This window comes from Lagenorhynchus albirostris, chromosome 15 (assembly GCF_949774975.1).
Source record: "Lagenorhynchus albirostris chromosome 15, mLagAlb1.1, whole genome shotgun sequence".
In the NCBI taxonomy this organism is placed as follows: Eukaryota; Metazoa; Chordata; class Mammalia; order Artiodactyla; family Delphinidae; genus Lagenorhynchus; species Lagenorhynchus albirostris.
Window position 1 is genome coordinate 5,808,784 of NC_083109.1, and position 71,136 is coordinate 5,879,919.

Below are 71,136 nucleotides of genomic sequence, written 5' to 3' on the forward strand. Positions count from 1 at the left end.
GATCTGACTACCAAAGAATTTAAACCATTGAGTGCTGGCAATGTCTTTCAGTAGAAAACTTTATTTTGTCTTTTAAGAGTAGGCAAACATGTCTTACAGTATTATCAATACCAGAGCTCCACACTCAGGAAGTTAATTTACACACCAGCCCCGAAGAGTAAAGCAGAAAAAGCATTCGGGATTGCAGGGCAAAAACACAACAGACTCTCATTTCAGATACTTACCGATCAGGAATTTTGAACTACATGAAATAAAAAAGCAACACCTCAAACCTATGGCTACTGGGGGCACCAGCTCCAAGTACTTCCCAGGCAGGGTACCTGGGTTCTAACTTGAAGGCCACACATGCATCACCCACTTGGGCTTTGCCCACAAAGGCCTGTCACTCAGAACACGAACACCCCTGTTCCAGTCACCAGGACATCTGCCCTGCAGAACTGAAAAGCACTGGAATGTCCAAGACAGGAATGAAGGAAGCAAAAGAAAAACACATTCAAACTCTGCCCACCAATGCTTGGAGAGACTGCTGCTAGACAATCCACACAGCAGAAATACTCCCAGCTCAGGGGTTCCTCTCTCCAAAGGGGCAAAATTTCTGCATTTCCCACAGGGCATCTGCAATCACAAATCAAAACCCAATGATGCTGCTGAGCAGGGCAACCACTTCAGAGCTTACGGGGTGGGCAAGGGGAGAGACGGACAAAGGGAGCTTAGTAGACAATCTTCTAAATATTTTATTACAAAATACAGTACAGGGCTCGTAGAATGTTTCCCAATGTTCTCTAATACATACACTGCTGAATGAAGCACTGCAAAATACCTGGCAGTTGCCCACATGAATCTAAGATCTTAGAGTTACAGACAAAACCTGTAACCGGCAGTGGAATGGAGAGGTGGACAGTCACCGTGGCCGCCAGGCTCCTGACTGCTGAACAATGACATCGTTTTCTTCAGGGGTTGAAATCCACATCCATGGCTGACAACCCACTGAAAGCTGGGACCCAAATTCGTACAGAGATGAGGCAGAGTGGAGAGAAGACAACTCTGGACAACCCACAAGTCTCCAGCCACTACTTCTTATTCCTGGGCTTTAGCTCTTCGGCTGCGTTACGTAGGAAAATGTAATTTTTCTTTTGGGGGTTATAAAATTCATGTCCCTAAAGGGGAAAAAAAACAGTACCTTAAAAATTGATTAAAAATCCGGTTAGCATTTTGTGGGCACTTTTAACATGCCAAGTCCTGTGCTCCATGCATGATGTGTAATCTCTCTGGAGGAATAAAACAGGTAAATGGAGAGAAATAAAAGTCAAATGTTAAACAAAAACTTTAATCCTCAGAGTAAAGGTTAAGGACTTGGTGGAAATGTCTTCAATGTGCCCCTTAGAAGGATGATTTTCTACATATTTATCTTTTCAGCACTGAGACTTTTGTCAACCTTCCACCGCTTTAATGCCAAGATGACTCCCCCTCAGTGAGCACAGCCTGGGGAGGGGAGGATGGCGGAGGATGAGCTGGAGGTTTCTCAGCACAGGAGACTTCTGGTCTGTGACGTCACAGGGAGCGGGGCAAGTCCCAGGATGCGCCATCGCAGACGCGGAGGGAGGTGAAGTGCAGGTGTCAGCGTGTCTGCTTGCGCCTGTGCTGAGGAGGAAGCGGGGCTGTGTGACACTGGGGGAGTCGGAAGCACCCAGCTCAGGCCAGGCTAGAAAGGGCTGTGAACAAGCTGAGGCCTGTGAAAACTGTCCCACAGGGAAAAGGAATGGCAGCCACAAAGCTAAGTGACAATGACAGGACTTATGTTTCAGGAAGACAGCAGAGTGGTGTGGGTAAGACAGATGAGTGGAAACCCGAGGTAACCAAAAGGCCTGGAACAGGGAGGTGGGAAGCGCCTCTGGGTGCGTTCTGCCGCCTGCAGTGCAACGATATGCTTTATTCTCACTCCTTGACAGTTACGCCAAGATAGTTCTAGAAGTTCTGCTCACCCAATGACCATGAAGTCTCATCGTAATACACAAAGTGCAGCTTTTCGGAACAGTTACGCTCAAGCAACAAGCTAATAATATTAATCATATGTGGGGATAACTGTCCTTCAACTAAGAACAATGGAAAATTCGTAAGCAACTTTAAGTTAAAAGATTATAATTTAAGTGTTCCACGGTTGACATTAATTGCTCAGATGAATTAATTCTGAGTGGCATTCAAAGCGATGAGCTTTGATTTGACACTGCTTACAATTTACAATTATTTTTTCAACGCCTGAAACACACAGAGCCATGAGTGTGATGTGAGTTAAACATGGAGTTTTAATGTGGCGGCAGGCTGAGCAGGTGAAGAAGCGGAGATCCATCGAAGAGGCCCACAGGGAAACTGAGGCCTCAGGCCACAATCTGGGTCCAACCCCAGCCAGGCAGAACCAAAAAAGCACACACTTTGCAAAACTGAGTGCGTGGCTTCCACAGGTGAATGGATAAACAAACTGTGATACATCCAGATACCATGAAATACTACTCAGTAAAAACAAACTAGTGACACAAGAGCAAAAAAGAGTACACAGTATATGAAGCCGCCTATATAAAATTCTAGAAAACCGCAAATCCCCTATAATGACAAAAACCAGATCACTGTGTGCATGAAGGAAAGGATTACAAGGACACAGAGACTTCTGGGGGAGACACAAGTGTATGTTATCTTGACTGTGGCGAAGGTTTCCTGGGTATATACACAGATGCTGAAACTGATCAAGCTACACTTTAAATGTGTGCAATTTACTGCCTTTCAATTACAACTCAGTAAAGTTGTTGGAAAAAAAAGGCAGCTATGCGGCTCACATAAGCAAACGCTCAGAGAGAGTGCGCCTCCCACAGGCCTGAGCAGGCATCACAACACTGCGCTGAGCGGGCGAGATGTACCGCAGGTGAAGTGGACAGAGCTCCGTGACTGCCCAGCTCTTCTGAGAAAGAGAACCCAAGGCGACTCCAAGACCGACACCCCACTGCCCAGGAGGTGTCTGCCTCAAAGAGGAACGAACACAGGAGAAGCAGCAAGCGGGAGGGTACAGCGGGGGCGGAATCCACCAGATTTTGATCTCCTAGGTTAAGGTGCTTAGGGGGTAGCCAGGGGCGGACATCCCGTTGGGACTGGAACACCGGAAGAAGTGGGGAGCGAGGTCAGGAGCCAAGTTAGACATGAAAGAGTCACCTGCTTAGGCTGGAAGAGCTGCTGCTTCGTGACTGCAGACGCGCCTCGAGGACCCGAAGGAGAACCACAGAAAAAGGCCTGCGTACAAGAGGTGGGCAGAGAGCAGAAGCCACCAGAGATGGCAAGGAGCAGACAGGAGTAGGAAGACAACATACAACGGAAAGCTCAGAGAAACCAAGGGGAGGGCTTTGTGAAGGAAAGAGGAAGGGATGGACCGGTGCCCAGCACAGACAGCAAGGAAGCTTCTGGACTGGACAAGAAGAAAGGCAGCAAGAACCTGACTACAGTCCAGGAAACTGAGGAGGAGACAGAGGTGGGGGAACAAAGAGGGCAGGGGGTCACCACTCTGGACAAGTTTAACAGAAGGGAAACCAGGCTTCTTAACACTTGTGTTAGAAGAGCCGGTGTGACTACAGACGGGGGAACGAGACAGGGGACAGGTAGAGAAGAACGAAGGGGGGAGGGGGAGAGGGAGAGGGAGAAAGATGTGTGCTGTGTGTTGTGTGTGTCTCGGGGAAGGGAGGGGGGCAGGGCCAGGGAAGACAGACACGTTGTGGATGTGAACAAGGAAGACACTACGGCTATGGAGCCCAAGTACCCAGGTCTGCTCTCTTTACCATCACACTGGGATGACTCCAAAACACAGCCAGGACCCTGTCAGTCCCTAACTTCCCTCCTCCCCACACAGCAAACAAGCAAAGAGCCAATGCCTCTGGTGGAAGCCCCACGGCCTTGCTGAGCCCTCTTCACTCTCGCCCAACAACCCCTGGCATCACTGGACGACTGGACCCCCCAGAGTGGCGGCCGCTGGGTTTACAGTGACCAAACACTTGACGTGGGCACGTTCTCAGAGAAAGGATGGGAGGGAGGCCCTGCTGTTCCCTTTGCAGTCAGGTGACTGTGACATGCCATTTGCAGACACACAGCGTGTCTGTGGAGGCCTTGCGACTGAAGCCCAGGCCTTCCGACTCCAGAGCCTGGCTCTGCTGCCTGAAGGGGCCCAACGCAGGTTTGGGAATTCTCACCTTTGACCAGTCGTAGCTGGAAGCATATGCAAATATGTTTCCATTGTGATTGAAGCAGCAAGCCGATATCGGTTGATCTAACTGTTCCGAAGTTTTTAGTTTTGTTCTGGCATCTTTGTCCCAAAAGCTGAATCTACCATCAGATCCCACAGTTGCAAGGGTGCCATGAACAGGATGGAACGCAATTCCATTCACCTACAAATGATGGATATGTACAATGAGAAGCAGAGGCAGAGGAGGGAGGAGAAATCAGGTTCTCGCCAATGCAGACTTCCTGGTTCAGTCAGGACACAAAATGGAACAGACCGTCAGTTCAGTAGAGCTGGCGGCCCGCTGATGACAAGAGAAACTAGCCCCACTTCCTGAACCAATCGGCAGCCCAGGACTGAATCTCATCTCTTGTTCAAAACACGAGTCAGCAGAGGTTAATAAGTATGTAAGCTAGTGACACCAAGGAGCGAACCTCAGGAAAATGCCTTTTTCTTTTTCAGCAAACAGCAATTTCTCGGTTTTAGCTAAGTGTATCAACTGTCTACCAGCACTCATACAGGTGGAAGTCGCTCCCCCAAAACTCCTAAGCCTGCATTCAGAAACAGAGAGAACGAAGACGGTCAATATGTTCATAAAAACAGAAAACTGAAACCTCTCACGTAAGCCATTTATCTCTGCACGCGAACACACACAATGACAGTGATCTTTTCTGACCCCATAATGACTCAGCTACCCACCTCCAAGTCTAGTTTCTAGACACATTCTCAGGGTTACAGTTTCTAAAAACGTACCGCGTAAATGTCCTGAGGAGCTGAAGTGTTGGTTCCGTTAGATCGATGACATTTAAAGGTGAAGTTATCTTTGGCACTGAAAAACAAAGGCCCAACTTAGTTTTCCTTTTTAAAAAAAAGCCTCAAGTGAAAATCTTCAAGCTGATCAGGCCTCACTTACGGATTCGGGGGGTTGATGTAGTGAATGGCAACTCTCCCCTCAATGCTTCCCAGGGCAAAACCTGTCGGCTTGTTCTGTTTGTCTTTAAAAATAGCCACACATCGATGCTACAGTTGGGGGGAAAAAGTATATCATCACAATGGAAGCTGTAACATTCCATAACTAACGTGACTGTACACAGCTTTTACCCCATTTTCGGGTTTTGAAAGAACCAGAAACAGTATTTCTCAAATACGGTAAAGAAAATAATTTCTACTCCTCCAGTAAGCGTTATTTTCCTTTTACTCAGCCACATGATTTTATGAATAAACCTCGGACCAAGTGCTTCCATCCAGGCACCGTTCTCCCTCTGCCACCCTAAAGGCCCTGCTGTCACTGCAGCGTGGCACGCGGCCCTCAGAGCCCCGCCAGGTCCTATTCTGCCACCCTGAAGGCCTTGCTGTCACTGCAGCAGGGCACGCGGCCCTCAGAGCCCCACCAGGTCCTTTTCTGGTGCTGGCCCCCTGGTGGGTCGGGAGAACATGTCACTTTGATTCACAGCCCACCACTGACTAGGTGAGTGCCCTCCAGCAAGTCACCCAACGTTCCAGAGCCTCTGCGTCCCCAACTGGAAAAGGGAAGTAGTGCCTGCCTGTGGAGCACGGGGGACCAAGGGTCAAGCATACAGTGGACGCGGCCAGAAATTTCTAAACCGTGAATAAGCTATGCAAAAGCCAGACACTACACTCGATCCAACGCTGAGTTTGCGGGCCCAAAGGAGGGTTTCCTGGACTCCACAGAAGATCCCACAGAAACAGCCCACGGCCCAGCCTCCAGGGGTAAAGGAGCACAGATCCACATTCTTATTGTCAATCAAGAAGAGGTGCATTAAATGTGGACGCAGGGAAGGAGAGAAATGAACAGATCTGAAACCACATACAGGGTAGAAGTGAGCTTGGTGGTTGATGACATGGGAGAGGAGGAGAGGAGGGAGAGTGAATCAAGGACGACTCCTGATTTCTGGCTTAGACAGCTAAGGGGCGGAGGTGCAGAGCACACAGGGAAGAGCAGGCTGGGGTGGTGGGGAGGGGCAGGTAAAGACTGCTCACTCGGCACACACAGAATGCCTTCTATTCAGGCCTGGCTGCAGGTGCCAGGAATGAGGCAGCAACAAACACAAAATCCCTGCTCTCACTGAGTCTATGCTCTGGTCAAAAAAACAAGATGAGTAAAATCTACACGTATGTATATATAAGACACACACACGTATCTCTCTATATATAGCCTGGGGAGAATGAGCAGGGAGGATCCTGAGAAGAGGTAACATGATCTGCAGAAAGTGGTCCTGGGTTTGGCATGGGATGCTCTGGGGCTGAGACATGAGGAGGATGCAAAGGAGCTGCCAGACTGTGGGTGTCCTTGTCAGGAGCACAGAGGCAAGGCCTGCTGGGGATCCAAGTCTCCAGCCCACAAGGCGTACCTAAGCAACAGCAACGGCCGGCAGATGTAGAGGAGCCAGTGGCCAAGGGCAGATGCCTGGGGAACCTCAACATGCAGCAAGAAGCAGCAAGGAAGACAAAGCAGCAACCAGAGAGGCAGGACGCAAGAGGCTGGCATTACAGACACCAAGGAGAGGTTTAAGAATATGGGATAAGAACAGCAGTGAATGCTGCTGCCACGGTAAGATGAGGGTTGGTGAGTGCCCGCTGCAGCTACTGATTAGAAAGCCATCACTGGCCGTGCCAGAAACAGTTCCAGCGGAGTGACGGGGGCAGAAGTCTCAAAGGAGGGGGAGAGATGAATGGGACGTAAGGGAACCAAGGAAGCTCACGTAAGACACTTACTTGACTTCAAAGGGACAAAGGGACGGAGGTGGCAGAGGATGTGGGGGTCAGAAGAAGCTTGTTTCCTAGGATTGGACTTGAGCCTGGTTCAGTGCCAATGAAGTACAAGAAGAGGGGAGATGAGATACAGGAGAGAGGCAGGTGGTTGACAACCTAAGGCTCCTGAGAAGGCTCACCTAACAGCTGGGAAAAGGCAGGGAAGATGCAGGTGTAGCCAGAGTTCTAGATGCAGCAGGAGGAAGACGGGGAAGTTCCCAACCATCAGCTTCTATGTTCTCGGAGGGAGCGTCCAGGGGTCTGAAGAGAGTGAAGGAGATCTAAGAATCCGTGGCAGGTGAAGACCAAGCTAAAGACGGAAGCTGTGGATTCACAATGGAACCGATCCACCGAGGTGTGCACCCATTCAGCAACATGCAGCGCACCCGGGGGATGTTTGCAGAAGATGGTATTTACTCACTAAATATTTGTGTTTAAATTCACCCCCTTTTGAATGTCGGAAAGTACAACGATTTCCATATGTGGCCACATGGCCAGATTGCCTGCGACAAGTGCTAAACATGAGCTTCTTGATTTGACTTGTGACTCACCTGATGTTTCAGTGGAGATTCTATCCTCCTGAATTCAGAAGGTTGATTCTCTAACTGATAGACAATCAGTCCCCTCTCTGCAGTTGCCACCACAGCCATAGGATATATCTGGGAAACAGGGGAAAGCAGAGACATGCTTAAAGTGGACTGTACTCTTTTTTATACCAAAGTATTAGATCAATTTTTTTTAGAGTCGCAAAAAGTAAGCCTGAATTTTTTTTCAAGCTTAACAGTTCAATGATATTATCACATTTCAAGGTAACCTAGAGAAATCATATTTGAAAGTAGAACATTCATATCTTTTTAAAAGACTCATTTTTTAAAACTACAAAGTATACATTTAGAAAATGTACTGAGAAATAGAGAAGAAATGAACATCACCTCTCTCACCCCATCAAATGATAACTGTTGTTAGCATTATGGTATGTTAACCCCCGTCTTTTTTCCTGAACATTATACAGGTGTGGATATGCATGTTTCTGTATAATGCTGATCCTTCACTCAAAGCATGTTTAGTGAGCACCGCCCCACACATTTTCCACAGAACACTAGCAGTGGCCAGGTATCTAACATTCCCTCAAATGAACCCACAACAGGGTTCACTTAACCATGTCTGTCTTGTTGGCCCACTGGGTCACTTCCCATGTTTTACTATATTATAGAAAACAAAAAACATTTGCATCTTTACTTTTCTCATGATAAATTCCTAAAAGTGGAATTACTAGGACAGTTGGTATAAAACTTCAACTTATTGCTAAACCAACAGAGAGAGTTCTTTACTTTCTATCCTGCTCACTCAGAGACAGTCACCAAAGCTCTAGCACCACACCACAAAGTTACTGCCAGTCTTCCTACAGCCACACAGTGCATGTCATTCTGGGGACAGCATGGCATGTGGCTATCTGCGTATGTTCATACAAGTGACTAAAAAAATGCGACATCTAGTTTTCTGTAATTCTGGAACATATGCAGCACAAAAATCTACAGATTTAAGATGACTGAGGCAATCCAAACTACATCCCACATCTATTCCTAAAGTTTGAAGGGTTTTTACGTTACCCTCTGATTGCAAGATATCATAAGGTAAGAAGTGCCTTTTTTTTTTTTTAAAGGAAATAATTATCATTAAGTTAAAAATTCCTTACCATGTCAGCACAGTAACACCTTTCAGGGAGTTGTAAAACCATCATAGGATTTGATGATCGTGTATCCCAAAACTAAAAGACAAAAAAAAAAAAAAAAAAAAAAACCCACAAAAACCCAATAAGTGACCATTCAGAGCTGAAGTCCAAATAGTGCAAGAATAAATGTCGGGCTTCCCTGGTGGCGCAGTGGTTAAGAATCCACCTGCCAATGCAGGGGACACTGGTTCAATCCCTGGTCCAGGAAGATCCCACATGCCACGGAGCAACTAAGCCCGTACGCCACAACTACTGAGCCTGAGCGCCAGACCCGCGAGCCACAACTACTGAGCTCGTGTGCCACGACTACTGAAGCCCGTGGTCCACCACAAAAGAAGCCACCGCAATGAGAAGCCCACGTACCGCAACGAAGAGTAGCCCCCGCGCAGCAACGAAGGCCCAATGCAGCCAAAAATAAAATTAATTAATTAATTTTAAAAAAATAAAATAAAATAAACACCAATCTTGGTCAGGCCATGCAGTCCCTCAACAGTGTATTATACCTTCAAAGTCTTATCCCAGCTCCCGGTCATCACACAGCTGTAGTTTGGTGCTTTGATCCAGTGTATAGTTTTAACAGGAGCATCGTGCTTTCAAGATAAAACCAAAATACACCAAGGTGAATGTAATAATATGCTACACAGCTTTGGTTCTGGAAATTCAAAGAGAAGGAACCTTAAATACTGAGGTCACACCAAACAGAAACCAAAGGATAGTTCAGCTCTTCCCCATGACCAAAACATTCAATGTAACATCAAGAGCATGTATCTACCTTCCATTCTAACAAAATTTAATTTGACTTTAACCATAATTAACTAGCATGTGAGAGTGAAAGGGGGAGATATTCAGGAATAACTCATAGGGAACTCCACCACAGCTGTATCACTTAGATGACACGCATTCAGAGACTGAGGAGATGCTTCTAGCACACAGTACTGCAACCTCACGGTACGCAACACCTTCCTGAAAATGTCTCAGTGTCAAGAGGCTCCTCCTCACCAGGCCAGACCCTCTGGTTCCAGGTTCTCTCATCTTCCTCATTTCTGCTTTTCTTAGCAGTCTTCTCACAGAACCTGCCCGCTGTCCCGAGCAGACCGTAAAAGCTCCTGGCGTGTGGAAGGGTCCCTCTTACTCACTGCGCTATCTCTACTCCTAAGGACAGTGCCTGCAGTATCACAGGCGTTCATTCAATACAGACTTGTCGAATGAATGTGTGAGCAAATGCAGTTGGTACAAGGCAAGCCGCACACGGGTGTCAGAATGCTGAGAATGAGCTGTACTATTTACAGGTTTTAATGTCACTAGCTCCTTATTATGCCCTCCCCATCCACACACTATGGAAGACCCATGACAACAATTTATGAAACACTAGATAAAACGAGAATGTGTACAAGATTGGTGTCATTTTTGTGCTACAGAGGTTTCTGGTATATTTAAATCTAATTGATTTGGAATGGTCAAACTGCATCTTTCCTATAATAGAGAATTATTGTAATTAAGGGATCATAGCAACCCTGGGCACACCAGCCTTGCCCAGCGTTCCTGCAGAGGGTAAGTTTTTACTACCTGTGCTATCTGTATCGCCTGGTTACTGTTGAGGTCCCACATTTTGGCAGTTTTATCACATGACGCCGTAAATACTTTGCTCCCATCCTAAAATAAAATAGAAAAAAATCTGACATTCTAAGAAAAATAAAACGTCTATATGAACATCTAGGTATCAGACTGAACATACCGAGGCAGGTTTTATTTTGCAATTTTAATTTTTCCAATTATTTGGGGGCCAGAGTATTGCAAGCTACAGTATCATATACAAAACACATTTTCTGCTCTTTTTAACTGTTAATTTTTTCTAAGAGATAATATGTAAAAAGGTTAAAAAAACTTGAACAGCATTTAGAATTATAGAGTGAAAACGAAGTCTCTCCTGACCCCAGCTCGCCGCTCAGAGGCAGCCATAGCCACTGGCATGTCCTCCAAGAACAGCCTTTGTACATCCTGTATCGATGTGTATTACCTACCAGGGGCCACTTCAAAATTTTCTTATTTTCATCAATTTCAAGCCTTCACAAAAGTTGCAAGAATAATACAATGAATACCCATAAACCTATCACCTAGATTCACCAATTGTAAACACTTTGCCACATTTACTGTATCTCTTTCTACCCCCCATTCCCGCTCTGTACCACATGTACAATCATGATTATTTTTCAGCTCAGTATCTCATAGCATTCGAAAGTGCATGCAATAAAACTACACTAATTTATGATAGTCACTGGTCCAATGTAAACTATAGAATAGCTTAAAAAATTGGCAGTCACTGTATAGTGGTTTTAAAATACTCACACACAGAACTCATAAAGTAGGTTAGTCAACATGAAGCACGAGGTAATTTAAAAACAAAAAGTACTGAGTTGAAAATTCTAGACCAGCTGTCAACAAATTTTTTTTCTTAAAGGGCCATATAGTAAATATTTTAGTCTTCGCAGGTCAAAAGGTCTCTGTTGCAACTCCTTAACTCTGCTGTTGTAGCTTGAAAGCAGCCATACACATTATGTAAATGAATGATGTGGCTGTGTATCAAGAAAAGTTTATTCACAAAAATTGGTAATGGGTCAGATCTGGCCCATGGGCCACAATTTGCTGACCCCTGCCCTACAGTACTTCACTTCTGGTCCCACAGCTCAAAGACTTACCACTATCTTCCCCTAGCAAAAACTTCTTCCCATTTGCAGTCGCCAGTTCCCCATGTGAAAGAAGAGAGAAAACCTTCTTCCCTATTAATGAAGCTGTGAGGGCAACTCCACAAACCCTTGGAAAGACGATAATGTATGGAGAGGGATGCCCCGAGGCTGAGTGAAACACTGGCCCCTTAATCTCATAAAACGCCAGTCCTACCAGCTGCAGGATGCCAGGCCGCAGTGGACATACTGAGACAGAGGCCAGTCTACCTAACGGCTGGGGCACAGAAACGAGATTCCCAAGTGCTCTCGACTCAGCTCCTCTCAGGTCCACCTGCTGTGGCCAGACTGACCGTCCTCAGACTGCCAGAGAATCACCCTCACCAAGTTTTGGCTTTTATGCCTCAAGCGTTAACTGTGGCTCTTCTGTGCTTCTGTGCCTTTCCACACCTGCCCTTCTCTCCCAGGCTAGCTCCTATTCCTGTAAGCCCCTGTGAGGGAGGCTGTTAAGTGCGTGGGCTCTGGAGCCAGGAAGGTCCAAGTCTGGGCTCAGCCTTTCACCCCCTATATTCCCTCAAACAAGTCTCTTAACCGCTTCCCACAGGTGCCCCGCTAGTCTTTACGTGGCTGAATCTGCTGTCACTGATTTCCACTACCTGAAATCCTTCTGTTCCTCTCTGTCGGTCTTAAGAGATCATGAGTTCCATAAGCACAGGATTTGCCTACCTCGCCTACTTTGACTTCCACTATATCCCAAGTGCTTAGCATACAATAGGTGCCAGACAATTATTTGAACTAAATAATGTTATTACCTGTTGTAAAACTATTATTATCGTCATCTTATAAGTGAAAAAACATACTCACAGAGATTAAATAACTTGGCAAAGTCAAAAAGTGGAGATACAGCCGAAATTTGAACCCAGGCCTGGAATGGATGAGACAATGCTCTAAAGCTATATAAGCAGATGGTTTACTTTTAAGATTCAGCTCAATTCTTGCCTCTTCTGTGGAGCATTCACAGCCCCCTTCCCAAACTTTATAGCTGCCTTCTGGGTTCTGTCTACCCAGCACAGCGCATCCTGCCTCTCTCAGAACTCAGCTCACTGAATAGGAACTCTTCATGTCTATGTCTCGATGCCTCCACTAGATGGCGCACAACCCTAATGGTGATGGAGAAAGGAAATAGACGGTACACGTCTTTGTAAAAGCCAACAGCCTGCTCAGTACCATCCGAGCAACAGAATTCCGGTGTCAGTTAATTCTATTTCTTACCATACTTGATAAGAAACTTACAATTCTGATCTGTTAACTGATCAGTAAAGAAAGACAGGCAAAATAAATTAGAATTATTTAAAATCTATTCAAGTTGCTATTTTTCTACAGGTAAATTAAAACTATTATTAGTCTCATAATAACCCAATCAGACATGTCAGAAATACATTTTACAGGTAACAAAAATGCTTTAGAGAAGGCTGTCAGAGCTAATGATTAAAATGGGAGCAACTCTGGCTCCTTAACCATCTCAAAATGTTTATAAATAGTAGAATCATTTCCTATTTGAAAGCTAAGATCACACAAATGTACGGTGTGAGTAGTTTGCTATTTCTCATAAAGGTAAACATATATTACATATGACCCAGCAAGCCCACTATTAGATATTAATGCAAGAGGAATGAAAACTTATATTCACAGAAAATCCAATATACAAATGTTTATAGCAGCATTATTCGTAATGACCCAAAATGGGAAACAACCCAAATGTCCTTCAGCTGGTGGATGGTGAACAAAGAGTGATACATCCATACCATGGATTACTACTCAGCAATAAGGAAGACAAACTACCGCCAGATACAACAACCTGGATGGACCTCAAATGCAGTGTGCTCAAAACAGCCCGATTCAAAGGGCTTCTGTTTATGACATTCTAGTCAAGGCAGAACCACAGGGACAGAAAACACATCAGTGGTTTCCAGGGACTGGGGGCTGAGGAGGATTTGACTACAAAGGGCAGGAGGATATCCTTGGGCTGATGGATCTCTTCTATATTTTGACCACAACTCTATGCATTTCTCAACACTCACAGAATCATACACTAGAAAGGTTCAATTTTACTGTTTGCAAATCGCATCTAATAAAAAAAATTTGCATGAGCCTGAGGAGGGACCTTGCGGCTTAGCTTCCTCCGCACAGCTGCCCCAGACTCTCAGTCAGGCCCCTTTGTTTTCTCACTTCTGCAGGGTTCCGCCGTCAGCAGAAGGGAGGAGAGAAAGGCTGGGATGTCAATCCTGGGCTCCTCCTGTAGGGAGGGGTGAGTCCTCCACAGCTGCAGCTCTTGCTGTGTGACTTCACCATCCCTGCTGGTTTCCTTGTAAATGGTACCTTCATTAAACTCCCCAATCACCCACCCACTCCCCCAAAAAGAAAAATAAAGAAGAGCTCAGAGCTGAATAAACTTGAACACATTTACTTACATCGCTGATGTTCAGGATTTGGGAGGAAAAAGACTTCCAAAAAAACAAACTATTTCAGAAGTTTAATAATGGAAAAGGATTGATTCTTTCCCTAGGACTTATTTTCTGGGACAGTAATTTCTAATTTTAAAACAACATAAGCTCATGGCACATGTAGAGGTAGGAAAGGCTTTAAAAAATTGTCTAGTCCCTTGCTCAAGGAAATATGTCAATAAATTAATGGATTTTTTAATGCAAGAAAAGCTTTCAGAGAGATTAAAGTTAACATGACTAAAGTTAGCTGACTACATTATGAGTATCAATAAATTACTATATTTAAATTCAGAAACAGCACTTCTACAATGTGTACACATACTTGCTATTTGTGTTTCAGGTTATATAAAAACATATACATTTATATACACTCTGAAAACATGAAAAAACTGAATGAAACTTACATCACTCCAGCAGACATCTAGCACAGGCCCAGTGTGCATCTGTTGGGCTTTTGGAATAGTCTGTCCACTGTCTTGAACTTCCCAGCATCGAACCTATAATAATAAAACAAATTAACACAAACAGCCAATTAATGATACATTATATGCATTTTAAGCCCTTTGCTCCAAGCCATAATCAGATAAACATAAATTTACATTATAGACACTTTTTTCCGATCAAATGAACAAACATAAAATGAATAATACTTGGCGCCAGCACGGATAAGCTGAGACTTGTACTACTGGCAGATGTGTAAGTTGGTACAGCTCTTCTGGAGGATATTTATCTGAAATCCTTAAGTTTGTACCCTGTGTCTCAACTATTTCGGGACTTGAAGATTTCCCATGATGTACTTTACATGCGTTATCTGAATTAATCTCTACAACAGCTAAAGCTCTGTGAACTTACTGTCATCTCCATCTCATGAAACAGGACACGAGGCTTAACTAAGATAACTGGCCCAGGTCCCGTATCTAAGAGAGTGGCAAAGCCACTATGTGTTTATCTGATTAGGAATGCGGTTGAATGTTTCAAGATTACTCCAGCAGGCCACTTGCACTCCTTTGTGAAGTGCCTCTAAACACCCTTCGCCTATTTTTCTACCAGAGTTTTTATCTTTCTTTTCATATGCTATGATTTCTTTTTGGTAAGTATAGTGTCTGTGCAGGATTTATGCTATATCTAAAGGTGAAAAAACTTTAACATATGCCTGAAGAACATTTGCAGGATGCCCAGAAGGGAAATTTGTACATACCGTCATGGACAACTTTTATTTTCAATGAATACTACAGACCTGGGAATATACTTCAAGATACTGAACTAGAGTAGGAATTTTTGAATGCCGCATATGATCCTGCTTTCTTAACAAAAATCGGCACAACAAGGGATGCCTGCCATTCAGACGGGTTCACACTCTAAACTCGGTGCTTAAAAAAAGCCATGAATAAGCCTGAACTCTCTGCTTCACTCACTTGGAGCAAAAAAAAAAAAAACAACAACAAAACAGCTAACACTAACTGTGCCGATACAAAGAGATATGCCAGAGAGAACACGCAAACGTTTAAGGAGCACTTACATCGTTAGCCCACGACCCTGCAATAAGGAAGTTCCCCGGCAAGGCTGGCGGGCTAAAAGATAGACAACCAATGCTATCATCAGGAGAGGATGTTACTTCAATATCCTGGGGTGGAAAAAGTCCGTGTTAAAATGTATACATCGTCACAATTCAATTCAAAACTGCCTTCTTTCTCACTAGCACCTCATGGTGGCCTTCCCTTGTGTCAAGAGCTAAGTGAATTAGACCTTTCTTACTTTGATAAAAAGGGGGAGTGTAACAAAACCAGTGAAAGCACTGGTGCTGCTGGAGTACAAGCAGCACTCTCAAAGGCAGGCCCACAACCATATTTCCCAGACAACGGCCCACCCGGTCACTCTTGCCCTGAAGTGCTCAATCACAGCATCACCTGCCTCCCTCCGCCACAGAAATTCTGAGTCAACAGTTGTGGGCTGGGCCCTAGGAACATGCAATTTTAACAGGCATCTCGAGTGATTCCAGTGATCAGGAATGTCAGGGGGAATAGGACACTCGTCCAGGGGACACACAGTTTCTCTGCTCCAGTATTTGAGAAAGCAGCCTGGACAAAATTTCAGAGTTTTCACCCCCAAAGGAGGCTCCCAAGCCATCTGGGTTTCTCTCGCTGTCACAAGCGTGGGGCCCCCTGCAGTGTCTCTACAAACCCATGAAGCCTTAGGCGGTACCTTCATAGGATTGTGATTATCTGCGGCGGCGCTGCCAAACATGCTGGCTCCCCCAGTGCCAAACCCGGAGGCTGCTCCAAACAGGCTCATCTTGGCCCTAAAAAATAATGGGAAAAGTTAAGGACAGGTCCTCTCTTAAGTAATAAACATCACTGAGAGGCAAGATAAAGATAATTAAGTTATGGAAGGGAAATAGAGCGTAAATAAATAAATGGCTTGATGTCAGGCTTCTCTCTCCTGAAGAGGTCTAAATATGCGATAAGCAGAGTGCTTTTTAAAAATAAACTTTCTATTTTAGAATAGTTTTTAATGGAAAATTCTTAAGACAGAAGAGTTCCCTGGGCTTCCCCGGCTGCTCAGTGGTTAAGAAGCCGCCTGCCAATGCAGGGGACACGGGTTCGATCCCTGGTCCGGGAAGATCCCACATGCTGCGGAGCAACTAAGCCCGTGCGCCACAACTACTGAGCCTGCGCTCTAGAGCCCACGTGCCACAACTGCTGAGCCCTCGTGCCTAGAGTCCGTGCTCCGCAACAAGAGAAGCCACCGCAATGAGAAGCCTGCACACTGCAACGAAGAGTAGCCCCCGCTTGCCACAACTTGAGAAAGCCCGCACACAGCAACAAATACCCAATGCAGCCAAAAATAAATTAAACAAAAATTTTTTTTAAAAAAGAAGAGTTCCCATACACCCCACATCCAGTTTCCTTCTTAACTTTGTCACAATTAATTCACCAATATTGACACATTACAGCAGAGTATTTTTCAGTCACCAGGTAAAATATAAATTCGCTCATTTCTTTTTACACAGTTAGAGACACGCTGCTGAGCACCAGGAACACAACTGGAAACCAGCAGAAGGCCCCATTCTTCCAGCTTCCCGCTTAGTGACAGTTCACTGTCTTTGTACTAATTTCCGCACTCTGGATTAGGTCAATATCTCTGCATGAAGTCACTTAGAAAAACAACCAACCCTGGCAGCAATCGTAGGAGTTTAAAAAAAGTAATCCAGGGCTTCCCTGGTGGCGCAGTGATTGAGAGTCCACCTGCCGATGCAGGGGACACGGGTTCGTGCCCCGGTCCGGGAAGATCCCACATGCCATGGAGCGGCTGGGCCCGTGAGCCGTGGCCGCTGAGCCTGCACGTCAGGAGCCTGTGCTCCGCAATGGGAGAGGCCACAACAGTGAGAGGCCCGCGTACCGCAAAAAAATAAAAATAAAAAAAAAGTAATCCATTTTGGTCTGCTTAAGTAGCAAAAGGTTTGGCATTATGTTTTGGACATTTGCCCAGCAAGAATCTCCCCACTTTGAGTTTTCTCCTGGGCACCATAGTCTAGTAGGCCCACCTGGGTTAGAACCATGCCTCTGCCACTCGCCAGAGCTGGGACCCTAATCTCACCAAGCCTCATTTTCCCTATCCTGCAAACATAGAGAATATTAACAGCTTCTCCAGGGTTATTCTGAGGATCAAATCAGATTATCTATGTAGAAAGCGCAGTGTCTAGTGCACAGTGGGTCATAAACAACTTTCCCTTTTTTCCTTCCAAGGAGAAAGTCTGTGTATTATAACTCTGATGCCTCACATACGTTGATGCCACATTTTCAATTCTGTCATTGGGTAGTAAATTTTTACACCCACAAGCCTACCATATCAGCAACCTCTCCCAAAGGAGGCTAGCAGCTGAGTGACAAAAGTGACTAACCCAATAACATACAGCTCATGTGACAGGAGTTAACAACAGTAGCATCTCTTAAGAAGACAACATAGAATGGGAAAACTGTGAGGAATTCTGGGGAGATATTTGAATTTCCCGAGCTTTATGAAAAATAATCAAGTGTAGACCTACTAGGTCTATGAAAGCATTAGTATCTCAGAAAGCAACCTGTGCGAGGCCGTGGTGTTTGCTGACCACCTCTGCCTCAAATGTTTGAGATGTATTTGAAACACCAGTTAACTGCACAAGCACACAAAGGAATGAAGGGCTTCTGCAGTCAAGTCCAGGAACTACATATATGATTTGGGCACATTATTTAGCCTTCATTTTCTCACCTGTAAAAACAGACCCTGAAATCCACTTCACAGAGTTACGAAAACCAAGTGAGGTTGTACACACAGTGCCTGAAACGCCTGTCCCTTCCTCTCTTCAACCATCAAGTTGGGAGAGAGCATTTCTGCCATTAGGGACGAACTAAGGGAGGAGAACAAGGGCCATCGAGCATTAATCAGCCTACGTGGGCCACATGTTGTGCAGGACACCGAGAACCCTCTAGAAGTTCCGAAGACAAGCATACGTCTCCAGCCTACCGAAGCGCGCGCTCCTTCCCTCCTTGTTGCACCCCAGCTCTGATGGCTTCCTCTCTGCCCGTGAACAATGCAAGCTCCTCCCAGCCCTGGAGCATTCCTACCAGCTGTTCCTCCAGCCTGGGGTGATCCGCCCTCCCCCAAACCCCCAGCTGTCTCAGTGTGAATCTTCAGGTCCCACTTCAACAGGGGCCTCCTGCGAACTTTTGAGGGTGATGGAAACGGTCTAAAACCGCACTGTGATGATGTTTACACGACTCTATGAAACTTCCCCAAATCATCAAAATGTACACTTTCAACGGATTATTGTAAGTGACATTCAGTAAAGCTGTTAAAAGCATCTTCTTAAAGGAAGGCCCCTCCCAGAGGCTTCCCTGCCTTCCTAATGTAACACATTGGATCCTCCATCGCATCTCCGTCTTCTTCACAGCACCTGTCCCCATCTGGAACCTGCTGGCAGTCAGTCGCCTCCCCAGGAGACTGCCAGCTCCACCACGGCGAAGAGCAACCTGGACGCTCCCCTAAAACACACCTGGCCCTCAGCACAGCGCCAGGCGCTTCACAGATACTTGCCAGGGCACAGTGTGTGCACGTGGATACTGGACTACTTGGCGGAGGGAACAGAAGCAAACAACCAGTTTCAGAGAGGGATAAATGCAACAAAGGAGATGAAACCGGTTACCATGGGGGAGACTAAAGGGGGATGGCCTTCCGCAGAAGAACGGTCCGGGAAGGTCAACGAGGTGGCGGCTTGTGTCTGATGAGAAGCCAGACGTGTGACGAGGAAGGGGAGAGGCAACAGAGGCTGCCATCCACTCTGTGATCCTTCCCGGTGCCTCGGTTTCCCCACGAGAAATACGAGGGGGTTAGACCGGAGGTGACCCGTAAGGCCCCTTGCAGCTCTGACGTCCCTCCCCGGGGCCACTAATGGAGTTCGCCAACAGTCCTGCTCGTGCCCCAGCACCTCGCGGCGGGCCGCACTCGCCCGGGAGGACCAGGCCTCTGCGGCGCCATGGCGGCGGGGAACGCGGGGAAGCGGCACGAGGCCTACCTGAGAGTCGCGCCGCGGAGGGAAGCCGGCGGCGGAGAGCGGAAAGAGCTCGGGAGCCTGCGACCCGGCTCGGGCGCGGAGGAGGCAGTAACCAGGTGACTGGAATCCCGGGAGCCTGAGGTCTTCTCACGCCGGTTGAGGAAACAGCCCTAATTACCGCGGAGACATTGCGCATGCGTCTCCGAGCCACTTCCTGTGTTGTCCGGAAGGCAGGGAAAGGAAGGAAAAGGCTCCTCCTCCCTGAAGGGAATCGCACATGCGCAGAAGCACTATTGACGCCAAGAAGAAGTCCTCGTGCCAGCAGTTTGCGGATTGGTCGAAAGTTGGTGTACCCGACGCAGCTGCGGAGCGACTGCTCTGATAAATCGGCGGCCCCGGCTGGTGAAGGTTAGTTAACAATTTTCTCTTGTGAATGACAAGTCTAGCAAAATTACGATTGCCGCCAGTTCTTAAGGCCATCCTTCGAGAAGCTGATGGGACGCTACCTGGTTTCCTGCCCTGGTCTCCCTATTTGCGACTGGGGTATCTTGAGCCAACTGGTCTCTTTGGACTTCAGTTTCCAGCTGTGAAATGGGGATAATAATGCCTAACTTCCAGGGCTATTCTTAATTAGGTTCAAGTAAAAGTAACACATATGAAGGCCTTTTACTAAGTGTAAGGTTCCATAGGAATATTAAGGGGCTGTTATGACGCACACGTGCCAACTCCAAATATTTCAGCTGGTTGCTTTTTCCCCCTTTAAGAATGTCTGAAGGAAAAACAGAGGAAGGGATCTCCTGAGGTTGTGGTACATACACTGACCCTTCTCCTTTACTACTCACCGTGGGCTGCGTACCAAAAGCCTTGACATCTTCAGGGAGGCTGAGGATCCGCGGGACCTTGTTATAAAATGCAGTTTCAGAAGGTCCAGTGTGGGCCTGAGAACCTACATTTCTAGCAAACTCCCTGCTGAGGTTGCCAGGCCACGGACCGCAGTTGAGCACCGAGGATCTAGATGAGGTGTTTAGAATCACGTGGGGAAACTTTAAAAAAAAACTGATGCCTCACCCTCAGAGATTCTGATTTAGTTGTTCTGGGGTGGAACGAGGGAATTAATATTTTTTAAAAGCTCTCCGAGTGATTCTAAAATGCAGGCAAGGTTCAGAACCTCTCGTCTAAATAATGATGATAATAGTAATAGCTCCTTTAAGCACTGGATACTCCATCTCCTGTAATTTCTTTACCAAATGGATCATCTCATAGCATCTCTCAACTCTCAAAGCCCTCTCAAAGCTCTCTCAGTGCTTATCATATTCTGTCTCATAAGATTGTGGGTGTATTTGCCTTGTCTAGCTTCCTAGATTTTAAACTTTGTGTCTTAAGCCCATGTATATAGCACCAAGCACAGTCTTACATATTTTGGTGTTTAATATTTGTCGAATTATATTTTCCATGCCCAAGGAATCTTCCAGAAGCCTCTGTTATGTACAATACTGGTTATTCAGCATGCTTAAAAAAAATCTTTCTGTTGTTTAGGGGTATGTAATCGACAAGCTGGTTTTGCATATACCATCAGTGGAACAATGGTAGCAGCATGTGTACCCACATATAACAGTAACACTCCCTGACTCTTTCTAAAGAGTGTTATTTCAAACCCACACTTGTTCTCACAATGACACTATAGGTGGGATGCAAGCAGTCTGCCCCTCAAAATGTGACTTTAGAGATGGCAGTCTGTGGCTTCACCTCACTTTTTCCCTCAGAAACAAAAAGGAGGATCAAAACAATCTGTATCCATGGGTATGATTATTAAGCCAAAAGTCTAGGTGAAAATTTTTAAAAATAAAAAGTAAAATTAAATTTTGGTCATGGCTATTATTCACATTAGTATACCCTTCTGCAGTTTTTTACACAAGGGAGTATTTATGAATGATTACACAGTTTATATTCCATTTCTAGGTAAATAGAAACTGAATGTTTGTAATTTTAGTATCAGTTCCTTTTCATTTGAAGTGATCTTTAATTCTGTTATTTTAATTAAAAAGTCCTAATATGTTGTCTTAAGGTTTTGTAAATAGCTTGGTTGCAACGAAGCACACATTAAGTGTAGCTTTACAAGGAATTGGGGGCATCCAAAGATGACAATACAAAATGGGCTCCTGTCTACAAGTGTTCAGTCTCACACAGAAATCCTCATGGTTTTCCCAACCTCTTGTTGTGTCCCAGACTCTTCCACCCCATTCCTGAAAACAAGGACTTGAATACATATATTTTAATAGATCTTTATTGGAGTATAATTGCTTCACAATACTGTGTTAGTTTCTGTTGTACAACAAAGTGAATCAGCCATATGCATACATTATCCCCCTATCCCCTCCCTCTTGGGACGAATATATTTTAAATAAATGTCCATCCAAAACAGTGGAAGGATTTGAGAGAACATAGAGCTTCTGCCAGCAGAGGGAGACCTTGGCTTGTTTTTACAAGATTTTCTTGGGATACATAACCTTTAAATGGTGAACAGAAGTCCAAACAAATGTAATGTTTCTCAGTAGTTCACTACAAAAACATCCTGTTGAAAATACTGTTTAGTATACATGTACTTGTGGCTTAGCTTTGACAGCATCTATTCTTTTCAGCACCACTGAACAGGTATCTACATCAAACAGTTCAACTGAGACATTCATTAAGGGAAGTTATAGATAGAAATCCTGGAGTGTTTTTTGCCTATTTTGTAGAAAGTGCGATATGGGTTTCTTTTTTCATGAAATCATGACTTCTGAAATCAATCAGCATCATCAATGATGACGGTTAAATTTCCCAGAAACCTGGAGATATTACGAGAGCTTTTATTTTACGAGGGTGATTATGAACCCTTAAGGAAAAAACCAAGATTCTCTGAACATCTTTTCGTTGCACCAGTTTTTATTCACTTTAATTATAAACAGACTCCAATCCAAATGTTCTTTCTTGATTAAAATTATGGAAATATTAAAAATAAATACAGATGGTAGAGACTGGAGCCTACCCGGGCTCTTTGGTGGGGCTAATGGCGGACTCTGGGAGGGCTCACGCCGAGGAGTACTTCCCAGAACTTCTGCTGCCAGTGTCCTTGTCCTCACGGAGAGACACAGCCACCCCCCGCCTCTGCAGGAGACCCTCTAACACTAGCAGATGCTAAAGAGATTCAGGGACTTCCCTGGTGGCACAGTGGTTAAGAATCCGCCTGCCAATGCAGGGGACACAGGTTCGAGCCCTGGTCCAGGAAGATCCCACGTGCCACAGAGCAACTAAGCCCGTGAGCCACAACTACTGAGCCCGCGCGCCTAGAGCCCATGCTCCTCAACAAGAGAAGCCACCGCAGTGAGAAGCCCGAGCACCGAAACAAAGAGTAGCCCCCGATTGTTGCAACTAGAGAAAGCCCGCGTGCAGCAATGAAGACCCAACGTAGCCGAAAGAGAGATTCAGAGGAAGGGACAGATCTATATAGGTTAAAACTCATTATGAGAGACTTCTTAGAAAGCTCCTTCAAGAAATGGCTCAAAATGCGACATAGGGCTTCCCTGGTGGCGCAGTGGTTGAGCCTGCCGATGCAGGGGGCACGGGTTCGTGCCCTGGTCCGGGAGGATCCCACATGCTCCGTGAGCCATGGCCGCTGAGCCTGAGCTTCCTGAGCCTGTGCTCCGCAATGGGAGAGGCCACAGCAGTGAGAGGCCCACGTACTGCCAAAAAAAAAAGTGACATAGCATAGAGCTGCTCCAAGTGTAGCTAATGGAGTCAGTGTAGTCCTCAAATTGTTAGCTGTCCATGATAAATTCAGAAAATAAGATTGAGAATTTAGAAACTTTTATAGTTGACTATTTTATGTGTTGAATCTAATAAGTAAACTATAAAAAATAAACAAATAAATAATAAATACACATGGTAGAGGGGATGTCTGTTGTCAGTTGCCATTTTAAACAGCTGCCTATTTTACAGTAATACTCTTTAGAAACAAATCTTAAGAATGAGAATTCTAGCTGGGTCCCAAATAGCTACTAACATTAACTTTTCAGCTGCATCTGATAAAGACAGGGAGCAAAGCCAAACTCAGTGCATTTTGCTCTCCTCCCATTTTCATTTCCCAAATAAATGAAAATTATTTTAAGTAAATTTCAAATATAAACTTGAAATGAATTATCCAAACTGAATGTATCTGCAAGCCTTCTTCAAATTTATTTTCAAATTTAATGACTATTATAGATTTTTTTATTCCTTCCCATTTTGACAGTATATCCTAATCCAGACATTTTGTGGCTTAACCATGTATTTCTAAAGTTAGTATTTTTCTCCTTTGCAAAACTTGTCAAAATTCAATGATTATTAGCTGTTAAGGGAGGGAGTATGGCATAAATTCAAAGAAAAACTTGAGATTTATAAAACGTTTTTAGAATTTTCAATAGTCTCGCAAGTAAGTCAAATTAACAGTTCCCAAAATGTTCTCAGAATGAAATTCCTGGTTTTGATGTGACTAGAGAATATAACATAACAAGCTTGACATCACAGGCTTGATATCAGGGAGCCTTGATTTGACACCTCGCCAACAACAGAAATTGTAGACCCTTCCTGAGTGGTGTGCCTGCCCGGCCAAACGTGAAGCACTTTACATGTACCAGTATTGCGATTACAGCATGAACTCTGGAGTCAGAGTCTCTGGGATTAGGACCCAGCTCCACTGCTTGATAGTTATGTGACCTTGGGAAAGTTACTTAACCTCTCTGCATGTTTGTTTCTTCATCTGTAAAATGGGGATGATAAGAAAGGTACCTAGCTCATAGGGTTTCTGTGAAAATGAAATTAATGTTCATAAAGCACCTAGAAAAATACCTGGCACATAATAAGTGCTATACAAGTATTTTCTTTCATTATTATATTTGACCTTATTTACCTCTTGATCAGGGCTGGCTTCATGGCTGTGCTACCTGTGCAGTCACACTGGGCACCAGACTGAGAAGGGCCCCATGCTCGGTTTAATTCTCAGCTGCTGTCATCTTGAAATTCTTAATAACTCTTGAACAAAGGACCCTACGCTTACCTTTTGCACTGGGCCCCAAATATCCAGCACCTGGCCCTGCTCTTGAGGTAGATAGTGTTACTGTCCCCATTCCCCTACATCTGGCTGTGTGGCTTTGGACAAGCAACATCCTCAGTGTTCTCACCTGTAAACTATAAGTGTAACTACTGACCTGACAAGGCTCTTCTCGGGAGAATTAAATAAGATAACGTGTAAGCAGTGATTGGCATATACAAGTTCCCAGAAGTATCTATTATTATTATTAATATTTATCTCAATAAAAAACTAACCCAACATTTCTTTACTTCTCCTATAAATACATAATCTTGCTTACAATTAAAATAAACTTTCCAGTGCAGTTAAAACTTTATTGAAAGTACAGAATAAAATCATAAAACTCATCTCTGGAAAAATTAAGATAAGTTTATGAGAGGAAAAGATCACATCTTTACTGTTATAGAAAGGCCTTATTAAAACTTGAGGTTTCTGTTAATCTTAAAACAAGTTCTTTGTTCTCTAAACCTAGACTAGAGAAGAATTCAGGTGACTTGAATTTGGGTGAGAACTGATACAACCCTGGGGAAATTTTTCAAATAAGTATATTATTAAAAAAAAAGTATGCTCAAAATCAAAACAAAGCACTGAAGACTACATCAATCCAAATATTTATTCATAATAAACATTACTAATTTCACAGTAAATGAATGAGGTATGACCCTTATACTATGAAGACAAAGGAAAATATAACTAAGAAGAAACTGCTGGGCACTATCATTCATTTGCAACCTCTCAAAGTTAGGTTATTATTATTTTTGTTACTAATAAGATACTCCATGCCTTAACATTACTTGTATTGTAGGAAGTAAATAGAATATTTCTGCAGACTTTGATGACATGTGTAAACATTTTTTTCAAACAAAATTTAAAAGTCAAAATAACACACATTCTTTTATGATTTACTTTAGAACATAGGATAGAAATTAGTCTCTACAGAGAAGGATAAAATAAAGCCTTCTGAAGAAAATTAGAGTGCAGCATTTTTTTGACAAAAAATACAATTGACGGAAATTATTTTATTAAGACCATATGTTCTTTCCACAACAGCATCCACTGCTGAAAACAAAACTAATGAAAAGCCTCTTGCAATCACAAGATATATTCTGATATATTTTTATATCCATCCTCCAAATTTTAATTTGTTGGGTAAGTACACTCTGGAAAGATAATCTGATGATAGGAAGGTCAAAGCTTGAATTTCTGCCTTCATTTTAGAGTCTGCCATTATTTCCATCTGTCAATAAAAGTAAAATATAATCATACCAGAGTCCTTTGCTACAGTTCTGTCAACTCAAACTGGTAAATCTAGATTTGTTTTATCCTCCAAAGCCATCGGCAATAACCTTTAGGTCAGCCGGAATATTCTGGAGCTGCTACAGCTAAAAATATTAGTATGGATTCCTTCAATAATTAGGAATGGTCTGGGATCTTTATAATTTCCTTCTCTCCTTTTTTCCCCCATGAATTATGATACAGCCATAGACAATGGGTATATAACTATGATGAGGAGAAACTAGATCAGCTCCACCCAGCTGATCTTATCTATTAGCATTCACAATTCAATGTTTCTACAACCATTTACTGCTGAACAACACACACGTTAGTTGTTGGTTACATAAAAATTCAAGAAGGGGCTTCCCTGGTGGCGCAGTGGTTGGGAGTCCACCTGCCGATGCAGGGGACACGGGTTCGCGCCCCAGTCCGGGAGGATCCCACATGCCGCGGAGCCGCTGGGCCCGTGAGCCATGGCCGTTGGGCCTGCGCGTCCGGAGCATGTGCTCCGCAGCGGGAGAGGCCATAGCAGTGAGAGGCCCACTTACCGCAAAAAAAAAAAAAATTCAAGAAGGATAGTTCCAAAATATTATGTAAATAGCCACTGCTAAAGTAAAAGGCAATAAAACATACATTTGAATTTTAGAAAGAAACATACTTCTTTTCTCCAAAATGGTTGGCAAGTAATATAAGGTCTCTTCAGGACACTGTCAAGTTTCATTTGGTCCTGTTTAGTCAGTGGAATTAAAGTACCTTTAGGTATATTTAATCTGGAAAAAAATAGATGAAAGAAATCAGTAAAAACAAAGTGCTCCTGTAACTTTAAGGTCACATATATTTCATTTTTATTTATCATACTATTTCAAGAGACTCAGAAATAACAGATGTGAAAATTAGTACAGATCCACTTTTAAATACAGAATTTGGGGGATCTGGCATGTCTTAGACCAGCAAATGTTCAAGATCATAGCAGAAGTCTGTTTTAAGTTGTTGTTTTCTTTCATGCCACACTCACAGGACGATGACAGGAAGACAGACATTGGTTATAAAACAAATGCCGAGAACACTAACATCATGTGTATCAACACCAAGGCAGCCCCCAGAGCACCACAGTTTTGAAGCAGTGAGCGCCAGTATGTGTGGCCCGCAGCAAGATCCACTGTGGGATTTTAGGTTCCACTGAATACTTAATTCTCTGTAATTCATTGAGAATTTTCTGGGCCGAAGAAGTTAGTCTATCAATTTTCACTTATGCATTCATGCATGCACACAGACATACACACATCTATTTAGTTTAACACTTTTAAAAAGTAGATTGTAATTTTATCTTGGTATGTGTTTTAAAAATAGAACATGAGAGGTCCAGGATTTATGTTGTGAACTGCTTTTTGAAGTCACAAATCCTGGATTTCTCAGGAGAGCTCCAGTTTCAAACAGTCTTCTTCAATGTCCCCATAATTATGACCATTTGCCAGCGGCAGCTCCTGAATAGGATGACAATCTGATTGAAAGGGAGGCCGCGAGGGTCTCCCTTGCAGCCATGTCTGTGTTGCTATCAGACTTTTTTCTTTGTACATTTACCTAGAGTGGCTTTTGAGGGCACTGCTGGAATTTATGAGATGCAGCTAGAGTTTCTTCAAGTTTTCCACCTCAGTAATCAGATCCTCTGTCCTAAGGTTGTGTTAGAAATGATATTCCTACGAACAGACGACCCCCAAGGGATTCTGACCATGACACACACACCAAATTGACAAAACTTTGATTCACTAGAGCGAAAACATTCAAAAATCGAAAACGGAATGTTTTCTCTGGTGCCCTCATTTTGCTAGAAGCAGTGATTACCCAAAACCTGTTCCTATTCCATATTTATAAAATAAGCACCTGTTACCACGGTTTGCTCACCGCTTAAAGAAATCCAGTAAATGTTTAATTTCATTCTCACTGGCTAATTAAAACGATAAAATATTTTAAAATATCACAATAGCAGAGATGAATAAAGTGATAACGTCTCATGCTGAGGACAGATGGGCTCTTACTCTCCAGGGAAAACAAAATAATTAACCTATCCGGAGGGCAGTCAAAGCCTTAAAAATGTGCATACCCTTTGACCCAGCAATTCTGGGAATTCGGCCTATGGGACTAATTAAGGATACGGGGCAAAGATTTAGTTACAAGATGGTCCATCAAAGCACTATCCACTGGAACAGAGACGTGGAAACCACCCAAACTTTCAGCTGGAAGGGGCTGACTGAATAAACACACTCAGAGCTGGAACTCAGCAGAAGACATTCAAATGAGGTCTTAGGAATGTATTTATTGATAAGGAAAAGCGATCACATTGTGTTATGTGAGAAAAGCAGACTACAAAATAGAGTATGACTCCATTCTTTTGGAAGAAGTTATGGCAAGGCACGGCAAATAATCAACAGGGGTAAAGCTGTTCATCTGTAGGTGACTTTTATCTTGTTACTTAATGATATTTTTTCTATAATGAACATATAGATAATAAAAATGACAAAATTTAGAGTTCCCAACTTTAATCTTAAAATGAGATTTTTAAATGAAGTTAAAATTTTAAATCTATGATAAAGTTAATTCATACGGCAAATGGTGTTGTCATGATTACCATTTAACTAGATTCAATGTCTTCATACTGTCTAAGTATAAACAAAATTACTAAACACTTTAACCATAAAGGTAAAACAAAAAATGTCTTCTAGCTAGCTAAAGGTTCAATTAACCAAATATATTTAAGAATTTTAGCAGCTGAAACAGAAACATGGATAAATGTAATTCATAATTATATAATCCCGAGTCATTGGGAACACGGTAAGTAAAAACCGTTAAGTGCTTTCCCTGGTAGTGACTTTTTAGGCTGAGTGTTACATATTACAATGAATCATCATTTAAAATATCCTACTTCTGCTAACCGCCTAACCTTTTGATATCAGAAGGGAGGAGACCAAGCCATCTAATAGCTGGAACTGTGAGATTATGGGCTTCAAAAGACATAGCCTAAAATAGAGAGCAGAAGTGTATTAGCTAAGGTATGCAGAGAACTCCATACGTGTTTTTGCAGCCAATTTTTTAACTTATTAGGAAGGACCAGTACTGAAGACTTCACACCCCCAGAGGCCACAGAAGTTAAGAAAATCACCAGGGGCTTAGCTAAACTTGACTTTCAGTGGAGGTTTTAAAACTGCTCTGTAGTATTTCTGTATTGGTTTTCTATAAAGTAAAACTACAGATGACCCCTCTGACCTGCATTTACTGTGGATCGTTGATTCCATACCTTAACACCTTGCTCCACCATCCTTTTCATCTGCTATAAACATATACATCAGGACACTCAAGGTGTACACCAATGGTTCCCAAACTTCACCACGTGTCAGAATCACTTGGAGTGCCCACCCTTGGAAATCCAGACTCAGGAGGTCTGGATGGGGATTGAGATTTGCATTTCTAACAAGTTCCCAGATGATGCTGATGTCCAGGACCACATTTTTGACAACCATTGATGTGTGGTAGTTGCAGTCTCCAGTGGTGAAGTTTGGTGATCTTCTCATTTCTCCTTATGGTTGGAATTGGAAAAGTCAGAATTCAAGGCTCTATATTTTCAGGGTATAACTGGTGATCAGTGTTGCTATGCTGAGGGCCCACAGTTACTTCAGCAGGCCAAGAAAGTGGAGGATAATTAATGCCTCTTGCCCACAGGTAATCCCACTCTGTCATCTGCAGTCACACTGGTCATGTTGGAAGCTGGAATCACAGGTCTGAAATAGACTGGCCCTAGACTTAGGACAGTAGCTTCCCTGGTACATTTTGGGGGCCCTTAGCTTACTAGGGGTTGATAAGTAAATGCAGAAATCACTTCAGTGAATATAAAATATCTCAATAGTGAAAAAGGAAAAATATTTTTCTATACTTACCATAGATCCATACTTATAGATACACATTATTTCTATGCCTGTTAAAAGAAAGTTAACTTTAAAATTAGTCTTCTTGCATACTATAGGCTAGATAATTATACCTAACATCTGCAATTTTTATTTTTGTGGACATTACCAATGGAAAATTTATGGTTCAGTTTAATACAATAAAAACAGCGATAAGTTGCCCCAAATGATTACAGTCATTTATTTTAATCTAATAATCATATTCTTCTAATTTTTTTTTTCAGCCACGCTGCACGGCATGTGGGATCTTAGCTCCCCAATCAGGGATTGAACCTGCGCCCACTGAAGTGCAAGTGCAGAGCCTTAACCACTGGATGGTCAGGGAAGTCCCAGAATATTTTATGAAGGTGTTCTATGAGCAGAAAAAGACAACTACAGATATGACTTATCATGACTATTGTTTCAAATAGTCCAACAATCAATTACCATGTGGATCAGCATCTACAAGAGTGAAAATAGGAATGTGAAATGTCTCCCACAGCTTCTTGACTAAAAGTCTTGTGTTCAGATCAGGTACTCCCTTTCCCTAAAAGCAAGTATTGAAATCATTTAGTAGAATGAAACTGATAAAACTATATTCCTATTTTGTTAATAACTTAAAAGTTAGATCCCCTCACCTTAAATTTCAGGTGATGGAAGACTGGTTTTGACTGTGAAAAAATGTACACTATATACAACAGGGTGAAAAAGCCCACATAACTTCATACCTTTGACAATTATCCCAGTCCTAGAAAATAATCCTAAGGAAATATTTCAGCAGAAACAGAGGTAAGAAAAATCTGACATACATAAAGATGTCCACTGCAGGGTTATTTAACAGGACAGAAACTATGATAAATAGCCAAACTATCTCACAACAGGGACATGGAGAGGCAGCAGAGCACGGTGGTGATATGCACCAGCTTTGGGGCCAGACAGCCTGGGCTGGCATCTGGCTCTGCCACTTCTCAGCAGCATGAACCTGAAAGAGTCACGAAGACTCTCTGAAGTTGGGGCTTCTTAACACCTTATAAAATTACTATAGGAATTCAATTATTTAACAATTATAAAGCATGTAAAAGAGTACCTGGCTTACATTCAGAATTTAATAAACCTAAGCAGTGGAAGAGTATTATGAAGTCATTAAAACAATAATTATGTGGAAAAGTAATTGAAAGAGCTTTACAACAGTGTTAGGAGAAGAAAGCAGAAAACCAAATGAGACATGGAGCAGAGAAGAAAGCAGGCAGAGAGAAGAATGGGCTTTCCAGGCAAGCGCTCTGAGTTTGAACTCCCTCTCCGCCAATCATTAGCGGGTAAAGTTGGGTTGGTTTCTTGGTGTCTTTAGGCCGTGGTTTTATTTATAAAATTGGGATAAATATGCCTGCCACACAGTTATGGGACTAGAGTGACGTGGAGCTGAACTGCCTAAAACCCAGTCCTAGTTTTGACCAGCCTTAAGATTGTGGTAAAATACCTTCCTGGGTCCCATTGTCCTATTGTTAAAATGGGGATGATAATAATACCTACCTCACAAGGTTGGAGAGACTTTACACGTTGATATGTGGAACACAGCACTGAAATGGGAACCCTTATTGTATCCAGTGCCCGGCAGAGCTCCTGGCACACCATGAGCACTTAGTGAATGCTAGTATATTTTAATTTTTTCCTTTGGGAACGACTACACATGTATGTGGTAGAGGAGACCACAGAGGAGTACCAAAGCCTCCTTCCTAGCCTGGCCCTCGGCTCTCAGCTCCCCTCTGTAGAGACAGCTACTACAGGTCAGCTGCTTGTGGGTGTTTCACCATAGCAATGACAGCAATTATCAGTGGACACCATGATAGCACCAACATGTAGGTAGGCAAGGACTAGGAGGCAGCCTACAAGAGGAAAGACAAGGTAGAAAAAGAAATGTGACAGAGAGCCGAGCTTTACTTGCGTCTCCGATGCGCCAGTACCAGCCGTGATTCAAACGCCAACAGCTGAACAGAGGCCGGGGCCCGGGCAGCTTTCTCTGTCGGTAGTGGCTTGGCTTCCTATCAGCCCAGCAAGCATGCACTCTCACCAGGGAGGTGTGAAAGCGGAGGAGGACTGGACCAAAGCGTGAGCCACAGGACACCCCCGCTGAGAGATCACTTCAGGGGTTCAGGTAGCGCCTTTATTACTTATGAGCTCTCAGCCTGCATTTTCCATCTCAACCGTTCTCCCCTCACTTCAAACTGGGCAGAGGCCACTAGGATTTCCTGCTATCATCTCAAATTCATATTTCTAAAACTACATGCAACATCTTTCTGCCGCGAAGAGCTGAGCCTTCCCGCCAGTTGTCCTGTAGTATCGACGGTGACATCATGGTGAAGTTCCACACACCAGAGTCATTTTGACTCCTTCCCCTCATCCCATGGTCACCACGTCCTTTTGGATTTGCCTTGGAAATGCCCTTTGCTTAAGCCCTTTCTCCTTAATCATTCCCCTGGCATCCTTCCACCCAGGCAACCACCTGAGAGCCTCTGGACAGGCTCCCCAAATCCAGTTATGATGTTCTTCGTCTAACTGACGAGGCTGCCGCACTAATCCGTCACTTCCTTTCTCACCAATCCACTTTTGTAAGCACCTGATATTTACACTATATCAGGATGCCTCCTGGGGGGCGTTATTTGATTTCAGTCAGATTTGAGGATGGTTAAATAAACACCTTGGAAATTCTTGTTCTATAATCCCGAAGGATGCATCATATTGATAACAGAATGCTGTCCAAGCTTATGGATGATGTTATAAACCCCTCTTACCAATCACCAATGTAGTGTGTTAGTTTTGGAATTGTGGTAAAGGTAGATAATATACCGTAACCATGATGCACGGAGACATTTTGGTGCAAAAACTGTCATCTAGGAGCCGCTGAAATGTCGCATCTTTTTCTACAATTAATAGAAATTTTGCATCTGTAATTAAATCTGTGAAGTTAAGGCTGATAAATTTAAGGCATGCGTATTTCAATTTAACCACTAACTAAATAACGGTTATATTTGAAGGTAAACAGATATATATTCACACATAGTATTTAGATATCTGTCTCTCCTACTAGATGGTGAGCTCCTAAAAGGATCTTTAAAAAGGGACCATGGTGTGCTCACCTTGACCACTACAGGGTTTGGCTTGTTGATTACACATTATGAAGGCTTGATTTATCAAAGTCATGGATGAATGAACATTCTAGACGTTTAAATAGTTTTCCCAAAGGATACTCTGAATTCCTTGAATATTAGATGGCACAGCAACAGCCTAAGTTAACAAAACAAGACAGTTTTTATTTTAAATAAATAGCAAGTTTAACGACATTTAAAAATTTATCACAAAAATCCTATATTTTCATTAAAAAAATACACCTGTTATCAGAGGTCTATGCCTCAGTAAAAAAACAGTAGGACACAGATTTACTTTTCAGTAAGAAAACTGACATATGACCTAAACTACTTCCCAGAAGGTGAGAATTTCTTGGAAATTTTATAGATATGTGGCTTAAAAAGCAGAAACAGATGAAGGAAAGACTTCCTTATGCAGGATCTCATAGGTGTCATTCTCCTCTTTCCAAAATGGTGAGCTGGCCCTTTCCAAACTTCTGTGCTAGTTCAGTACTGGGGGCTTTCTACGTACCAAGCCTAACAAATAGTTTAGTAACACACATTAATTTCAGAACCAGAGAATTTCATGAAGATTACATAAATAACCATGCTAAAATGGTCAGGTCACACTCTACCTGAAAACAACAGTGCATTTTAAAAAGGAATGTGTACGTTTGTTTCTTTCAATGTGACATTTGGCAAGTGGCATGTTTTGAAACTATGTAATGTACAACCCAGTACAGCATATACATATTCATCGATTTTATTCTAAAATCTTAAGCTCCAAACTACGTAACAAGGCAGTAAATAAAATGCATTTCAGAAACAAACGATCTGAAATGGAGTTAAAACACGTGAAAACATTAATGATGCTTACTGTTGCACATGCACAATTCACCTTGGTGCCGTCTTCCTCGATATACCTTAAATCGCCAGCAATTAAACCTTTTGATGTAGATAACTGAAAAAATAATAGACATATCTGAAACCTCTCTCTTGAGTTTACTTTATGCCTCTAAGTCCCTTCTCATGTTCACCTCTTAATTATATGTATTTTGGCCCAGACTGGGATTTAAGAAATAAAGGAGAAACTGTGTAAGAGCATTTAGAAATGAAAAATATTTGATAATTCATCTGTCTTGGTTCATTTATCCAAGGGAATACAATGAGAATAGATTATTTAAATTCATAGTGAGAAAAACGTAGTATCAAAAATATGGAAAGAAGGCACAGATTACATTTATTCTTCTATTACAACTTTTGTATGTTTTTTTTTTTTTTTTTTTTTTTGGTGGTACGTGGGCCTCTCACTGTTGTGGCCTCTCCCGTTGCGGAGCACAGGCTCCGGACGCGCAGGCTCGGCGGCCATGGCTCACGGGCCCAGCCGCTCCGCGGCATGTGGGATCTTCCCGGACCGGGGCACGAACCCGCGTCCCCTGCATCGGCAGGCGGACTCTCAACCACTGCGCCACCAGGGAAGCCCAACTTTTGTATGTTTTGTCTTAAAATGTTTTGTATTAAATGCTACTTACTATATGCAGACTTCTCCTCGGCACTTTTAACATACAGGAAATATCATTGATAATATTGTCCACAACAGTCTGGTTACCAAAGAGTTGGCTGTCGGTGTAATATATGTCTCTATGAAAATTTTAAAAATATATATTTTAATTAACCATATTTTCTTTGAATATAAGTATTGGAGTATTAATTGAAGAAAGCTTTAACTGGATGAAGGCAACATATTAGCGAAGTAGTTTACGACCCATAGCCTAGTTTTATGTAACTTTTCAAAACATATAATGAAAGTTAATGCCACTAAATCTCACACTGCATTTTAAAGAGTAATTTATTAGCACAATGTACTTACCGTTTGGTTGCGTAAGTGTTGCTCTGTACTAATTTATAAATCATGGACAATATTTTAAGAATTAGCGCTGGAAAATAAGATGCAATAAACAAGTTACTCATCATTTTTCTTACAAATTCAAAACATACTGCTATCAAGGATTTTAACTGTCCTCAGTTACTTTCCACAATATTAACAAAATTTATCTTCCCAAAATAGAAGTGTTAAGTACAGAATAATAATTGCCTGACGAATCAGATAAAATTAATTGCTCTATGTACAGCAAAACTGAGAGAATACTTTTCCACTGAATCATGCATCTTGAAAATTTCTTTTGAAATAATACTTCCATGGTTATTCACAATGCAAAATTCTATAAATTTATTTCAAGTACAGGGTGGCCTATTAAAGAACAAGTAAAATTATTTAGCTAGGAAAAACTATAACCCAGAAAGTAACCAAAATTATTTATTTTACTACAGAAAGCTAAGAAAGATTAATTTACCAAAAGTTTTAACTGATTTTGGTGAATCACTTTTGATTTTTCTTGTGGTACAATGAGATACCATGTGAAGACCCACAGAATCTTCAAACCTGTCATTTTGTTTAAAGCAAGGGAATAGAATAAAAAAGAATTAACTTTTGAACACCAAACAATATGCACTCAATGTCCTCTTCTGAACATCATTTAAATCCCCATTTCTTCTCAGTGTAAGCACTGATATATTATATTATGATAATCTCGTTTATAAGCTTAGATAATTCCAGGTGGTAATTAGGTAATTAGCTTTGCAACATACAGAGGCACTAAAAGCAAGTGTGTAAAATACATGAATTAAATACCTTTAATTATGATGTGTGTGTGTGTGTGTGTGTATGTATTTCTTTCCCAGGAAGATATTTAGGGTATGTGAACTATTACCAAATATTTCACAATTTTATTAGCATTTTGCTCATTTTCTTGATTGGTTTATTTAATAATTTTACTCAATTTAATAATAAGTTTTGAAATGTTTTGTTTAATTTACCCCCAAAGTTACAGTAAATGAAATAACAATTTATACTAGGCTGTTAAATTGAACTGCCAAGCCTGTCCTAAAGGTGGCAGAAGGCACCAGGCAAATAGGCCAGGTGACAGTTGCTTCAAGATCCAGCTTGCAAAATATGATTCAAAACTTTACAGTTACATTAATTACATTGATCATAAAAGAATACTTAGTGCCTAAAGAGCCTTAAAATTACTTTAATTCTGTTTCTGTAACTCTTAGTGAAGACTGTTCTTGTAGTGTTTTTCATTATTACGTGGTAAGTGTCTACAGGTTGACGATCTGAAAGCAACAAACTATGTGACTAGGTTCCAGGACTTTGATAAAGCTGTTTGCTGATCTTACCCTCTTGGACACAGGACTTAGCAGGGGCAGATGTGCTAGGGGAAAGAGCCATCAAAATATGCTCTGTGTTCAGGATACATTTATTTTGGTCTCAGTATCAGGACTGGTTGTAGCCCCCCTGAGCAAGTGGTTTGCTTTTGCAGTATAGATGAGAATTCCACTGGTGTTATTTCCCCCTTTTGAGTGCTAGAAAGCTTAGATCCAAGTCTGGAGCCTATTTTTAGCAGGACTGTGAGACTTTATCATATGCATTTTGAATTCTAACCCCTTTTGGTGCTCCACTTTTTGTTCCTAGCATTGTTTTCCCTTTGCCTTATCTTTCACACCTACTTCTACTTTATAAAACCTGCCTGTATGGTACGTATTTTGTAAACTTCCTTAGATCTTTTTGGCAAGGTGAAGGCAATAAAAAGAATTAAATCCAACTAGAACTCGAACTCAAACTCAAATAATGACATAGATACTGCATTTAAAAGTAAAAAATGCAAAATGCCCACTTTATATTTTCCCAGCTTGATCTGTTGTCTATTGTGAATGCAGGTGCTTCATTTCTTGCCAAGCTTGTGATTATGTCTTGGATAACATTTTCTATAGCTGCAAGAACCTCAGAACTGAAACAACAAATACACCATGATTCAGTCTTAATTCTAAATTAGACCTTTACAGTATGTAACATTTCCCCAGGTCAATATTAATTTTTAGTTTCATTGGTTGTTTTTTAAGACTAGGTGATACATGTCAATAATATTCTCTCCCACTAAATTTTTATAACAGTCATGCATTAAAACAACAACTGTATTCATAGTGGTGAATTACAGAGAAATTTCATTTGCTTGTAATTTTACTTCTCAATTACCAATTGAAGTAATATCTCCCTTTTAAATTAATGACTAGACAATATAATTTATAAATATATTTTTATCTACTCTTCGTATCAACCTACTTTAAATACAAAATCATTGACTTGAAATACTACTGATAAATCTTTTAATTAAAATTGATGTAATACTTGCTTTAATTTCCCCAAAATGCAAAGCAAAAATATTTCAAAAGAAAAACTTCGTGCTGTAGCACGTTACCTTAATTGATCTCATGCCATAAATCAGCCCTTTTGAATTTTAGTGACACAAAAAGAAAAAAGTTTAATCACTACCATAAAGGGACTTGGCAACTACTACACCACAGAAAATTATTAAGACTTAGCCCAGTTTTCTGTCAGCTGACTTTTAATTTCACAAGCCATCAGCTTCAAAAAATGTTATTCTGTTATAAACACCGTAAGAATATTGCCTAGGAAGGGAACGCATATTAAATCTAGAAAATGCACAAAATGTAGTGTTCTAATTTCCACAGAAACATCAGAGTTTTCATGGAAAATGCAAGTATCAGAAAATAAATTTTAAAACATTCCATATTTTCTAATAACAGGATGCAAAACCTGATTCAAATATCTCATTTTTCCAGCCTGGAAAAAAAAAGTTACGATAACATTATGACCAACTTTAAAACAACCAGATTTACATCTGAAATGTAAAAAAGGACTTCCATCCCTTTCTTTCCTTTACTCTCAATTCTCCCTTAAACTAAATCCTATTGTAAAAAAATTTTTGTGGGTTTTTCCGGCTTTTTGGTTTTTTGATAGTTGGTTTGGGCTTAAAAGTAAAAGGCAGTAATTTGTTTAAGTGAAAAAGTTTGCTGATAAATGGGAAAAGCAGATCAAGGAAGCAGAACAACAGAGCATTTCAAGTAAAAGTGATGAATAATGTAAACATAATTTCGGTAGTTAACTCTAAGCTGGGCAGCTGGAGATCCCGTAACTGATGTTATCAGCACCGCACTCTGAGCTAACCTCTAACTGCTCTAATCGATTTAAAGAAGTGTACATTCTCTTCACTTCGAAGTCAAAAACCCCATTGTCTCACTAGAAACCATTTAAAATGTGTTGACTTCCTTGTTCATTTTGATAAAACATACTTATTGAGAACTCACAACACTGATTTTCCCCTCTTCCAAAAAAAAAAAAAGCCTGAAAACTTCTAAAGTTAAATTTTTACACTTTTTTTTTTTTAAACAAACACAAGGCCAAACTGTGCCCTAAACTCCCCCAAACTGTTAGGATTTCAAGAAACTCGTGAACCCAGCTGTGGAGATGCTCCTGGACCGTTCTAGAGGGGGAACATTCTAGAAGACATGGGGGGAGGGTGGTCTGTCACCAGGCTTTCTGAGTTCAAAATAAGTTAACAGCAGAGAAAGGGGGTCGCTAAACAAGGGCCTTTCTCGGGGTTCAGGGTTGGCGGGCCCAACAGGCTTCACCCTGTGGCCGCCACAGTGGGAGACGGGAAGGGGGCCCAGCATTTCCCCACAGAACACCTCAAGCCCGGCTGCACCGAGGAAGCTTTTCGCCAAGTCCCGGTGTCTGCGCCCCAGAAGGCGCCCTCATACCTAGTGGCCAGGCGCGTCCCCCCGCCAGCGGGCTCCCCGCCGCCTTTCCTCAGGGCGGCCAGCAGGGAAGCCCTGTGCTGGTCCAAAACCTGGAAGAACGAGGCCTCAGGACCTCTGGGTGCAAAGGCCATGAGGACCACCCGGCAGTGAAAGAGTCCAAAAGCAGGAACTTGACTTGGCCGGATAGCGCCCTTCCCCGCACCCACAGAGCACGTCCAGGAAAAGACGGAGCTCCTTTCCCGCGCTTTCCGGAGAGGGCTGACCGCGCATGTGCACTCCTCACCCCTCCCCAGGCGGAGCTGGACCAACGCATGCGCATAGCACCTCCATTGAGTGAGGCATGCGTGCTCGAGGCTCTCTCAGGCGCAATCCTACCTGGGAGGGAAAGAGGGGGACTGTTGCCTGGGCGCCGTCTGGCAGGAATGAGGACCAGCCTAACGGGCCAGAAGGGTATGCTTGGAATGTGGGACCTAGATTTGGGACCTTGAAATGTTTTTTTTTTTTCCTCACCGCTGCGGCCTCTCCCGTTGCGGAGCACAGGCTCCGGACGCGCAGGCTCAGCGGCCATGGCTCACGGGCCCAGCCGCTCCGCGGCATGTGGGATCTTCCCACACCAGAGCACGAACCCATGTCCCCCGCATCAGCAGGCGGACTCTCCACCACTGCGCCACCAGGGAAGCCCGTTGAAATGGTTTTACGTCTTTTTTTTTTTTTTGGCTATTTATGGAAAGTAGTACCAGCGATTTTTCACTGAAACAAATAGTCGTGGCTGTCCAACTGTGTGTCAGTTACAGCTCTAGGCACTGGGTTCATCTCAGGATCAAGGCAAACAAAATTCCTGCCCTTGCCAACATTTATGAAGTAGTTGAGGGCTTAAAAGCCCATTTCACTCAGCCTCTCTCTTTTAATTCTCATAACCACGCCAAGAGTTTCCTAATATGATCATGGGGATTTTGCAGGAGAGGAGAAAGTGAGGTCCACAAGCTCAGGCAGGCCTGGGTTAACATCCCAGCTCCATCACTTTGTTGGCTTGCCAGATTTAGCAAATTATAATACAGGACCCTCAGTTACAATTGAATTTCAGATAAACAGTGAATACTTTTTTTTAAGGATAACCAGGTTCCATGCAATCTTTGGGATATACTTTTACTAAAAAGTTATTTCATTGTTCATCCGAAATTCGAATTTAACTAGTTGTCCAGTATTTTAACCTAGCAACCCTGCCCTTGCAGGTTTGGTGATTTGAGCCTTTACCCCTGCTGTCTTCTAGAGCAGAAGATAGGAATTCTGAAGCCCCGGGGAAGGACTCCTGCCTCTGGGGGACAATTTCTTTGAGAGAGAGGACAGCGGGGAGAGGCCCTGGAGCAAGGTGGCTCTGAAGCCTGTGGAGGCAGGTCCTTCATGGATGGGGTCCTGGGGGCTTTGCCCCAGAAGAGCCACCTGACATCAGGCCCTCTCCAGAGAGCTGTTTTGTTCCCTCAGTTCCTGGTGATTTGATAGCGTTGAAACAAAACCTGCTTTCCCATCATAAATAACAAACTCCCTCTGTTCATAATGATGAGTGTCTGTGCTGAGCCCGGCGCTGAGGGCCTTCGTTATTATCAACACAAATACTTCCTCACCGCCTACCCTGCACTAGGCAGTTGTAGTTATTGAGATCACGTCTGTGAGCAAGGTGGCCAGAGTCCTTGCCTTTAGGGGACTCACAGTCTAGGGGGAGGGGGGAATTGAGGAGAAATAGGTGAACACTTACATAATTAAATTGGCGGGGTGACTTAAATCAACAACCCTAAGCTGTAAAAATTATTCTCCCCATTTCACAGGTGAAGAAACTGAGGCTTGGAGAGGCTGAGCAGTTTGGGCAAGATTGCATTGTGGTCGGCGACGGAGCTGGAAGGTAAACCTTGACTCCCCAGTGGAGCTCTTACCGCTAGATTATGAGGCACCACTGAGGGTCTGCCTGGGAATGCATCATAATTTTGCGGGGGTTTCTTTGGTGGTGGAATTACCCCTCGGGCCTCAGCTTTTTCATCTTTCAGATGAAGGCATTGCAGCAGGTGGGTTCTCCGTGAGAAATAAACAAATAAAAGGCCTTTGAAGGGAGAGGCTGAGTCAATGACACCATTGAGGCTTGTCTGCTGGGAGGCACCTCTCTGCTGGGACAGAAACCATCTGACCACTGATCTCTGTCTCTCAGGAGGGCAGACCCTTCTGTATCACGTAGCGCTACACTCAGCCAGGAGCCAGCGGCCTCACTAGACCTGACATGAAATGCAAGGTCCTGAGTTGGGCGGGGGCCCAGGGAGGGGTTCAAAACAGTGAAGGGAACAAACCCATAATAAAGCTGGCCTTCCTGTGGGGAGAAACCGCAAGGTGCAGACTTGAAAGGGCCTCGCTGGGGTTCCCACTGCGCAGACTAAAGGGGGAGGCCTTAGCCCTCCTCCCAGGCAGCTGCAGCCTTGCCCTCAGGTCTCCACCTCCACTCAGGTAACTCGCATGCACACTGTGCACCTCCTTCACATCAAAGTGAAGCCTAGCCCCGGGCTGAGAGGAAACCAGAAAAACAGATTCCACCCCTAGCAACAGATTGCAGGGGAAACTTGCAGATACCACTTGGCAGGGCAGTCCCAGTACCAAGTTCTTTCTTCCTACTGGCCGGCTGTGCTCACACAGGGACAGGGGGTGGGGGGACTCCCCAGATTGTGTTAAAACTGCATTCCGTTGGGAAAATCAAAAGCTTTTCCCCAAACCTTATTAGTGGGTCTTTCCTCCAAGCTCAGCCTGTCACTTAGAAACTTGTTTGAGGGCCAGAGCCTCCATGAGGGTTGGAAAGAGCATCGTTGAAATTAGGTGCAATTATCGTTTCCATGTCTAAGACACCAAAAAAGGGAAAGGAGGCGGGGAAGGATGGGGCGGCCCTTCCAGCAAACCAGACGGGAGAGGATGCTGTGCTTGTGAGATTTTTTTTTTAAGTGTTTTTTTTTTTTTAAGCAAATGTGAATGAATTTTAACATGTTGTAGAATTCTTGAGAGGAAAAGAGTAGAGAAAATGCTATCATAATTTCTTTACTTCTTCGGGCTTTATCAGGTGTTTTGTACATGTTTTATTAACTTTTAAACAATTGTAAGAATGACACATACTTCCATGAAATATTTTCGTAATTCAGAAGGTATGAAGTAAAAATGAAAGAAACCCCCGCCCAGCTGCAGCCGCGCTACCCACCTCCATTCGTCCTGCTTGGGACTCTGATCCTTCTGAGCCTGGAATTAGTCCTTCTTGCCCTGAGGGCCTTTGCACTTGCTCTTCCCTTAACAGCTTGGAATGCTTTGTCCTTTTTTCTCTCCCACCTCTCCGCCCTCCCTCCCTAGAGCCAACCTGGCTAATTCTCCTGTGTCCTTCAGATCTGGTCTGGACCTCTCCCTGCACTGCCCCTAAGTCTTGACCCCTGTTTTCCCCTTGTCTCGACATGCGCTCCTTTCTCTTCCCGGGAGAGCAGGGGCTGAGCTCAGGCAGTGGCCCCAGTTCTCCCGTGCCTGGCACACGGAAGGTACTCACTCAGTTGTGTTTGTTGAATGAATGAATGACTCCCTGTGGGATTATCTCTCTGTAATCTCTTTGTAGTATTTCATCCCAGTCATCTTTCTACAGATGCCTGAAGAAGCATAATTTTTTTATTATATGAATAGACCCTACTCTGCGTTCTTCTGGTATTGCTGCCACTGGTCATAATAGTCACTGCAGTTTTCTGACAGTCATACACTGGGCCAAGTGCTCCTCATGCAACATTTCACTTACTCCCTCCCATTTTACAGGAGAGAAAGTTGAGGCTCCGAGAAGTATATTTACTGGGTTTCCTAGAGATGCAAATGACAAAGCACGGACAGGAATAGTTTCTCTACTCTCAGCCACTATATGATATTGCCTCCAAGTCAAGGTAATTTAGTACTGATGAATGAATTCACCCATTTTTCATAGCCAGGAATTATATACCTGGATGTATGATGTAAAGCAGAGCAATAAAGAAAGTTAAACTGAATTTTAGTAAGAGGACCAAAGTATTTGTAAGCTTGTAGGTCACCTGATTGATGAAGTCATGTTTGTTTGTTTTTAGGGAGGGGGTGTGTAATCCACTACCACAGACCCGACAGCAGCTGCCAGGATTGGCCAAACAGCCAGACTTTTTCCATCTACATCCTCCCCTTCCCCCACCTCATTCCAGATTATTTAGAAACAAATCCCAGGCATCATATTATTTCTTCTACAAGTATTTGAACAAATATCTCTAAAAAATAAGAATTCTTTAAAAAATAACCATGATCCCATTATCATACCAAAACTTGCATTCACAATCATCCTTTAATATCACTGAATATCCCATCACTGTTGAAATTTCCCCAGTCGTTTCATGAATTTTTTTCACAGTTTGTTCTTGTCAAAATGCAAGCAAGGTGCGTGCATACATGGCTGTTGGTTGATGTGTCTCTTAAGACTCCTTAATTCCACAGGATTCCCTCTTTTCCTTCCTTGCAGTTTATTTGTTGGAGACAGCTAGTCGTTTGTCCCAGAGAGCTTTGTGCAATTGAGAGTTTGTGGGTTGCATCCCTGTGGTGTCATTTAACATGTTTTTCTATCCCTGGTAGTTCCTGTAAATTGGTGGTTAGACTTGGGGACTTGACTGTTTCTGGTTTGATTTCTTTTTTTTTCTTTTTTGCGGTACGCGGGCCTCTCACTGTTATAGCCTCTCCCGTTGGGGAGCCCAGGCTCTGGATGCACAGGCTCAGTGGCCACGGCTCACGGGCCCAGCCGCTCTGCGGCATGTGGGATCTTCCCGGACCGGGGCACGAACCCGTGTCCCCTGCATCGGCTGGCGGACTCTCAACCACTGCGCCACTAGGGAAGCCCCTGATTTTTTTTTAATAAAAATATTTAATAGGTGGGTGGAGATATTTAGGGCCTCCAGTCCAACCTTCCAGGGCCACTATGGCAGGGGTTTCCAGGTCAAGACATTCCAAGCAAGCCTGAGCCTCTCATTAACAGAAGGAGAAGCCAAGCTCAGGAGGCTTAGTTGTGCGCAGCAAAATCCTTGCAAAGTTCAAAATTCCTTCACGGAAGACCACCCCGGAGGAGGAAATCTGGGGAGAGCTTTAGAAGCTGCAGTTCCTTCCAGTGCATAGAGGTATCCTGTGGATGTGCCAGGAAGGTTCCTCAAGCCGGCTCTCTCTCTGCCTGCTGGCGCTCAGGGTGGCCCCAGCCCAGGCTGACTCATCCTGTCTGCCTTGTATTTCCTTCCTCCTCACGCCCCAAGTGGACTGCTCATCGCTTTCCTCCACCCAGCCCCTGTTGTCGGAACTGCTGAAGGTGTGACCTAGAGACACCCCACCACTGCTTTCCATTCCCGTTCCAATGTCTAGTCCCTGCTTTGTGTGGAAAATCAGCCGACACTAAGCAGAGACTTGCTTTCATTTAAGAAGACTTTAAAAATTTTAAAGTAATCCTCGTCTTCCTTTTCTGCTGTTTTTTCCTTTTTGTGTGTTTTCCGTTTTAAAGACCTCTTGGCAACCGATTTTGAAAGAAAGAGACCTTTTACAAAAGACCAGAAGCGTGTTCCATGCCCACAGCCACGGTGATAAAACTGATAAAACTCCTCAGGTGTTTTCCCCTCCAGTCGCCAGTCTTGACCGTGCCCAGGCGCACGCCAGGAGGGCTTCCCGATTTACCTGTCGACAGGGTCATGATTCATCCGGCACTCAGAGACAAGCAGCTGCCGGGTACCCAGGCTCTTCTTGGCACCGGAGAGTCAACAAACAAGATCACCAGGCGTCCGCACACACGTTGCTGGTATTTTGGTGGGGAGAACAGATTATAAGGAAGAAACTAAATACATATCATAAATTAAATAATGGTGTGTTACAGGGAAAACAAATCCGAGTATTAAGGGAGTGAGTGACTGGGTAGAAAACAGCAAAGAAGGTGGACAGAGAAAACCTGAATAATGAGAAAGAAGGACGGAGGGAAGAACACATGCGAAGAGCCTGAGGAGGGGCCGCGCTTGGAGAGTCAGAAGATCAGAGAGCAGGCGCCCGTTGCTGTGGGGTGTGGGTACCGGAAGGTGGTAGGCGAGGAGGTGGGCAAGGCCAGACCATCAGGAGCTTCTCAGCCACAGTGAGGAATTGGGACTTTCTTCTAAGGCAGCAATTCCGACCTGGGCAATTTGTCCCTGTCAGCATCTGGCAATGTTGGGAGATGTTTTTGGCTGTCAAACGTGGGGAGAAGGTGCTATTGACATCTAGCAGGGAGAGGCCAAGGATGCTGTGAAGCCCCCTACAAGGCGCAGGGCAGCCCCCCACCCGGCACAGAGTGAGCCAGTCCCAAAGGTTAACAGTGCCGCTGTTGAGAAACCCTGGTGCACAGGCAGCAGGAGGCCCCTGGGGGGCTGGGAAGGGAACTGCACTTGCTCAGGAGGATGTGCTCCTGGACCAGGGTGCTGGCCTTGAAGCTGGAGAGAAGGCAGATATCTCGGAATTCTTTTTATTAAAGTAAGCCGTGGTCAAACATGTCTTGGAAATGCTGTATACTACATCGAGAGATACAGTCCAGCATGAATCTCAGAGCAAAGCTCGTTGGGCTCAGTTGTGGACATTGTCACTTGCTGCCTGTGTAATCTTGGGCAAGATTCTCAACCTCTCTGGGTCTCAGTTTCTTCATGCGTGAAACGAGGGTAATAATAGTAACTACCTCATAGGGTTAGCATAAGAATTCAATTAGTTAATATGTGTAAATGAGTTAGTGTGTCTGGCCCATTGTGAAAACTCATTAAACATTATCTATTATTAGGACATGTTCCTCTTAGGAGTGTTCCTGTGCATATCTATGAATTGAAGGCTCTGAGAAGTCCTGCATTAAAAACCTTACTAAGCTTGTTCAACCTGCATTTGCTGAGCTTATTTTTTCATAACCTTTCCCCGTGAACGCTCAGAAAACCAGAGCCCCTTAGAACATATTTTGAAAACAGCTTTATTGAAATATAATTCACATATCATACAATTCACTTTCTTCTTTTTTCTTTTTTTATAAATTTATTTATTTTATTTATTATTTTATTTTTGGCTGCGTTGGGTGTTCGTTGCTGCGCGCGGGCTTTCTCTAGTTGCGGTGAGCAGGGGCTGCTCTTCGTTGCAGTGCACTGGCTTCTCATTACAGTGGCTTCTCTTGTTGCAGAACACGGGCTCTAGGCGCGCGGGCTTCAGTAGTTGTGGCACGTGGGCTCAGTAGTTGTGGCTCGCGGGCTCTAGAGCACAGGCTCAGTAGTTGTGGCGCATGGGGCTTAGTTGCTCTGCAGCATGTGGGATCTTCCCAGAGCAGGGATAGAACCCGTGTCCCCTGCACTAGCAGGTGGATTCTTAACCACTGTGCCACCAGGGAAGCCCCCAAATTCACCCTCTTAAAGGATACAATTCAATGGTTTTTATAGTATATTCCCAGAGTGTGCAACCATCATCACAATCTAATTTTGGAATATTTTTGTCCCTCTCAAAAGAAACCCTGCCCCTGATAGCAGTCATTTCTCATTCTCCCCTCCTCCAGCCCCTACAACCACTGATCTACTTGCTGTCTTTATAGATCTTCCTGTTCTGGAGAATTCATGTAAATGGAATCATACACTGTGTGCCCTTTTGTGACTGACCGCTTTCAGTCAGAAGAATGTTTTCAAGGTTCACCCACATTGTGGCATGTATCTGTGCTGCATCCCTTTTTATGGCCAAATAGTATTCCACTGTATGGACATACCACATGTTATTTATTCATTTATTAGTTGAGGGACTTACATCATTTCCACTTTTATGACTAATGCTGCTGTGAACATTCCTGTGGATGAACATTGTGTGGGTGTGTTTTCCTTTCTTTTGGGTGTGTACCTGGGAGTGAAATGGCTGGGTCGTGTGGTAGCTCTGTTTAGCATTTGGCAGAGAGAGTGCTCTTTGCGGTGTGTTGATGCTGTCATTTTGTCTTCTCTGCTGTTTTCCTTCCACCCGCTGCCTCTCCTCCCCTCCCCACCCTATCCACCATCTAGGGCGTGGGTCAGAACTTTGCCACTCCCCAGCCGTGTGTGGCCTTGAGCAAGTAATTTACACTTCTCTGAGCCTCCATTTTCTCATCTGTAAAATGGAGATACAGATGAAATGAGATTATGTATGTAACGTTCTTACTCTCATGTCTGGCCATCAACTGCAGCTGTATTCTTGCTAGCAGCATCTGTGAGTGTGCCGGTCAGATCATATCGGTATAAGCATTATATATTGGTAGATGTGATTGCAAACAGTGTCGTTACCAGGAGTCCTGTGCTTGCCTCCCAGGAGGAATAGGACAGGCTCCTTCTCTTCACTTCCACTAGATTCTGGTGGAATGGGATGGGCACCAAGGGCTGCATCTTCTCCTTGTGACTTTTTTTTTTTTTTTAATCTCGAAGTGATTGCATTGCCGTGCAGTCTCAGTGGAAGCCCCTGTCACACACATCCTTGCCAACCCTTGATCATGTCAGTATTCTTTATTTTTTGCCTGTCTGAGGGTAGGAAGCTGTGCCACTTTAGGGTTTTAATGTGGGTGCCAGGCACCTCACCTGGACTCTTTCATTTAGCACCTACAGACACCCTGTGAGGCAGGTACAAAAATTCTCCCTGTGTCACAGATGAAGTGGGGGGCGGCCCTTATGACATGGAGGCAGGCAGTCTGGCTCTGCTGCCTGGGCTCTCAGCTGTAGCTTAACTCTGCTTCCCGTGGAGCCAGGACTGGCAGACGAACATGAGAATGACCTCGGGGTGACTACTTAAGACCATTAAGAAATTGAAGAAACATGCTCTTCTTTTTCATTCAACAAACATTTATTGAGCATCTGCTCTGTGCCAGATGCTGCAAACAAAGTGAAGTCCCTGTCCCCAGGGCTTAGAGCCCAGCGGGGGAGACAGAGCAGATAAACCTGTGAGAGCACTTCAGCTCTAGGGAGAAAAACGAAGCAGGGTTAAGAGGCTGCAGAGTGACGGGGGTGATGACTCTGATGGGAGGTTGGGAAGGCTTCTGAAGGAGGTGGCGTTTGCACGGGGACCTGAATGAAGTGAGGGGTGGACCACGTGGCCACCTGCAGGGAGAGCTTTCTTGGAGGAGGGAACGGCAAGTGCGAGTCTTTGCAGGGAGTGGGGGGCTTGGTTGGGATGTTTGAGGAACAAGGAAGCTGTGGTCAGCAGAATTCTAAAGGCAGCCCCCCAAGATTCCAGCCTGTGGTCATTCGACCAAACACGAATCCAGCTACTGCTGTAAAGGGACTTTGCATTGGTAATTAAAGTCCCAAGTCAGTTAACCTTGAGATGCAGAGATAAGCCAGGTAGGTCAGGTCTAATCAGTTGAGCCCTTTAAGAGCAGAGAGCTCTCTCTGGCTCTGGCAGCGAAGTCGAGGGGGACTGAAGCACAGGAAAGATGCCGTGTGCTGTTGCTTGCTGAAGGTGGAGGGAGGCACATGCAAGGTGGCCTCTAGGACCTGAGAGCTGCCCCCAGCTGAAAACTGTGAAGGAGGTGGGGACTGCAGTCCTGCAACCACAGGAATGGAGTTCTGACAGTTACCAGCAGGAGCTCAGAGGAGAACCCTCAGCTCCAGACAGGAGCACAGCTGGCCAACACCTTGACTTCTGCCCGGGTGAAGGGCCCAGTCAGACCTGCTGGACTTCCAACCTCCAGAACTGTGAGCTAATAAGTTGGTGTTATTCTAAGCTGCTAACTTTCAGGGGTGATTTGTTACACAGCAGAGAAAATGGATACAGAGGCCGTGTGGCTGGAACGGAGGACGCGAGTGGGGCGAAAGAGGAGATGGGGCCCGACAGGTAAAGACGGGCCAGATGCCACAGGGCTGTGTAGGCGGTGGTGAGGACTTTGGCATCTGTGCTGAGGGACGCAGAGAACCACCACAAGCATGAAGCTCTCAGCCCTCCTTGCCCACTGCTCCCACGCTTGTCTCCTCTCATTTTCCATCCTGCCCAGTGTTCCTTCCACCACCACACCCCAGTGCCTGATGTCCGTCTACCGATGTGTGAATCAGTTGAGGCGCTATTGATTGGGAGTGACAGGAAAGCAACACAAACTACCTAACCCCAAAGTCCAGGGACTTCAGGCTTAGCTGGATGCAGGAGCTCAAATATTATTGAATACTTTCAGAAATCTGCATCTTTCCATCCCTCCACTTTGCTTTCTTCTGCTGTCTTCATTCTCAGGCAGGCTCTTCCCACGTGGTGGCTGGTATGGTTAGCAGCAGCTGTGAGCTCACATCCTGCCATGTTATCCCAAACAGAGTGATCCCATCTTTCCTGTATGGTTCCCCTAAGAGTCCTGGGATGATAGCATTGGCCCAGCTTGGGTCACATGACCACCGCAGAGCCAGTCACAAAGGCTGGGGGTGGGGTGGGTACAAGAAATTCAGTGATCAGGCCTCTGCCATGTACCTGTTCTAGGACGTGGAGCACAGGGGAGGGGAGGGGAGCACGGGGCTGTAGGCCTGAACTGAGAAAGGGAGGGAGAGTCCTTTGGGGTCTTTTAGGTGCTTGCTGGGGTGCCGTGAGCAGCAGAAAAGGGTCTGGATGCTGGGGGGCAAAGCCGGCAGATGTCCACTAGAGCAGCCAGCTCCGTCCGTGCCTCTGGGTGCTGTGGGCACTGTGGGCGCCTGCAGCAAGGATGCAGCTTCTGCACGGAGATTCCAGAACCTCACACGTGCTCTGCTCAGATCACAGGGTGCTCATTCCTCCCCTCATTATCTCTGCATCCTGTTAGGTCTTGGTACAGGTATTGGGAGTCGTGGGAATACCACAGAACCCTGCCTCTGCCCCGGTTGTTCACTGGAGAAATAACCAGAGAAAGAAACTCAGCTGAACAGAGGCTTGGACCAACGGAGCAGCCCTGGGAGGCTCATGCCATAGAGAGTCACTGTCACAAACAGACAGGTGCTGAGAGGAGCAGCTCAGAAAGTCTGTCCAAGCCCCAAACAAATGAGAACCCACAGACAAATGTGAGGCCAGCTGGAAGGTCCCTGGCCAGGGAGGAGAGCCCCTGGGCTGGGGGAGGGTCCAACAGCATGCTCCAACCCATTGCCTGCATGGAGGGTCGGGATGGGCACCAAGGGCTGCATCTTCTCCTTGTGACTTTTTTTTTTTTTAATTTACTTATTTATTTTTGGCTGCATTGGGTCTTCGTTGCTGCGCACAGGCTTTCTCTAGTTGCAGCGAGCGGGGACTACTCTCTGTTGCGGTGCGCGGGTTTCTCATTGCGGTGGCTTCTCTTGTGGAGCACAGGCTCTAGGCGTGCGGGCTTCAGTAGTTGTGGCACACAGGCTCAGTAGTTATGGCTCGCGGGCTCTAGAGCACAGGCTCAGTAGTTGTGGCTCACGGGCTTAGTTGCTCCACGGCACGTGGGATCTTCCCGGACCAGGGCTCGAACCCATGTCCCCTGCATTGGCAGGCAGATTCTTAACCACTGCGCCACCAGGGAAGCCCTCCTTGTGACTTTTGAAAGGCAGGATTGGAAACAGGTCCGGGAGGACAGGTGTGCTGGTTGGTTTGGAGAGCCTCCTCTCCCTAGACACCAATAATCATTGTGCTTGGCCTTACAGTGACCACGAGGACATCATCAGGCCCCCTCTCCCCTGCCACACGGATCCTGCTGGGGCTGGTCCAGCCACACCAGCCTCTGTGCTGTTCCTGAAATCCACCCGTCCACTCCTGTCTCTGGGCCTTTGCACCTGCTGTTCCCATTGCCTGCAGCACTCCCCACACATCACACATCGTCCTGTGGCTTGCTTCTAGGCTTCTGCTCCTAGGCTTCTGCTCAAGTGCCCCCTGAAGGACTTCTAGATCAGGCTCAGTTTGCTGCAGTAACAAACAGGCCCCAATTCTCCAAGTTCAGGCACAGCCAGTGCTCATCTCTCACACACACTGCATGTCTGGTGTCATCCCTTGAGGGCTCTGGTGGTCACTCAGAGGCCCAGGGTGACTGAGGCTCTGTCTCTACTTATATTTTCATGGTCACAGTGGCCACGGGACGGGAGTGTGGAGAATCACACAGTGGCTCTACAGTCCCACCGGGTAGTAACACCGATCACTTCTATTCACGTTTCGTGGCCAAAGCCAGTGACAAGTATCCAGAAGGAGAAGCAGAAACTTTCAGTGAACAGCGCAATGTTACCCCTTTTCTTAATCACCCTACATCTGCTCACCCCACCCTGCTTTAATGCCCTTCCCTGCACTGCTCCCTACCTGACATTATATTATATTTAGTTGTTTGTGTCTTCCCCTAGAATCTAAGCTCCGTAAGGGCAGGGTTTGTCTGGTTTTGTTCACTGCTGTACCTGCAGCACTTAGAACACTGACTGGTATACAAAAGGTTCTCAAATACATTTTATTTAAGTGGATTAGTAGTAACACAAATTGTTAATGTCTAAGGTGCTTACCATGTGCCTGGCACTGTTCATGCATTAACTCATGCGATCCTCATTTCAGTCCTATGGGGGATGTAGGTCTATTATGACTGCCAGTTTCCATACAAGAAACTGAAGCTCAGAGAAGTTGAGACACTTGCCGAAGGTCACACAGCCAGTTGGTGGGCAGAGCCAGCCTCTTGATCTGAGACGTCCTGCTGGGCCCAGCTGCTTATGAGCAGGGAGCAGGTTCACAACATCCAGGCACAGCAACTCAGTGTCCATCGCGTGCAGGGACGGGGGCTGGGCGCATGTGCAGAAGATAGAGTGACAGTGGCTAAAAAGAAATAGAAGTATCACGGATTAGTGGGTACCAGGGAGGCACATCTTATTTCATGCTCAAAAAAATCACAAGAGCAAGTGTTCAAATCCCCACTGAGCAGAGGGGGAAACTGAGGCGGTGCTAGGACTTTCCAGGGTGATGCTACTCTCGAAGGGACAGTGGGACTTTGGCCCCAGTCATCCAGACGTGGAGGCTGGAGACCTCACTGCTGTCCCACTTCCCAGCCGACCTGTGCAACCAGGGCATCGAGAAAGATGCGTTTATTTCCACCTGCAGCCCCTCGGCAGTCAGCTGGACCGGCTTCCCTCACCCGACTTTCCGAAGCCCCGTGATAGAGATATAATGCAGGACGTTGCCTTATTGCTTTGCAGGGGCAGTTCTATCTTCCCAGCTCAGAAGAGTAGAGTAATTTTCATGTTTTCTTCCCGCACGTGCTTGTACTTCTGCCCCCGTCAGTGCCTCACCTCACCTTGGGCTCCATCTCGCACCCCCCACCCCTTCCTTACCCTCTGTCACACCCGCGTGGCCGCATGGTTGCAATAATCATACGCGTGAAGTGTATGCAGGGTTTCGGTCTCTAGCCTCACCCCTTCCTAGCCCTCTGACTCTGAGCATTTTAGCCTCTCTGAGCCTCAGTTTGCTCATCTGTCACGTGGGGGTAACCATCATACCTGTCTCAGAGGGTTGTGAGGATAAAATGCATTCTCACTATTAGGACACACACAGTAAGTGCTCAATAAATGGAACCAATCGTTACTTCGAAGGCCTCTGGTGGTATCAGATTTCTCTGCTAAAACATTCGGTGTCTATAAAAATCGGCAGTGTTTTTCATTGCCTCACTGTTTGGAAATGCAAAAAACTTGCAAACACTCAGATATTCTCCAGTGCAAAATTGATGCAATGCTTTCCGTATACACAGTGGAAAACTCTATAAGCTGATAACAGGAACAAAGTGCATACTGCCTGGCTACCCGTTGGGTGAAAAGGCCAGCTGTGTCCCATTATCCCACTTTAGTACATTGTATTTTGGGGGACTTCCATCTTCTGTATTATATATGTCTGAAATGTTTGAACCATTTTATAAGATTGGGATTATTTTGTCTATAGGAAAAAGGGAAGGAGACGTGACCTCATGTAATCACAGTCAGCAAAGGATCTTTGTATTCTGAGACTTTGTCTCCCTCCTTCCCAGACTTGGCTTCAAAGAGTTTGGGGTTCTTAAAGCAGAAATCCTTGTTCCTGGTGCTTTTTGGAACTCGTTTTGCTGCTGAATGTAGAGTAAATGGGTCTTGTAGGTTTGATTACAGTCTGCCGTGAGGGCATCAGTCATTTCTCTTCACTTGCCCTGTGCCGGTTCTCAGCCCACCTGTCTTTACACAAAGTTTAGTGCTGCCTTATTTAGTGGCTTTAGTGGGAGTTGTCCCCTAGCCCTCACTGTGGAGGTAGCAGCAGATGAGGCCATACCCTGTCTACCTCGTACACCTCTTTCTTCTACCTGCCTTGAAAACCATACCCACGTGCTTGAAAACTGTTTTCTTAGCCCTGCATGTGGAGGTGGTGCTGGTGGCTGGACAACCCTTGAACTCCACTATGTGGAGTGCCCAGTGCCACTCGGCATCCCTGCCCGGTCCTGTCACTCAGGTTCATTTGCCAATGCCAGCCGTTCTATCGAGCAAATGGGTTTCATTAAGAGACACTACCAGCCATCCAGACCTTCTCAGGTAACTCATTAGCATGTTGTCTAGACAAGGTAAATTCTGGAAAGAAAATAACAGGGGGGCAGGCAGAGGGGAGCAGGCACCAGATCTGTGGTTGGGGAACCTCTCAGGTGATTGTCCCCAAATCACAGGGCATCCAATGACCAGTGGCTTCTATTTCTACCGCATTTGATGGGGAGTTGGTTTGGCGTCTCTATCAAAGGACTGGTTCATGGCTCCGCAGTCAGGACCAGGAGCCAGGACCTCCCTGAGAGCAGCCCAACTTCCCAGCTGCAGGTACAATTCACCTTGGTTTTTGTAGTGGCTAATAGCATATGATCTGTGGCCAGAGTTCCCGGGTTCCCACTTGAGTTCTGCCACTTATTAGCTGTGTGACCTTGGGCAAATTATCAGTCTCTCTGGACCTCACTTTCTCTGTCTTTAAGAGGAGGATGGTAAAGTATCTGCCTCATAGGTTGTTAGGAGGATTAAATGAATCAACACATTTCACTCATTCATTCATTAATACAAACATTCATAAGTAAAGAGCATAGAATGGGGCCTAGCACATAGAAAGTAATCAGTAAAAATTAACTGTCATTATTACTACTACTGTTATTATTATTATCATCATCTTACAATTGTGATGAAAATGTAGGTCAGTATAAGCACATGTTCAAAACTCTGGTCACATCTTTTCATCTTTTTGTCCATTTCCATCACTTTGATCAAAAGTCTTTCTGTGTTGGCTAAAGGTTATATTCTGACCCCCTTCAAGATCCTGGAGTTTGTTAACTGTAACATCAGCTTTGCCTCCATAGAACTTGGCAATCTCACCTGTTTATTTCGCTCCAGCCATCACCTGCAGTCTCCCACATGATCCTTCATCCTCATGCAGAATGCCACCTCCCTCCTCTGGTCGGTGTTGTCCATTCCTGGGGACAATCTCCCCTATAAGTCTTCCTCACTCCCCTGCCCACCCCGTCTCTTGCCACTTCCTGTTCCTACAGCTCCTAGTTTTGGGAGCACTTACATAGAATCTTATACGCAGACCCGGCCGCCTACTCGGTCTCTCATCTAAGATCCTTTTCACTCCAGTGTGGGTTTTTAAAATATAACTAAGAAAATATTGATGAAACCTTTACAGGGAAAATTATAAAACATTGTTTAAGGTCATGAAAGAAGACCAGAATCAATGGAGACATATGCCATATTTGTGGATGTAAGACTCAGTATTATAAAAAGAAGAATGTGTCCAAATTAACCTAGATCCCCTGAAATTCCAATAATTCTTTTTGGAATTTGCATTCTCAATGGACTTAACAAATCAATTCTAAAACTGTATGGAGAAACAAAGGGCAAAAATAATTTAGATAAATTGGAAGAAGAAGTTGGGCCGATTTAACTTACCAGGCATAAGGCTTGTTACAAAGCTCTAGTTATTGAGAGAAGCTGATGTTGCAACAGTGGTGGATAAATAGATGAGTGGAGACTTGTTCCATGACTCAGGTGACCTTGAAGATAAGGGTAAAGGATGGGCTACTTTAAAAACTAGTTGCTATGACAACCATTTTTCCACGTCAAATTTTTTTTTTTGATTCCTACTGTGTATCATACTCAAAATTCACTTCAAAGTGGTTTACCTACGTGTGGGAATTCCCTGCGGTCCAGTGGTTAAGACTTTCAATGCAGGGGGTGCGGGTTTGATCCCTGATCAGGGACCTAAGCTCCCACATGCCTTGGGGCTAAAAATCCAAAACATAAAACAGAAGCAATATTGTAAGAGATTCAATAAAGACTTTAAAAGTGGTCCACATCAAAAAAAAAAAAAAAGACCTATGTATGAAAAACAAAACTTCAAAAAAGAAAGCACATGACTTTGGGTAGGGAAGGATTTCTTAAATGCTGTAGGTCGGAAAGGTCAGGAAGACTAGTGGCCAGGCTGTGGGTCTGGAGTCACCACCTGCCAGCAGTGTGATGTCAGACACCCAGCTTCATCTTTCTGCACCTCGACTCTCCTCGTCAAGGATGGGGGAACATTTGAGAAGACGCTATCAACTGTCTCCCTCGCCTAAGTCCTTCTCCTTGCTGGCAAAGCCCACCTCCCACTATGGGAGATGAACAGTCGGGCTAATTCCTTGCTAGTGAACGGTGGGGCTCAGTGGAGGGCTCTGCCCCAGTCCTGGCAGACGACACGGGCGGCCTGCGTGCCTTCAGTTTAGGGCAAAGGCTTCCCTTCCTAGTAGAGACGGACAGGACAAATGCCGCTCGTCAGAGTATTGTCACATCTGCGTGTGACACCTGGAGCTGCAGCAGCATTCCGTGACCATGAGGGAAGAAGCCAGTCTGCAGTTGATGGGGGAGCAGGAAGATGGAAAGAGCCTGGTCCTCGGAGAGTTCATGGGGACACTAATCCCACCTGGTACAGCCTGCCAGCAGACATCGAGTGCTGGGAGAAAACCCACCTTCCCCCTTGTTCTCTCTGCTTTTAATCGGCTGACCTGTGACCTGCTATCAGAACTGTTCTGACTGATGCAACAATGGTCCCAGTGTCGTAGGTTTGCTGGGAAAATTAGTGAGGTAACGATGTTTGTAAAACACTTAGCACGGTCCCTGGTGCCTGAGAGCACCAGACAAAGGGCAGCCCTACAGTCGCTGGAACACAGAAGCCCTTCACTGTGGCAACCGCAGTTAAGCTAACAGGGCCTCAGAGGCACTCGTGGAGCACATACAACGTTTAAAGCTCTGGTGAGTGTTTGATGAGCGCGATCTCACCGAGTCTTCCTGAAGATCATTTGCAGTTGGTGCCATTATTATGTTCATTTTACAGATCAGGAAACTGAGACTCAGAGAGGCCTTAGGGCCTCAACTGAGGCTGAGGCTCCCAGCAAGAAAGTGGTGGAGCTGAGACTTGAATCCAGGCCTGTCTCCCAAACTCCAGAGCTTGTCCACAGTGCTGGACTGGTTGTCCTGGGACAGGAGCCCTGCTGGTTCCCGTCCCAGGTGGAAGCACTTTTGTGTGATCAATAAACCCTGCAGAATGAAGTGCCTCTCGGCTCCTGTAGATCCCAGCTCAGGGCCTCCGGTCCTTTCTCTTCCCCTGCCTGTGTTATGGCTGGTCCTGACGTGCTCCCCAGAGAGGCAGGGAAGGGCCAAAAATGCCTGGCTCAGACGCCTCCTAATAGAATTAGAATGTTCTTGTCAAGATGGATTTCTTCTGCGGATGGCCAAGCAAGCCAGTACTCAGCTGCCAGAGGCAGAGGACAAACATGATGTGTCACCACAGCTGACACTTTGTCTGCCGGGCTGGGCCTGCGAAGTGGGGCCTGTTATTTGCACTCCAAATCCAACTTGACTGGGAGAGTTTTGATAATTGTGATAACTTTGGGCTTTCCTCCCATGTTTCTGTCATTTCTCCCCTCCTTCTGAGGCCACTCTCCGTGTCAGCTTGCAAGAGCTCCATTGCTGGGACATGGCATGACATGGTGGCCCCTACCCTCTTTGGGGGTCTGATCAGCCCAAGACAGGGACAGCAAGGTGCTGATCTGGGGTAGGGGCCCCGGTGGTCTTCCTTGACCATCTTAACATCACCTCCTTCATGGAATTCCACAAACCGTGGGGAACCCTGGGTCAGAAACTGCTGTTTCTGTTGGCTTTAAATTCTGTCCCTGGCTCTCTTCAAGGATTTCTTGGCCGGCTTCAACCTGGACCCTGCACAGCGGATCCCCTCCGGAGCACAGGAGTGGATGCTAATGAGGTCACCACCGAGCTCCCGGGGGGTCTCAGAGGCGAGAGCAGCTGGGAGGCTGAAGCCTGCAGGTCACAGCCTCCTCGGGATGCCGCTTGTGCGGCCCAAGACTTGGTGTCGGAGGACAACTGCACACAGACCTGAGTTCTTTTTCTCCTTGTCCAGTGTTCTGCAAATCTACCCACCCCGTTTTGCATGCTTTGCACCCAGGAAAGCTGGCCATACTGTCCTGCACCTGTGAATCCCCGTCTCCACTGGCCTCTCACTCGTCCAGCTGCTGCAACTCAGGGTTTAGCATCTACATTTTATTTACCCTGTTGAAATTCCATTGCGGTGGTCTTGGTTCTTATGTAATGGTCACAGATGAAGGACGTCCTAATTGAGACTGCGTTGAGCTTTGGGCCACTCACTCAAAAGAAGGCAAAATACAGGATTCGGGAGGCCCCTTCCCAGGTCAGCTCGGCCGGCAGGGGAGGCGTGCGTGGATGCCATCTGCTGGGGGCTGCCTGGTCCTGTCTTCACACTGTGCCGTCGGCTTGAAAGCCGGGGTGGGCAGGGGTGTGTGTGTAACGAGTCCACCCCCAGGTCGACCTCATCGACCATCCCTCTCTGTTGCCATTTCAAAACCCCTGGTATAACTTTCACTGCGATGTGGTGGCATTTACTTTGACCAAAGCATTACAGAGTCACAAATACATCCCCTCTGGGACTTTTCTCACTGCCCCTCTGGTTCTAAAATTCCACATTTTCAAACAAACTATGAATTGTTTCCCCTTCAGCTCCTGTCTATCTCTTTCCCTTTGGGCTGCTTCACATCACCTCTGACATTATACTATATCTGATACTCTAGCTGACTCTAAGGCCACTGCCTGTCCTCTCCCACTGGAATGGAAGCATCAGGAGGTCAGGGGCCTCGCAAGTCTCCATTCCCTTTGTCTAGAATAGTACCCTGGGCATGGCACGAGCTCAACCAGTATTTCATGACCAATTGCGTTAGTCCATTCACTAAATATTGACTAGTGGATGTCCCACAATGTGTGTGGAGTCCTGTGGAGGGCATGAATCACAATCAGATGCACAGTTTATGGACGGCTGGGTGCAGATGCCGTGCCATGTATGTGTTTCACATCCATCATCGTGTCGAACCAGGGATCAGTGGGGCTGGTGGTCAGAAAGCTGGGCTCCACTGTCCAAATGCCTGGGTTCAGTTCTGGCCCCAGCACTTGCTAGGTCTGTGACCTCAGGCAAGGTGTTCAGGTCCCCCGCCGCGTCAGTTTCCTCATCTGTAAATCCCTCTTATCTGGGGATGCCACTAGTACCTGTCTCATTGGGATGTTGCCCAGATTAGATGAGGTCATGCCTGTAACACACTTAGAAAGGTGCCCTGCGCGGGATACAGGCTCAGCAAAGGCAGCCGTCACTCATCCTTACAGCAGCCCTACTAAACAGGAACCGCTAGGATCCCCATTTAGCAGAACAGGAAACTAAGCCAGCTTGTTAGCAGACAAAGCCAAACGAGACCCACCCTGCCCCTCAGGGGTTTGCAGTGTAGGGTAGAGGAGGAGACAGCGGTATAAAAAACTCTGCTCTGCATTGCACTGCGCTCAAAAAAGTCAAATGCAGGCAATGTACTTCATTTTCACCACTCAGTTCCCAATCCTTACAGAGGGACTGGCTCCAAAGCCTATACCCAGCTCACACAACTATATTCCATGACTTCCAGAATGCCTTGGACTGATCTGTGTCATTTCGAGAGAATCCCAGTTATGCAAGGGCGCTTGGGGTGTGACCTCAGCATCATGTGATGGTAAGCATCTTACACAAGTAGCAGGATGTTTGAAGAGTGCTCTGTGAATGGAAAAGTCTCCGGTAATAATATCACAGCCCAGGAGCATCCCCAGTGATGGTGTAGGGTGGGCATACTGTTCCAATTCATTCACAGGCTAAGTTCAGTTATGGGTTTCCTAGCCTCTCTAGCTAATGTCCATTCATACATAGACTGTTCCATTTCTGCTGTAAGAGTGCTGAGCCTGGGGACTGAGACGGCCGGCAGCAGAGTTCCCACGTGCTTCTTATTCCTTAAGCAGAGGTGAAATGCTCCATGCAAGGCGAGGCTGTTTGCTACAGCCTCACCTAAGAGAAGCTCCAGGCCCTGCATAGCAGGCTGGAACCTGCCTTAGACTAAGGCCCAAGAGGGGTAGTCATTACCCGGCCCTGGGCTTTGAATCTTGCCGATGGTGGTATTTATATTCTTAAAACCTGGCTGAGCAGGCAGGCATTTCACTGGGGTGGACCTCGTTTGAAGAGTTAAGTCATCAGCTAACAGTGTCTGCAGATGATTTCATGGAGACCACCCGGGAGATGGCCAGGGGCTTGGTCTCCTCTTTAGTCCTCAAGGTCACCGATGGCAATGGGCATTAATGGGCCAAGGACTGGGTAGAGGAGGTAAGGGTTCATAATAGTCGTCAACGTGGATGAGTACTTCCTATGGGCCATACGGTGCGCACGGCGTGTTTATAAGACTCATGAATAGGAAGTGTTATGCCCGTTTTACAGAAAAGCAAAGCAAGTCTCAGAGAGGTTAAGTCATCTCAGCAGAGATTACCTGATGCTTGATCTCTGATGTCTGGGGTGGATGATTCCAAATTCCACACTCAGCCTTAATTGGTCCTTAATTCATCCTCTTAGGAAAGCGGGAAAGAAGACAGTCTCTGAGAAGGGGAAGAGGGAGGAGAAATGAGGGGACAGGAGGATCAGGGGAAGAAAGAGTTTCAGGTGTAAACGAGTGAGGTTGGGTGGCCTTGATGATTTGCCCCAAGGCTCCCGGAGGAGCCCGAGCCTGTTGGGCAGGAGTGTCCACTGGCAGCCGGCTACGGAACTCCCAGGGCAAGTGACGGAGGTGTGGCACCGAAGCAACTCCAAAAGCCATTCTGTGTGTTCTGCCTCAGGATCAGCAGGACTTTCTAGGTTGCAAGTGACAGAAAACCTAATCAAACCAGCTTAACAGAAAAAGAAATATCGGCTCACGTAACATAAAAGTGCAGAGTCGATGGCTTCAGGCAAGGCTGTGTCCGGGTGCTCCAGCAGTGCTTCTCCCTGTGTTGTCTCCTTTTCTAGGCAGATGGTCTCTAAGAAAGACGGTGGTCAGCAGCCCCAGGCTTAGATCCAGTGCTCTCAGCAACTCCGGTGGAAAGAAGTGCATCTCACAAGAGTTCCAGCAGGAACTTTAGCACTGAGCGGCATTGATGCTGACTAACATAGCCTGGGTCCATTTATTGCAAGCTTAGGATGGGCCAATCCGTTGCAAGTGCCTTACTTGTTCTAGCCCACTGCATTCTCCTGGACTCAGTGAGGTAAATGTTGTTCTTACTCCCATTTTACAGAAGGGGAGAAAGAGGCTTAGAGAGACTAAGGAAGGACCTTGCCCTTGATCACCCAGCTAGAGCTGCAGAGCTGGGATCTGTAGGCTCCAGAGGAGACCACACGCAGCGGCTGTGACGCGCTGCCCGCCGGCTGCGTCTCCCACGTGTCCCCTCAGTGCTTGTGCCCCTCGTGGCTGAAGACGAGGAGCTTTCATACAGCATGGGCCCTAAGGCCAGGGCCTCTAGTGAGCTGGGGCTCTCTGGACAATGTAGTGTCTGTCTTGTCCATCCCCAGGGGAAAATCTGGCTGTACTGGACTCCGGAGATGCAGCAAATGGGGTCTCCACCAGTGTATGTTCCGGAGAGATTTTTTTTTTTTACATAGTTTTTTTGCTTGTTTACTTTTTTAAAAATTGAGATGAAATTCATGTAACATAAGTAACTATTTTAAAGTGAACAATTCAGTGGCCTTTAACATAGTCACAATGTTGTGTATCCATCACCACTATTTAGTTCCAGAACATGTCGTCACTCCAGATAGAAACCCCACACCCATTAGGCGCTCACTCCCCATCTCCCTTCTCGCCCCAGCCTCTGGCAGCCACAGCTCTACTTTCTGTCTCTACAGATTTGCCAGTTCTGGATATTTCACTTAATTGGAATCATACAAATGTGATCTTTCGTGTCTGGCTTCCCTCACTCAGCATATTATTCTCCAGGTTCATCCCTGTTGTAGTAGGTATCCGTACTTCATTCCTGTTTGTGGCTGAATAATATTCCATTGTACGGCTATTCCACGATTTGTTCATCCATCCATCAGTTGATAGACATTTGGGTTGTTTCCACCTTTGGGCTATCGTGAATAGTGCTGCTCTGAACACTAGTGTCCAGCGTTTGTTTGGGTCCAGAACTGAATGTGTTTTCAATTATTTTGTGTACATACCTAGGAATGGAATCACTGGGTCATATGGTAGCTCTATGTTTAACTTTTTGAGGAACCGCCAAACTGTTCTGAGGGATTTTCATTTCAGTTGAGTTACAACTTTTATATTAACTACACGCGTCGTTAGTACACAGCTTGATACATTTTTCCATGTATATGGACCATTTCTGTCCCCCTACGGTGCTTCCTCAGATCTCTTCCCCAGCAGTACCTCTCCTCGTCCCCCCAACACTCTCACCATAGATTAGTTTTGGGACTTTTGGAAATAGATTCGCACAGCACGTTCTCTTCTGTGTCTGGCTTCTGTTTCTCGGCATAGTGTCTGTGGGGTTCATAGGTGTTGTGTACTGGTTTATTTTTTATTGCTGTGTAGTATTCTACTGTGTGAACAAGCCGTAATTTATCCATTCTATTTCTGATGGACATTTGGGTTGTTTCCAGTTCTCGGCTCTTAGGAACAAAGCTGCTTTAGGCAGTCCTGTGCTTATCTTTTGTGGGGATAGACACACACGCTCCTGCACATGCCACGGGGAGAGTGGCTGGGTCCCGGAGCGGGGCAGGGATGTGCTTAGTGTTAGGAGTTGCTGCCCAAAGTTTTCCAAACTGTACAACCTACTGTGCTTTCAGGCCAGCAGTGCATGAGCTTTCCAGTTGCTCCATATTCTCACCCACACTTGATTTTTTTTTTTTCTTTTTTGCGGTACGCGGGCCTCTCACTGCTGTGGCCTCTCCCGTTGCGGAGCACAGGCTCCGGACGCGCAGGCTCAGCGGCCATGGCTCACGGGCCCAGCCACCCCGCGGCATGTGGGATCCTCCCGGACCGGGGCACGAACCCGCGTCCCCTGCATCAGCAGGCGGACTCTCAACGACTGCGCCACCAGGGAAGCCCGAGCTCTTGATTTTAATACATGAAGAAATTCACTTTGCGGATGTGTCATAACTACCCCCCTTGTTGGATATATTTAGATTGTGATTGATCTGCTGCTGCTCCAAAGAGAACTGCATTTAATAACCATGTACAAAAATGGTCTTGCTCCTGTGCAAGGGTAGGTCTCTAGGATTAGTTTCTAGAAGTGGCATGGCTGGGCATGTGAACTTGGAATTTTGATGGATACTCCCAGATGACCCTCCAGAGGAATTGTACCACCAGCAACGTATATGGGAGCCTTGCCAGCATGGCGTATTATCCCAGCCTTAGTCTCCTTGGAGAGGAGGGCCGGGGGCAGGGGCGGAAGGGTAGCTTCCAGAGCATCTGGTCCTCTTCAGAGGTTTCAAACTCCTGACGCCCAAGCCAGCAACTTCTGCTGACATCTTATAGATTTTGTAGAAAAGTGGATAGCAAATGCCCGTATCCCCGTGGCCTAAGTTCCACCACTAACATTTACTAAACTTGCTTTTCCTCATTACCTGTCCTGCTCGCAGACATTAGTATAAGACAGCCCAATTTTAAAAGTTATTGTGAAAAGTTTTTAGATAAATGCTAAAGTTTCATAGATTGAGGTGTTATAGGACGAGAGTGCAGAGTTATTTTATTCATTCATTTAGATTTTTGAACTATGTGTTGTCATAGCCTTCTAGGACAAGTCTGTCTCTTTCCCTTCTCATCCAGAGGGTACATCTACCAGATTTTTGACCCAGGAATTTTAGGGTAGCTTTTCAATGTTAAAAGTATATGTAAAAGTTGTCATTCACGTTTGTTCATTCACTCCTTCACTCCTTCATTCATTCAAAAACAGTGGATGAAGTCCTTTTAGGAGTCAGGGACTGTTCACAGTACTAGCAGGCATCTCAGGACTAGAACAGGTGAGCAGTGCGTTGTATGTAGAAGATGCTCGATCGATATTTGTCAGACAATGAAATGAATCTCTAGAGAACTTTCCAGCAATGACATTCTTGGATATTGGTTGGTTTATTCATCATGTTTGTGTGTGTGTGTGTGTGTGTGTGTGTGTGTGTGTGTGATGGTTTCAACATATGAGTTTAAATTCCAGCTTTTACAAGTAGTCAAAATTGTAATATGTACAAATAGATGTACACATTACAAATTTGTAAATTCCACAGTTTACAATGTCTGTGGTTTGGGATAAATTATTCAAGTCTCTGAGCCTCAGGTTCTTGACTGTGTAAAGGGAGATAATAACCTAACCCACAGACTTGTTCAGGAGAGGAAATAAAATGAGCCTTGAAAAGTGCTTAGCACACAGTGCTTGCCCACAGAAAGCCCACAGTAACTCTCACTCTAGTTATGCCTGTGACCTGGACAGCTCTGTGCCGTCTAGTGGATTCTGAATGGTTGCAGGGGAAGGAATGTCCGAGGGAGAGGGAAGGAAAGGAGGATTGTGACCACCTTGGCCCTCTGTCCCGCTGTCTGCTCTTTCCTCTCCCACCCTGAAGCAGCCACATCCCAAAGTGGAGGAACCTGGTCTGCCAGTTCTGAGCCCAGGGTCTCCCTGGTCTGAGCAGCCTGGAGGTCTCTCTAGGTGGCCAGAGCTGGCTGACACAGGGCACTGCATGTCCCATTTCTGCACCTCTGAATAGCAAGTGTCTCCTGGGCTGGCCCTCGGATCTCCGAGGTCAAAGTCACACTTGATGAGCTGACGTTCCTTTTGCAAAATATGCGACAGCCCTTTCCAGGTCACTGCAGTGGAATTTGACCCCTGGAGCCCGGCTCTCCCCCTTTCCAGAGCCAGGCTCTTGCCTGGTCCGTTCCCACCACTTCCTAGAAGCTCAGCCTCTGCCTCCTCTGAGGAGGGCAATGACGGCCATCTGCATTTCAATGTCTCTTTATTATTATATTACTATTTTTAGATTATAAAAACCATACAGTCTTATCGTAAAAATATTGAAACGTGAATGTCAAAGTAAATCCCTTTCCCCAGAAATCAGCATTCTGTGAAAATTCTCTTAGAATTTTTTTTGCATATCCCGACAATATTTTTTAAACAAAAATGAGATAACACTCTGCATATTATTTCATCACCTCCTTTTTTTAACTTTAGGGACATCTTGGACATCAGTCTAAATCAAGACATTCTTTTTTAACAGCTGCAAAGACTCTGTTGTCTGGATGATCTGTAGTATATTGTTCCCTCCCCTATGGTAGCTGTTTAGGCGGTTGCTGATCCTTTGCTGTTACAAATACTGCTGCAACACACAGCCTCGTGCATGTATTGTGAGGCACTTGAGGAATCATAAAACTGAAAATTGGAATTAGAATCGGAAAAGTAGAATCACTAGGTCAAATAACCATGATAATATTAATCAAGCACTTACTAGGTCCCAGGCATTGTCTAAGGTGCTTTCCGTTTATTAATTAATTTAATCCTCACAGCCATCTTTAAAACAGTCACTATTAGTCCCGTTTCCAGGTGTGGAAACTGAATCACAGAGAGGTTAAGTATATGTGAGATCATAGCTAGTAAGAACTGTGTTTTAAATTTTGATCTAGGGACTTCCCTGGTGGTGTGGTTGTTAAGAATCTGCCTGCCAGTGCAGGGGACACGGGTTCAAGCCCTGGTCCGGGAAGATCCCACATGCCGCGGAGCAGCTAAGCCCATGCACCACAACTACTGAGCCTGCGCTCTAGAGCCCACGAGCCACAACTACTGAGCCCGCGTGCCGCAACTACTGAAACCCGTGCACCTAGAGACCATGCTTCGAAACAAGAGAAGCCACTGCAATGAGAAGCCCGCGCACCGCAAGGAAGAGTAGCCCCCGCCCGCCGCAACTAGAGAAAGCCTGCAGGTAGGAACGAAGACGCAATGCAGCCAAATAAATAAATAAAAATAAATAAATGATTTTTAAAAATTTTATCTGTATTCCGATACTGACCTCCAGAAAGATCGTTTCCAAGTATGCCCTGCTGTCAGGAACTGAGAACCAGAGCTCCCATTTACCCAGAGCTTCATCAGTGCTCTATGTTTCATCCCACTGCAGTCTTCAAAAGTACCCCATGGGGGAACAACAGTGGTCGCTGGGGGTCACCGGCTGGCACAAGGAGAGTGAGGATGATGACACCTGTTTCATTTCCAAATTAAAGAAAATGTATGTGCAAATGGTCTTAAGACGTCCATGGCCGCCCAAGGGTTTCCTGGACCCCCCAGGGGACCCCTCTCCCTAGTCATTCCCTGCACACGTCGTTGGTGGATTTGAGTCGTTGGTTATGGCAGTGACAGTGCCTTTGGAGGTCTTTGGGGGCGGCTGGGAGTGATTTGGGCGCAGAGCTGAGCAGAGTTTCCTGAATGAAAAGGCAAGACTCTTCCCAGGGTTAGGAGCATGGGGTGGGGGCAGAGAACAACTGCAAAGGTTGTAGATGGGAGTGACCTCCCACTTCCAGAAACAACCACGTGAGTCCTTTGTGGGAGTTTCAAGCACTCCTGGGGCAGCCACCTCCGGGCCCCTCCCCATCCGCTGTCCCACCGCAGCAGCAGCAGCACACAGTGGTCTTGACTCCTCTGGGGCCCTGCAGGCATCCACCTCTGAGTGAGGCCACTAAGTCGCTCACACCTGAGTGTCAATTGCTTTACTCAGCTAATTAGATCAGCACCTTGCCTCCTGGATGCCCAAACCTCCCCCAAGGGCTTATCAGAGAGGAGACAGACTTATTTCTGAGGGAAGATAGCCCAAGGCTGACGGGTGGAGCCAGAGCTGCCCTCAGGAATTCCAGGAGGAAGACGGCAAGGCTGTTTCCCGGCCACTCGCGGGGAGGAGGTTGGGGTAGAGGTAACTGGAGAGGGTGGACGGATGGAGGAAGGTGCCAGGCCTGGGGATGGCTTGGAAGAGAGGGGGGATGGCTTGGGTCCCAAGGGTAAAGCCCTCAGGGTGGCGGGGTCACTCCTGCACTGGTCAGGCAGGCCCATGGCTGCCCCAGCTAGGATGTGACCCCACCGCATGCAACGGGTCCTGTGTACCCAGCTTCTCAGTGGATTCTTTGTATCTCCTCTTTGGCACATCTTCACCTGCCCACTTTCTTTGTTTCTTTCTGTCTCGGAGTGAAGACCGCAAGCTCTGGGGTGCGGGTGATGCCCTGAGAGACGGCCAGGTGTCCCCCTATCTAAGATCAAGTCCAGATTGCTCAGTATGATGGACCTGGGGCTGACAGTCCTTCCGCCTGGAGCATCCCCACACCTCTGCTCACACCCCAGCCTCCAGCTGCACCCAACTGACCGTATGTTTTCTCCTCCGAACCTTTGCACAAGCTGGTCTGTCTTCCCAGAATACCACCCCTCACCCCAGCCCCAGGGACAGGGTAGGTTTACCCCCTCCTGCAACAGCAATTTCCTTGAGTGACCCCTCCCTCTGGGCAGAGTGTCCCTGCCAGCCAGGGGGACCCTTGTGTGAATTTGTATGAGACGCCCCTGTACCACGATTAGGTGGGATGTTAGCAGTAGGGGGAGCAGGGTGAGGGGCATGCCGAACCCTCTGTACTGTGTTTGCAACTTTGCTGCAAGTCTAAAATTACTTCCAAAACAAAATGTCAGCAAGAAAAGGCACCCTTTCCTCCGTCCTACTGGGCTTGATTTCCCGTCCCCAGGGCAGGGCAACCTGTGTGACTGGACCTATCGGACCTGTGGGTCAGCGTCTCTCCTTTGTCCGTCCTCCAGCCCCGTGTGGCCCCCACTGATACAGAGCATGGCCCGATGGAGAAATGGCTCAAAACACACACTCGTTGGCTCACTGATCCTTCTGGTTTTGGCTTCTCAAACCTTTAACACAGTCAGTTTGACCTGTAACCTGCTGTTTGAAACCATTTTGCTAAACGTCTTTGCCTTAGGCCGAGTCCCCTTGAAGCAGACGCTGAGACACGGATTCACGTGCCTGGGACTTCCTGAGGATGTGTGTCCAGGGCAGCTGGACGGGGCGGGCAGACGCCAAGCATGGGGGGTTGTCAGGCGTGCCCAATGCCAAGCTCAGGACCCCGCCTGGTGGGAGTTCTGTCCAGAGTGTGAGTGACACTCGGAGCTCAGCCTACCTGGAGGCAAGGGCTGGACTCTTGGTCGTCGGCTAAGGGCCGCTGGGACCTCAACAGCCAGGTGTCTTTGGCTCCCTGGGCCTGTGACACAGCAGGAGCAGCTGCAGGAGGAGAGCACAGAAGCAGAGAGGGGCGTCCGAGGGGGCACAGGCAGACACTGGCACTTGGCATCTGCAGGGCAGACAGTGAGACCAGGAAAATGGATGTTCAGTGGGGGAGGAGCCTGCCAGAACCCACAGGCATGAGCTGGAGTCCATGAGGACCGACCGGAACCTGTGTTGGTTCTTGTGCCCTCTGACCATGGTGATGGGGGTGTCTTGCTACGGCCGGGACCTTCACCAAGGAGCTGAACACACGCCCGGCCCAGGAGCTGGAGGACCTGCAGGAAGAGCCAGGAGAAGGGGGGGCAGTGGCAGCCCCCTGTTATGGGACGAACTGTGTCCGCCCCAGAAGATAGGCTGAAGTCCTAACCCCCAGGGTCTCAGCGTGTGACCTCACTTGGAGATGGGGTTGATGCAGATCCTATTGGGTAATTAGTTGCGGTGATAAGTTGAAGTCCTGTTAGAGTAGGGTGGGCTCCCAATCCAGTAGGACTGGTGTCCTTGAAGGGAGAGGGCAAGGTGGACACAGATACATGGAAGGAAGACGACGTAGAGATGCAGGCAGAGATCGGAGGGGTGCAGCCGTAAGCCCAGAACACCGGAGCCGCCAGCAGCTGGGAGAGGCCAGGAAGGATCCTCCCCTAAAGGCTTAGGCCCTAATTTGATACCTTGATTTCGCACTTCTAGCCTCCAGAATTTCGAGAGAATAAATTCCTGTCATTTTAAGCCATCTACGTTTTGGGTGCTTTGTTATAGCAGCTCTAGGAAGTGAGTGCAACCCCCTACCCAGGCACCGCAGAGAAGGGAGTTCCAGGAAACAGGTCGCAGACTGGCCGCGGCAGTGTATCAGAGCCACCCAGCCTCTTAGATGAACGTCACCACCTCAAGGAGGAGCCCTGAGCTGGGCCCCTGCCCAGCTCCTTACTGGTGCCAGCCGTGCATGGTTAAGTGGCGTTGGGTCACTGGGCATTCTTGCCGGCTCCCCCGGAGACCATTCGTTCGGGCAGACGAGCGTGCCGTCTGGTTCCTTCTCTCTGTTGTCTCAGGCCTAGCAAAGTGCCTGGCACATTGTAGGGCCTTTGGTAGCTGACAGAAGGGGGCGGGCTTTGCAGGGAGAGAGACGTGACCATCGCTGGGCTGGCATCGCAGCCTCAGGGGGCGGGGGAGCTGGGGCCTCCTTTTCCCAGACCCGCACTGGTCAGCAGATCAACTTCTCAGAGAAAACCCGGCTTTTTTCCTTGCTCCTTTGGACAGACAGCCCCCAACCCTGACCTACCAGTTTCCTCCAAGTGCTGATTTATCAGGACAATAATAATCTTGGGGATGATTTATGGTTTGGAGGGATTACCAGCCTGTAGTGGTGGAGCTGATAGGCGTTTATTACCTACTTAACCATTTAAATCGAACAAAAAAGGAAAGCCTTGTTGCACAAAAGGTGATGAATGTTTCTGTTAAAACACCCTGTTAACATGATTCATTAACATGACAAAGAATGGCTTGGTCTCCTGACACCAGCTATAGGAGGTTGGAAGATCCCACCAGACCTGCGCTCTGGGGGCAGGGAGCGGGGCGGGGGCTGGCGGGAGGCTCCAGGAATTCAGGGATTTGCTTCGACTCTGCTTGGGGTGGGGTGTGGGGCATATCTGCCCAGGTCTCAGGCCAGCTGCTTTGTGGGATTTGGGTCTTTTTGAGAACCCTGACCCACGTTCACCTCCGGCAGCGGCGCTGCAAGCTGGACTGGGAAGGAAGTAGCTATAAAAAGAATCCCAGAGGTTTCCCTCAAATCTCCTCCGTATTGAATCATTTCTAAACAACAGAGGGGTTGGGTAAGGATGTCACGACTGTGCCGCCTCATGCCAGTGTCAGGTCACTCAGCAGCTGACACAGAGTAGTGGATAATGAGCCTTTAATGAATAGAAACGTGGCAGAAAGTGATACAGTGGAGTGACCAAGAGCTGGAGGTGGGCAGTGGGAGGGGTGCTGTGGACTGGCCTGGGCTTAAACTCTTCCTCCGCCCCGCCCTCCCTGTGCGATCTTGAAGAAGTCACTTCTCTCTGAGCCTCAGTTTCCTTGCCTGTAAAACGGAGCTGACACCTGGACCTAGTTCCAGGGTTGTTGCCAGGGTTCAGTGAAAGAATCATAGCAAAGCTCTTGGGTCAGTTCTTGGGTGGAGCGTAGCACAGCGCCTGGCACAAGTGGCTGCTGAGTAAAGGATCTTCGGGGGTACATTCAGGCTGTTTAATGAAATTCCTGGTTCATCAAAGGTACCATCTGGGCAGTGCGCGCCAGGATCAGCCCTTCTCTGGAGTTCTGCCAGCTTGTTACTGCTTTTTAAAAAATACAGATGACATTTATCCAATACCACCTCGTCTTTCTCCCTTGATTCTCACCCCAGCCCCATGAGGTCTGCTCTGTCATCAGCTCCATTTTCCAGATGAGGATTGTTGAGGTTCAGAAAGGGTTAAGTGACACCCCAAATCACATGGCCAGGAGAGGATGGGTGCCCAGTTTGAACCCTAATCTGTCTGAATCTTTGGTATTTAAAAGTGTATCCTGCCAGCTGGGAGAGGCAGGAAATGGGCAAATGTTTCTTAAGGAATCATGTACCAGAATCTTTCATGCCCTTTATCTCATTGAATCACTATGGCAGCACTTCAAAGTGGTATTTTATTAGTCTTGATTCATAGCTGCTTGCTCATAGAGTGTTAGTCCTTCAGTACAAGGAGTGACTTTGGGGAGGCAGGCTGGCTTTGGGGCAAACCACTTTCAGGTTCAGCTTCACTATGGAGCTGTGTTACCTAGCATAAGTTGCTTAACCTCTCTGTGCCTCAGCTTCTCGATTGGTAATCCTGGCACCTACCTCCTAGGGTGGTTTGAGGCTCCATGACTTTATATCTCCATGAGGGGCTCATGGTCAGGGCTCAGTACTTGTTTTCTGTGATAATTGGGCAGCGGCGGGCTGGACTCCGGCAACATGCCCCCCTCTGTCCCCACACCCGTCATTCCTCAGAGGGTTACAGCGATCTACAGGGTTTCCATCACTAGAAACTGTTCACGCCGATCTGACCCCATTGATAACAACTCCCCCAAACACACCTCCCTGTTTTTCTCTTTTATTTGAAGATGAAATTCATATTTCTACTATCTACTATAGGTGTGTCTGAGAGCAAAAAAAAAAAAAAAAAGTAATTTAAAAGCCTGGAATTCAAAACGCGCAAACCTTTGAAGCTAGAGCCAGCTGAAAAAATTGTAGTCAACTGTAGTCATTCATGTTTATCACGAAGAGAAAAAAAGGTTCACTCCAAACAAAGGCGCTTACCGGGGAGAGGGAAAATATGAGAAGTATTTGGTCAAATGCCGTCCTCTGAGCAGCTTACCCAGCAAGGCATTTCACCCACCAGGGGCTTGGCCTCTCCCCCCACCCCAGGAAGTTATTAGGTTGAAAATAATTAAGGTTGCTACGTGATTTCACCTCTTGTGAAACCGCTAGAAAGGAATCCCGTCATTGTTTAATTAAAAAACGAAGAAGGGAAAGAAGGAAGGAAAGAAGGGGAGGAAGGAAGGAAGGAAAGAGGGATGGGGAAGGGAAGAAAGGAAACCGTGTGATGTGCTTAGAGGACGGGGCTCTCCCGGGGTGGGGGGCGGGGGGGAACATCTCTTCTTATCACAGAATGAGCTCATTTCCCACTCAGCTGGAAAGTGGTCCCTGCCAGGCCTTCCCCCTGTTGCTCCCACCCCTTGCCGGCACCTCTGCGGTTGCCTCTTTCCTGCACCCAGGAGAGAACAAAGGGATTCTGAAGTTCTTTTGGCACCATATGCCAACTTCTTCTAAAGGCACACAGGGTCCCAGTTAGAACCCCGAGCAGAAGTTCTGGATTCAGACTGGCTCCAGCGTTTCCCCGTTATGTGGCCTGGGGAAAGGTCCCTGGC

General features: G+C 45.8%; 2 protein-coding genes across 3 annotated transcripts; both read right to left on the minus strand.

The window, feature by feature from the left end:
* Positions 1–716: 716 nt before the first annotated feature.
* RAE1 (ribonucleic acid export 1) lies at positions 717–19,664 on the minus strand. The gene is made up of 12 exons (XM_060123424.1): positions 19,493–19,664; positions 16,144–16,240; positions 15,461–15,565; positions 14,346–14,438; positions 10,323–10,409; positions 9,260–9,346; positions 8,721–8,792; positions 7,576–7,683; positions 5,166–5,272; positions 5,006–5,081; positions 4,224–4,418; positions 717–1,157 (listed from the first exon to the last, which is right to left on the minus strand). The coding sequence occupies exons 2-12, from the start codon at positions 16,231–16,233 to the stop codon at positions 1,071–1,073; spliced, it is 1,107 nt and encodes a 368-aa protein (XP_059979407.1). The 5' UTR covers positions 16,234–16,240; positions 19,493–19,664; the 3' UTR covers positions 717–1,070.
* A 6,031-nt stretch (positions 19,665–25,695) lies between these two features.
* Positions 25,696–38,723, minus strand: SPO11 (SPO11 initiator of meiotic double strand breaks). Of its 2 annotated transcripts, XM_060124268.1 has the most exons (13): positions 38,593–38,723; positions 36,648–36,761; positions 35,265–35,353; positions 34,781–34,847; positions 34,443–34,551; positions 33,788–33,871; positions 33,034–33,070; positions 32,633–32,742; positions 30,236–30,335; positions 29,783–29,820; positions 28,792–28,868; positions 26,512–26,623; positions 25,696–25,815 (listed from the first exon to the last, which is right to left on the minus strand). In XM_060124268.1, the coding sequence occupies exons 1-13, from the start codon at positions 38,721–38,723 to the stop codon at positions 25,696–25,698; spliced, it is 1,188 nt and encodes a 395-aa protein (XP_059980251.1). The 2 variants fall into 2 exon arrangements, with proteins under 2 accessions (XP_059980251.1, XP_059980252.1); XM_060124269.1 differs by lacking the exon at positions 36,648–36,761.
* Between the last annotated feature and the right edge of the window lie 32,413 nt (positions 38,724–71,136).

What these genes read in the sequence shown, in the direction of transcription:
- SPO11 (XM_060124268.1), bottom strand. Translation starts at nt 38,723, where the DNA reads ATGGCCTTTGCACCCAGAGGTCCTGAGGCCTCGTTCTTCCAGGTTTTG. An exon ending in TGAATTGTGCATGTGCAACA is followed by an intron (nt 33,071 to 33,787) that starts GTAAGCATCATT and finishes TTGTTAACTTAG; the next exon opens with GCTGTTGCTGTGCCATCTAA. An exon ending in TGTAGATGCTGATCCACATG is followed by an intron (nt 29,821 to 30,235) that starts GTAATTGATTGT and finishes TTCTTTTAACAG; the next exon opens with GCATAGAAATAATGTGTATC.
- RAE1 (XM_060123424.1), bottom strand. Translation starts at nt 16,233, where the DNA reads ATGAGCCTGTTTGGAGCAGCCTCCGGGTTTGGCACTGGGGGAGCCAGC. An exon ending in TAGATGTCTGCTGGAGTGAT is followed by an intron (nt 10,410 to 14,345) that starts GTAAGTTTCATT and finishes ATTTTATTTTAG; the next exon opens with GATGGGAGCAAAGTATTTAC. An exon ending in TACATCAACCCCCCGAATCC is followed by an intron (nt 5,082 to 5,165) that starts GTAAGTGAGGCC and finishes TTTGTTTTTCAG; the next exon opens with TGCCAAAGATAACTTCACCT.